The sequence below is a fragment of the Callospermophilus lateralis genome, chromosome 10 (genome assembly GCF_048772815.1).
Source record: "Callospermophilus lateralis isolate mCalLat2 chromosome 10, mCalLat2.hap1, whole genome shotgun sequence".
Taxonomy (NCBI): domain Eukaryota; kingdom Metazoa; phylum Chordata; class Mammalia; order Rodentia; family Sciuridae; genus Callospermophilus; species Callospermophilus lateralis.
This window is the reverse complement of record NC_135314.1, coordinates 65,274,969-65,335,916: the sequence shown is the minus strand read 5'-3', so window position 1 is coordinate 65,335,916 and position 60,948 is coordinate 65,274,969. Positions and strand designations below refer to the sequence as shown.

Genomic DNA, 60,948 nt, shown 5'->3' with positions numbered 1-60,948 from the left:
GAAGAGCCATAAAAGCTCTGTCCCAGCACCTTATCAGAAGGTACTGGCAGTAAAACGTAGAAGGCTTTTTAGGTGGGCTGGGGATGTAAATCCGTGATAGAGTGCTTGTCTAACACCACAGGTGAGACTCTTGGTTCAATCTCCAGGACTGGAGGTAGGAGTGGGGTGGGGGAGAGAGGGCTGAGCATTTAGAAGTGAGCATTTCATTGATCTCTTTATCTTTTTTATTTTTTTAGACTCATGAATTCCGGAAAACTGGAACAAAAACAATCCTAAGCATCCTCATCATTAATGCAAGAGGAAGGATATTCCTCAATAAAGAAAAAAAAAAAAAACTGATCACATCATGAAAGGCGAAATCATTACAAAATTGATTACTTAAATATATAATTCGATTCTGAATTAAAAATAATAAAGGTAAATTTTAAAGAAAGTGATCCACTGGTTCAATTCAACTTCAAAATATTTGCCATTTCTTCAGTTGCCAACATAGTTATTTAAATAATTCATCTCTTCTTCTTCCTACCACATTTCCTTTCTCAGTACAGGTATTAGGAACATGTTTAAAAAAAAAATGAAAAAGGAAAAAAAAATATTTGAAGATGAGCTAGAATTCATATGAAAACCATTGCCTAGGAATTCATCCAGGCTCCTTTGAGCTCGTGGGGGCGGGGGGCGGCGGGGCGGTGGCGGTGGAAAAGGCAGAGGAGGCAAAGAGGCGGAGACCCAGCCCGAGGCCTCCAGCGAGCTGAGAGGGGCACCACCATTTCTGGTGCTAAGGATAGAGACTGAAGCAGGTGACGCTTAGGATCCTCTCCCCTCCCCGGCATAGCTCGGGGGCAAAGACTGGTCGGGGAGAACTGCCGGCCCTTTTCCTCGCAGCAGCCGGCCACCCCGCGCGCGCGGCTGGGATCCAGAATGGAGAGGCTGGTGAGCGGGGCTAGGGGATGGGAAGGAGGGCGCTGGGTGGGCGAAGCGGAGCCGGTGGTCTTGGGGCGGGCAGCAGGCAGGAAGAATGCAAGGAGCTGCGGCTGACCGCGGTCCGGTCCGAGCTGGTCGGAGGTGCTGATGGCCAACGCATTCTTCTCAGAGATTCACCCTGCTGAGATTGCCTTTTAAAGGGTGCTTGACAGCCTGTTTTTGGTGTGTTTTCTCCTGGGGAAAGGATGCTACCCGGCGAGGGCGAAGCTTCCCCGAGAAAGATTCCTGCTTTCCGCCCAGAGAAATTGGGGCCGGGAGGCGAGCGCTGGAGGCTGCGGGTGCGTAGGGCGTCTCCACCGGCTGACTGCAGCTCCCGGGGAGAGCACGGCACAGCCTGTCTCACATTGCCCCGAGAAGGGCATGACAAGCGTTGGGCTGGCTCTGCGCTGGCGACCAAAGATGCGGTGGGGATGCAGAATTCCTATCTCGCTTGCTCCCAGAGAGCTCCTTGCCTCTTTGGTGCTCAGCCTTGCTGCCTCCTCTGGGCTCTTGTCTGGGGAAGCCATGAAAGATCCGATAAAGCGGCAGCAACAATTGAGAGGGGATTGAAACGCTTTGTGATCCTGTTTCTTGGAAGGGTTAAACCCCAGGATACCTAGGGAGGCCGACATTTTGTTTATTCTGGATCTGTTTAAATGACCAAAGTCAAAGGCGAGGATGTTCGTATGCCCTACTGGTATATAATTAGGTAAAAATAATCAAATACGATTAAAGCCTCAAGGTAATATACTCATATATAGTTTACTGGCGAGACCACACAGCCAGTTACTTCATTATCTTTTTTTTAACAAAGGAGAACGGTCGTCTGTGAGCTAGTGTCTTTTTCTGGAGAGATGCTCTTGATCATCACAACAAGGAATTATTACCCCATTTTACAAATAAAGACAGGAAGAGAGGTTGATTTTTCTAAGACCATGTGGCTACATGTGGTGGGGTGGGGGCTCGGACTTAGAAACTCTCAGAGGAAGAGAGATGTGTACCTGCCAGGTGGGCTGTTGTGAGGTAAGGTCTGGGCCTTGGTAAATCTGGCCTTTTCTGTGAGGGCCATTGTGGATTTCTTTTGTTTTCATGATTGGATTCCTGGTTTGTTTCCAGTGATTAATCAATCTCTTTAGCTACCTCACACGTTTTGGCATTTATTAGATCCTAGACTGCAGTAAATACTGCTAAATGCTTTATTCCTATTATATGCTTATGAGATAACAGCAACATTGATTTAGTGCTTATTTGTACCAGGCACTATTTTAGGCGATTTACGTGTGTTACAGGCTGAATACCCATTATTCAAAATGCATGGGACTGAATGTATTTTAGATATCAGATTTAAAAAAAAAATTAGAATATTTACATAATTTATACATAAAGAGATATCTTGGAAGCAAACTTAAGTCTCACTCCTTTTTAATGTAGACCTTATACACACAGCCTGGAGGTAATTTCATAAAATATTTTTAGTGCGTCCTTTATGATTACAACATATCAGATAATGTGAAGTGTAGAATTTTCCACCATGACATCATATTAACATTTAAGAGTTTTAGATTTTAGTAGCATTATGAATTTCAGATCTCTTGCCTGTACTTCATTTAGTCTTTTTAACTATGAGGTTAATACTGTTATTTATTTATATATTTTTTTTTGTCTCAGGCAAAATGATTTGTCTTACCATATACATTATAGTATTTGTTTTAGGCAAAACTCAAGTCAGCCAGAGTCTTCCTTTGTGGCTACCATACAGTAATGCCAGATAGACTTCTTTAAAAATAAAAATCCTATTGTTTTCAAGTTGGCAGTATTTTCAGTTACTCTACTTAGAGTAGAGGAACAATTGTGATTTTTTTTTTTTAACAGTGGGGTTTTCTTTCAGATTACCTTTGACTCTGTCACTGTATTTTTGTTTCTTAATATTGCTGGCTCCCAGTTCACAGTTTTGCATTTTTGGTATATGTCTGCTTTTTCTCTTGTCCTGAAACAGGTTTTCTCTATGAAATCCCAATTCTGCATTTTTTCATGACAGCCTGCTAGGGCCTGGGTTTTCAATGAGAGAAGCGCATAATTATTTCTTATAACAGCATGGAATTAGGATGCCGATATCTCTTGCCACAATAGCTTTAACTGAAAATAAAACAAAATGTGTTGGTATCTGGCAGGAGATCCTGAGGAAACATTTGGCTGACTTTTTTTTTTACTTTTTTACACTATAAAATAGAATGGGGCATTCCCAGTAACACTGAGAAATTTTTCAAATAGTCACTGGGGCACTTCAAAACTAAAGGCTTTTTGAATGTGGTGCCTGTGAGTGGGTGAGTAGTGCGAGGTGAGCAGGTGTTATGGGGGCTGAGTATATTTTCAGATAGCACATCATCCATGACTTCCTAAAGGCAGTAACTGGTATTAGCCTTAGATCTATGAAAAAAAGGGGAGAAATCAGCAGGTAGGCCTGGCATGCTCATGGTATGCTTAGGCATTAAATAATAAAATACATGTGCAAATGGTAATTTGTCCTAATGGCATGTTCAGATATAAATTTTATTTCCCCATAACCTTATAAATGTAAGGGAAAAACCATCTTGTGCCACATAGATGAATATTAGTGTGCACCATGATGGAATTCCTTGGGATTTAGGCAGAAAGTCTGATTGGGCCTCCCTGTCTGAAGATGAGGAGGCACTACTCCTATATTGGGTGGCACTGGAGATAAGACCACAGAGAGGTGATAATACATCATCCTTTCCAGGGCATCCCTCTCAAAAGATCTACAAAGGATACAAATAGAAAATGTGTTGGAGATTCTTCATCTCCGGCAGTTTCAGTGGATACCAGAGAAGAGAACCAGGGATTCATCCAGATTGTGACAGCTCTGGTGCCCCCATGAATACATCCACCTCTTGAGGACACATGGGCCCAGAGGAACTGAGACAAGCCTGGTTCTGATGTTCATCACAACATTAATCCCAAACCACGGACTGGGCCAGGACAACTGGGGCTCCTCTCATTACAGCCATATGCCTAAGTGTAGCTTAGGCAGGTGGTTACCTCTCTTCCTGAAGAAAAAAATCAAGGTTGCATAGTGAGATTAATGTTTGCAAAACATCAGATGATCTAACCCGCGTTGACAGTTCTACTGAACATTTCTCAGTAAGTTTTAGGTCATGGTTACCCTCTGAGGGATGAAAAGATATGTACTAATTAGAACTAAGATGTCTATACAGTGGGAAGAAAAAAACTTATTAAAATTGGGATGCTCCCACTGGGGACAGGAAAAGGAAAGATAAATTCCTGTGGCAGGTAAGAAAAAGATATTTAGGTCATCAAAGACTCTATTCCCTCACGGTTCCCCCCATCCTAAGGCCACAAGAAGAAATTAGAAACCCCAGAGAAATTTCAGGGATCTAGTTTAGAGTATTGGGGAAAATGAACTCTAGTAGAGCTTTTGCTATCATTTATTCTGTCTTTAATCACTGTATTTAAAAGCAACTGTAAAAACAAGGCTTAATTAAGGCAACCAATGAGAATGAGGTGATGAGAATCCCTCAGGTACCAGCCTTTGCAACCATGATATGGAACTAAGGCTGTTTAAGTGGTTCAAATAGTTTAGAAGGAATCTTCAAATTGTAGCAGAAGCTGGAGCTAAGCAGGTCTGACAAAACATCTGCACATTTAGAACAGAACACCCACGCTAGGTTTGTTGTGGCAATAGATTGGAACTTGGAGAAAGTGGTCAGGATGTCCTGAGGTTCTTGTGGGATAATAGAAAAAGTGGTTAGATAAGAGATTATTTCTAGCCAAACAAGACAGTGTCCCAGCCTCTGAAATTTAGCACAGTCTGAGAAGAAGTTTCAAAATTGGCAGTTCATGTTTTAGTATTAAATGTTTTCCGATGGACAAGAGCGAAGACACAGAATAACAGACCGGGGTGAGGGGTGCTAAACAGGTGGCATGCAGGTTAGGAGCAGTGTCTCAGGGTCTGGGGCATAGGGGGAGCTATGTTTTGGAAGAGGGCATTTTCTCTCAAGGTGGAAAGTGGACTGGTGTGTTTAAACAAGATCTGGAACTGGTGGGATGGTAGACACAAGGAAGTAGGAGCCTTTGGAGGGGGAGGCGATTAAGTCTATTTGGTACACCAACAGGCTCACAGACCTAACCAAAAAATGCTTCTGAGGCACAAGATCCCTGTGCCCTAAAATGACTGAAATCAGGTTCACAGAAAGCCCTAAAAGATCTAAATAAAAATCAGGGAATTCATTTTTGGTAGGGGAATGGTTTAAGCAAAAATGCCAAGGTAGGGAATTGTGTGGTGTGCATTGAGAAATAGATAAGAGGGGAAGGATGTGTAGGGAAGCAGTGGAAGATGAGTTTTCAGGAATGGATCAAATTAGGTGAAAGTGCTGGAACTATTTTCTTTAAAAAACCAGGGAAGACAGAAGGTTCTTAAGGGTGTGGTAACTTGTACAAAGATGAATATTAAGGAAAACCTGTCTAATAGTATTATGTATGTATATAAGCTGGATGGTGAACTTAATTTGAGATGGGATGCCCTGTCTGCCTGATCCACCACTGTCTCCAAAGCACCAGGGACAGTGACTGGCATGAAGCCAGACTCAGGAGAGATTATTAATGACAGAATAAATGATAGCAGAAGCTCAGTAAGTAGGAAGACAACTACACAAAACACCCAGTGTTAGGAGTCGAGCAGGGACTTCACAAAGTATGATGTATTGCGTAGAGTGACTAATTACATGTCTGGGAAGTGAGAGAATGTGAAATCCAGGCTGACTCCAGTGACTGGGAGATCAGAGTTCACAAGAGAAGTCGTTTTGATGAATTTAGTGTCATTCATAAATGTATTCATTCACTCCTTTCCTTTCATTCATTGGACCCACCACTGGAAGCTAACGGAGAACCCAAAAGAACTAATGCAGAAAAAAGCTTGGTAGTTTCAAGGCCTCCAGAGGGTGGTGAGGGGGAGCTGGAGGGCAGGGAGAAGAGCACGGTGACATGAGCTGGGAGAGCATCTCTGGAGGTGCTGAGCCCCAGGGGTGGAGATGGAAGCCAAAGACTCCAGTCAGACATCTGTGGGGGATGCTTTATCACCACCAGAGTTTCCAGAAAGTTTCTCAGTGGCTCTCATTAAATGTTCCTTAGGGTACTCGTTTCAAAACTGAATATAGTATATTGTTCCAGGGCAATGAAGCAGGGATCTCTGTGTGACTAAGAGTTTAATAATTCCTTATAATAGTGATTTGGTAAAAGGCAGTAACAATATCATTTTATTAAAACCAGAAACATTACAGTATTTCTGTAGTGGATTATGGCTGTAGAGCCAAACTGCCTGGGTTTAAAATCCAGCCTTTCTAGCTGCGTGGCCTTAGGAAAGTTAACTTCTCTTGTGTCTCATATTCTCCATTTTGGAAATGGTGATAATAATGTTACCGCTGTTTACCGGTGACGAGTCCTTGCTTCCCTGAATGCTGAAGTATGTAACACCAGAGAAGCACATGAAGGCAAGTGTAGAGTGGAAAGTAGAAGCTTTATTAAAGACCAGCAGAAAAGACTTCTCCAGAAGGAAGAGGGGGACCCAAAAGGCAGAATCCGTGGAAGGAGGAGGTCTGCCCTGTTTTATAGCTAAGGTCTACTTTAGCTTTCCTGGCATTCCTGTCCCATTCCTGTCCTTTGTTCTCCCTTATCTTGCAGTGATGGAATATAGGTGGGAAGGCCCAAAGGAAGGGGGACCTGTGGACTGAAAGAGTAATCTGGGCTGGAAGGGCCTGGGGCAGCTTTTGGATTAGCATCTCCCCTCGACCTGCTTCATTAACATTTCCTTGGGATGGGCTCTGGGCATGGGGGACATAACAATTCAATTTCCCCAAGTGCTGGTCTGGTTTCCTGGATTCCATTCTCAATAATGGCCTCCATTTTATTCATCTTACTTGATATTAGACCCGATTTACCTAACTACACTAACTACCTATCTTTAAATCTGGTTTCAATAAGAGGGTTCTGTAGTAGGTTTATATGAACTATTAGATGAAGTAGTTTATCTCAAGTGCTAAGAACAGTGTGTGGTGCATAATAAATATTCAATAAAGGTTGCCATCATTAGTGGTTTCGCCACCTTAGGCAAAATGGAAGTTGGAGTGTTGTTTTCACATATTATCTTGTATGTTTTGGGATTCTGGTCTTTTGCTTCTGTCTCCTGGTCTTTTAAACCAGACAGTCAGGCACCCACTACTTTAGAGCTCTGCCACAAGAAAGCAGGAAGGAATCTCAAGTTTCGCACAAGCAAGATCCTAAACATTCAAGTTTCATATGAAAGACCAAGGACATAAAATTCATGCCAGAAAAAAGCTAGAGAAAACTTGAATTTCTTACACCTCTTTATTTTATTTTATTTATTTATTTTTTTGGTACCATGGATGGAACTCAGGGGCACGGGACCACTGAGCCAAGTCCCCAGCCCTATTTTGTATTTTATTTAGAGAAAGGGTCTCGCTGAGTTACATTTCTTGCTGTCTTCCTTAAAATGAACATCCATGGAGACCAAGTGAAGGAACCCATGAGACAGCTGTAGGGAAAAGTTCAACTGAATACACCCTTCCTGCTCATTTTTGAAGAAAGCGATGCCCAAGATAACATTCCCTTAAATAGCCCCATGGCTTAGAAGAAGGCCAAGGATTTCTGCCTAGACACATGGAAACAAAGAAACGAAGAAAAAAACAATCAAATTAAAACCAGTACTGGTTTTTTAAAAGGTGCAGTTTATACAAAACTTGTGACATTTGTGGGGGAATCTGACTCCACAAATCTCTAGGTGGTTATGTGTTTCTGAAGTGTTTTTCCCCTTAATACTAACAGACATGGACCATTTGAGGAGTGGATACATTCTCCATTTGTATTCTCTGAATTTTCTGTATTTATTTAAGGTAGTTTGTTTTCCCCAGTGATGCTACGTCTTTGAGACTTTGCTGATGACAATGGTGGTTTAGGAGCAAGGCCACCCATTGCAAGGGCCAATTGCTATTACAAAAGAGCCACACTGCAGCTTTGCCCTTTCCACATCCTGAATACTCTGTTATTTCTTCAATCTATAACCTCTAACTATTTCCACAAAACCAAATTCTCTGGGGAAAACTTAACTCTCCAAACATGTCCTGAAATAGCACTTAGATGGAAGATTCCTTGGCCTTATCCAAATGCAAACCCCATTTCTGTACTTTGCTTTCTGTCTTCAGGTATTCAGGAAGCCCTTCTGTCATCTGTCCACCTACAGCCTGATTTGGGGCATGGCAGCAGTGGTGCTGTGTACAGCACAAGGTAACGATGCTCAGTTCCCCCGCCCCGAGTCCAGCAAATGCAATGTCTGGGGTGGACACTTTGGCCACTAACCACTGTTTGTGCTGTGCTAGTTCCATTTGTCTGCATGAATTATTGAAGCATGTAATTTGCTTGGAAGAATGGGAGTGGTTCTTTCCGCTTTTCACATGTTTGTTTGCAGTAGAGAAGAACAGCTGTTTCCATAGATGAACCAGGCTTATGAAAAATATTCTCTTTGAGTTAAATTATGTTGTCATTTTTCACCCACCAAAAGATTTTAAGACATAGTAATTCCTCTGTTTGTAAGGATATGGGAATGCTTATGGGAGTCTGAATGGATTCGATATTTTTGGAAGACAATATCACAACCTTAAAACTGGGCATGCCCTCTTTTTACAGAAAAATATAGAAAGTAATGAAATATAGAGGATATGTAGGTTCACATTATTTATCATGTAAAAATTGTACCCATGCCATCTGACTGCTGAATTCCCTATTTCTCCCTGCTCGACCCCATAGGTCACTGCTTACTTTTCTGTTGGACTTTATTTCCTAAGTTTTAATTTTAAATCATTTTCAGTGTATTGTTTCTCAACATTGCCCACAGTGGAAGGTGATGATTGTGAAGGACAGGTGGGCTTCATGCCCATCAAAACCCTGGTCCACAATATCCAGTATCTAAATGGATTCCATACCAGCAACAAAGAATAGTGAAATTTCCCATCAGTGGCTTCTTTCATAGTCAAGGGGGAAAAAATTACCTAGGTGTTGAAACCTACTTTTGATCTCTTTTCCACCACATTCTGAAAGCAACAATTTCTTCCATTCTTTGCTCTCCAAAATTTCAACAGACTTTCAGGACACCTCAACCCCACCAACAGGTGTTGCCTCCCAGAACCTTCTCTATGCCCCAAGAGTATCTATCATTAAATCTTGAGTCATACAACAGGGGTCCAGAATATAATCTATTACTCTGCTTCTCTTTTTAACCTGGTACTATTGGGGAGTTGTGTTTGATTTTTTGTTTTGTTTTGTTTTTTACTTTCTTTCTTTTTGGTGCAGTCTTCTTTTTTTCTACAATAACTGCCAACATTTTATCTATTTTATTCATCTTTGAAAACAAATTTGATGCTTTTAATCAAGTCTACATTTTATGTATTGGTACATTAATGGATATTTTTATCTTCATTAAGGTAGGGGGTGTAGGTTTGGGAGTAAGTTTATATTCACTTTCAATTTCTCTTATTTTCTAATAAACATAATTAGGATAAGATTTGTCCCTCTAAGAATTGCTTTACCTATTTCCACAGATTCAACATTTTTTCTATCACTGTCATTTAGTTATAATTTATGGTTTCTGCTGATTTCTAGTATAAATAAAAAGTTAAAAGAAGTGTGTAAATTTATGATTTTATTACATTGTGAAAAGTGTTCAAGGCAACAAAGTATAGCAAATTTTGGTAGCTGATTTCAATTTTAGGAAATATTTTATATGTGTTTTGAAAAGATTATGCAGTCTTTCATTGAGTATTATATATTTAAGTTATATATATATATATATATATATATATATATATATCTCCACAAATGCTATATAGTATGTATGAAAATATGAAATGTTTTTATGCTAAATATATAAAGCATATGAATAAACTTTTTTTTCAAATTTTCTCTATTCTTATATTTGATGTTTTTTTCTTTGTTTATTTTAATATATGGAATTAAAGATTCTGAAAGATGTATAGTAAATGCCTATGATAAGTGTGGATTTTTAAATTTTTGTTTGTAATTTTATTCATATTTGCTTTATATATTTCAGAGATAGGTTGTTAGGTGCATGAAGACTCATGACTGTTATATCTAACTTTAAATTGTTCTTTTCCTCATTTTGAATAATTTTCCTTCTTAAAATGCTTTGTCTACTACTCTCTTTTCTCTCTTTTTACAAATCTTATTGGATTGATATTGGAACATTTAAGTCTGCTCATTGAATTTTTCTTGAATCCCTTTCATATCCTTATCCTTTTGTGCTACATTCTGGAGGAATTCTGTGGCCTGAACTTCTACCCATTTACTGTGGTATCCATTCTGTTAATTGAGCAATCTGTTGAGATTTTGTATTTTTCTTTTTGCACATCTCTAATTTCTACCATTTACAAAATTGTCTTCTTACATACTTTGGATATATTCATGTCAAAGTATTTATTGATTTATGATACCTTTATTTATTTGGTCTGGCTTCTTGGGTTTGTGGACTTTAGTTTTCCCTTTTCATTGTGTTAGTTTTCTCAAATGCGTGGTTGTTTGTTATGATGTGGAGGTTTCTCTGTCATAGAGAGTAAGTGGCCAACATTGCAGAACACAAGAAATTACTGTCATAAAATTCAGTGAAAATGGGGATGCATAGATTGTCATTGGGTACCAAAGCTTCAAGGTCCTCATAGGTACCACAAGCCTCCCAGAGCGCTATCTTGTGTATCTCTCTCTCTCCGATGTGCCTATCCTCCTGCTTTCTGGAGGCAGGCATCTCTGTGATATCCCCTTCCTTTGTAGGGTGTGTGTGTGTGTGTGTGTGTGAGTGATGAATAGAGCTGATCTATCTTCTTTGCTTAAACTGACCACTCTGCCTGTTGTCCTTTGGCTCCTGGCTTCTACCTCTCCAAGCATGAACATACTTGGTGAATCTTCTATACAGTCTAGCAGTTTTCATCTTCAATCTCATTCTACTTGTTTTCCAACTTACAGGGATTCTCCACAATTCCTGGTCTCTGAGCATTTTCTTTCTTATTATTATACTCTATTACTCTACTTTGAAAGATTGGACAAATATATATATTTCTCTACCAAGAATAGGTATGTAAATAATTTTGTTTTTTTCTTTGCATTTTTCTCTTTTTAAAAATTGACTTTCACATACACTTTGTTTATTATCAGGAAAACATGTTCATGTGTGTATGAAAGTATGTATTAAAGTCTTAAAACACACATGTTCTTTTATGGTTCTATAGTGGAAGTGGTGACCCAGGATGAAAAGTTGCTGCTGAACACACCTGCATCCTTAAGATGTTCTCTGCAATCTTCCCACGAAGCTTTGATTGTGACATGGCAGAAAAAGAAGGCTGTAAGCCCAGAAAACATGGTTACCTTCAGCAGGAACCATGGGGTTGTGGTCCAGCCTGCCTACCAGGGCAGAGTGAACATCACCGAGCTGGGACTCCAGAACTCAACCATCACCTTCTGGAACACAACGCTGGAGGACGAGGGGTGTTACATGTGTCTCTTCAACACCTTTAGTTCTGGGAAGATCTCGGGAACAGCCTGCCTCACCCTCTATGGTGAGAATCTCTGGGAATGCACTGCCTGTGGGGAGACACTATTTGCAGGAATGTTTGGAACATGGTGGTATGGCTAGTTGTTCAGGTTCATAATCACAGAGTGGCTCACTAGAAGACACAGTCTTTCGTGTCTCTAGTAGCTATTTGCTGTGGTTTTCCTTTTCTTTGAGGGTTTGTGGTGCTATCCTGAGTTGTTCTGCTGGAGCTCTCTTTCCTCTGGGGATCTTGCTGTCCACATGACTGGGGACAATAATGAGGGCAGCAAGTTCTTCAGAATCAGTGGCACCAGTGAGACCTGGCACTGCCCTCATCAGTCATGTGGCCCCAGAATATCTGGTATGCTTTCTCCACTGGAGCTTCTTTGTCTGGACAGTACATGTGAAACAGACTATCCCTGGAGTCTCCTACAACTTGACCCTCTTGGATCTAAGGACAAAGCCAGATTTGGCTGGCCTGGAGTCAGCTTTCTCTTAAAAATCCAATAGACTTATTTGATGAGATTTCTTTCCTCTTCACTATCATGTTGCTAAGGATTAGGATATATGGATAAGGGATGACTTGGAGACATGGCACACTTGGCGTTGGCTTTAAGAAGAAAAAGACAAATTTAGACAGGGTTATTAAAAATATTAATGTGAGACTTTAAGCATGCCAACATTATTGGCCACAGGAGGAGAGGAGATTCAATGAGGTCACAATTTAAGGAAGGCACCACAGTACCAAACACAAGTTTCTTTCATTTATTTTGCCCATGCTGGATCCTCTCCGCAGAAACTTATGTCAGGTTTTCTTCTTGCTTTTCGCTTCTGTCATTTTCTGTCTGTCCATTCGCTTCTCTCCCCACCTCCCTCCTTCCTTCCATCATATTTCCCTTCTCCTTATCTTGTTTTTCTTTTTTTTTCTTTCTTATGTCATAATTTTCGGATTTCTGTTCCTATTTCTTCTCTTCTTTTTCTCTCATCTTTCTCCTACTCTGTCTCCCTTACTCCTAATTTTCTGTATTATTGTTCACCTGAAAATCAGATGACTCTTGAGTTTTGCAGCTTGCAATACTGTTCTCTTCCACCAAACCTCTCCTTCTAAGCCATTCTTTGGTACATCTCCAAAGAATCTGGACACCTAGTCTGGCCACATTAATCACATTCCTCTCTCTTCCTTTGTTCTCTTTACCTCCAGTGCTTGCTTTGTTTGGAATCTGGACATTCTTTGGACACAGCTGTAGTTCCACGACCCTCCTTCTCCTTATCCACCCACCTCTTGAACCTAAAAGTATAGACCAGCTTTAATTTGGTGCTGCCCTGTAATTGTCTTGGGGGCTCCAAAGCCAACTAAAGAATATTCTGCACTGCTTGGCAGAGATAAAGTCTACATTCCAATGAAATGAAGTCATTGGGGGAAATTTTAAAAGGGAATAGGCTATGGCTGGCCTGAAAATTATATTTTTTTCTCATAAGCTAGTTATTTTCCCTTAACTCTATCAGGTAAGGCCTAAAGTCCTTTAACTGCCGGGTTTTGATTTTTCAGGTTATAGGCTTGGAATTGCTAGTTTGTATTTTGTATACATCTTTCAAACAGAGATTTTCCAAGTCTTCTCTCTCTATCCTATTTGCTCTTTCAGCTTTGAGGAAAAAAAAAAAAAAAGAATGGGTATCACTAAGCGGCAGTCCTTCTCGGGGCTGTCTGTTCTGTACCTACCCTTGTGCTTCTGATAGGTGCAGAGTTCATGTATACAGATGCTGGTGGGGGTTACTGTCAAGCTACTTGAGAGGAACACCCAAAAGAAGGGAGAGGTGCTACATTATTCATGCAAGAGGAGAACATAATAATTAGGCTTTGAAATATTTGGGAGAGACAAGTAACATCTGAATTTTCCATAACCTTCTATCCATCCAGCTAGTTCTGCTGGAGGCAGTTACAGAAAGGGCCTTTCTCATCACAGGTTTACACCAGGCCGTTCTCTATCCTGCAGATCAGAGAAGGAGACCTCAAATAACTGGGAAGGCCCCAGCCCCAGTGGGTGTGGGATGTACGACCTCATCTAACTAGTTTCCATTTATCATTCTGTAAGGACCTTTTCCTCATCTCTGTAAGGAGACTATGTGCTTAACTGATGGCAGGTCATATATATATATATTTTTTTGTCCCAGTACAGCCCACAGTATTCCTTCACTACAATTTCTTTGAAGACCACCTAAATATCACTTGCTCTGCCACTGCCCGCCCAGCACCCATGATCTCCTGGAAGGTTGCTGGGTCAGGGATTGAGAACAGTACCGAGAGTCTGTTACACCCTAACGGGACCACATCTGTCACCAGCATACTCCGTGTCAAAGACCCCAAAAGTCAAGTGGGGAAGGAGGTAATCTGCCAAGTGCTGTACCAGGGGACTGTGACTGAGTACAAGCAAACTGTGAACAAAGGTAAGAGAAGGAAGGCAAAGATGGCTACGGTCACATCTGCCTATATCCGACTGGAAGGTGGCAAATATCCTTCAGAGACTTTCAGTCTCTCAACAAAGGAAGTAACTGGGGAGAGAAAGGTACAAGTAAGGAAAGAGAAGCAGAGTTGAGGAAGCAAATAAAGCAAATTTTATAGTAGTCTCCCCTTATCTACAGAGGATACATTCGAAGATGCCCAGTGGATGCCTCAAACTGCAGAAAATACTAAACCGTATATGTATGTGTGTGTGTATACCCACACGTATATGATATGGCTTTATTATATTATATATAATTATATTTATTATATAATATATATATTATTATATAATATAAATATATGTATATTATATATAATATAGTTTTATTATAGTTATGTTTACACCAATAATAAAATAAACAAATTATAACAATGTACCTTAATAAACATTTGTGATTTGGGTCTATTATTAAGTAAAGTAAGCATTACTTGAACCCAGCAAAGTGATACTACAACAGTTGTCTGATAACCCAATCAGCTACTAAGTGACTACCAGGCTGGTAGTATACACTGTGTGGATACACTGGACAAAGTGATGATTCACATTCTAGACAGGATGGAATGGGATAGTGTAAGATGTCATCACATGACTCAGAATGATATGCAATTTAAATTTTATGAATTGTTTATTTATGGAATTTCCCATTGAGTATATTCTGACCACAATTGACCATGGGTAACTGAAATCAAATTGCAAATAAGGGATAGTACTGTACTTTGGGAAATGTGATGCAGCACATTGTTCACTTATCAAATGCTATTGCTGATATGCATTCATACATTCATTCATTCATTCATTTATTTCATTCTAAGATTTACTGAGTGTCTGTTATATACTAATCTTTAGGTTGAACACAACAAATTCAACAACAAGCAAGACTCAATCACTGCACTTACAGAGCTTATAGCCTACTAGGGATACAGAAAAGTGTCTGGGAAATTGTAAAACCTCATGCTTCAAAAAGAAAGTAGTGGTTCACCATATGGGGACTGAATGTGGAGAGGTGGGGCATCAGCTCAGTTGGGGGAATTAGGAAGGAAGACCTGACATCTGTGATGAAATCTCTGTATAACCTACAGTAAGAAAGGGCCCATCTGAAGAGTCTTCATCACTACTTTAAAACAATCTGTCTCCCATCCAAGCCCCTTTTGCTCTCTTGTGTTTCCTTCTGAATAACTGTCTATGAGCTTCATAGATACAAGAATTGAGAACTGGGTGAGAGAATAAAGGGAGCAAGTCTTAGTGATGATAGCCAGAATTTTATTTCTCCTGTAATTTTGAAGCATCAACTCTTAGATGAGCACTCAGTAATAAACTTCCTAAAAATATTGCTGTTCTTTGGGGTGCTTTAAAAAAAAAAAAAACGTGGAAAGCTTTCCTGTGTGAAGCTCACTGGCCAAAAGGGTTGTGGTGTTAGATTTGGGCATTTGTGAAGAGATTTTTAGGTTTAGCCAAGGCAAAGTGTTAATTTCACTGAAAAACAAGAAGAGGAACATATTTTCTATTTGAAGAATGCTAATTTGACTTATATCTTATATAATGTTTAAAGCCACTGGTATATTAGTTTACTCTGTGAACATTTACTAAAAACCTTGAACTAAAAGTATTAGACAAAGCACTGGAACTGTAGAAATTAGATAAATCCCTGTCTGAAGGTTAGTTAAATTGTGATGTGAAAAAAAATCCATTATGGAGAAGATGCTAGACACTTCAGCTCTTTCTTTGCTTTGTGTTTCAAAGTAGTATTGAGGAAGACATTTAGGCCAAGTTCCATTACTAACACCTGGAAAGAGTTTTAAAAACAAAGACACAGATTAGAAGAAATGCAGTAAAAACATTGAGACAAGTTATATCTGGGAGTTGAAATCATGAGGTTCATGATTTTCTTTGCTTTTTACTTAGTATATTCCAATAAACTTGCATTATAGGAAAAAGAATATGTGCTTTGCTCTTCTTCCTCTTGCTGCTTTGATTTGAAGCTCACTGGCTTCTCAGAGGTTCAGATTTTAAAAAATCTGTCAGATAATAATAATAATACCTGACTTAGAATATTTTGAGCATTAGATGAGATAATACAAAGACCTTATTATATAGTAACTGCATAAAACATGTTACCATTACTAACGTTATCTAGATATTATTAAAATCATCTGAAGTCATGAATATAGATCTCCGTAGGTGTGCATTTAAGGTTAATTTCAGTTAAAAACTCTTGTAAAAACTCATGTCATACCTGTTGCTATATCAGTATTTTTTTGCCTCAACAGCTTCCTCTTGTGATTTTCCTTTTTCTACCTTCAATATCCACAGGCTTTTGGTTTTCAATTCCACTCTTGTTAAGCATTGTTTCCCTGGTAATTCTTCTGGTCTTAATCTCAATCTTATTATACTGGAAACGACACCGGAATCAGGACCGAGGTGAGTCATTAGAAGGAGTACAAAGAATGCAACAAGTTCCATGATTGTTTTTAATAATTTGGGAATCATCTGAAGTTATGAATTAGGGGATGGCCACATGTGTTTTGTTTGCTGTTTCCAAAATACATAAATTGTTGGTGCAGTTTTAAAATGCTTTAGAATTATTTTCTTGCAATTGGATATTTCTCCTTTTCATTTGCTAAGATGTTTCAAAGATGAATTATTTTATGAGCCGAGAGAGAAAGAGGGCTCAGGAGAGGAAAGAAATGAGAATAAAGTGTTTATTTGATCACAATGGAGTCATTTGATGGCAGAACCAAAGAAAGAAGTCTGGCACCCATGCAAGGTCCTCTCTACCTGTTAATAAAGGACAATCTTTTCTCTTTTTACAGCATTCCACAAGCCAGCTGCCCATTTAAGAGACTGTGAAATTGTCCAATATGATCACTCATTAAATAGCACTTCCTATGTTATACTCCCATGATGTCTCAAACACTATCGGCAACATACAGGTGATCCACACTTACAGTAATTGTGTCATGTCATTCTGCCCTTGTAGGCTGTGAGTTTCTCTTTATCCCCCACAGCATCTATCACGACATCTTATTTATACCACATGTTCAATAAATGTTCATTTATTGAATGAATGAATGAATGAAAGGGATGATGGATAGATTTTTTTAAATGAATTTTTCGATTTCCTTCTTTCTATTGTAAATTCATTACCTCATAAATGCCAAGTCTAAGATATTGTGAGATATTATAGAAGAAGACATGCCTTAGAAACAAGAGAAGTGACCTGTATATGTAGAAAGATTAAAATTTCTTTGGTTTCTGAAAACAGTGCACTATATTGCACAACTTGTTAAAATGAGCACAAAGTTTCAGTTTATGTTATGTGAAATGGGAGTTTCCTAGGGCAAGGAGGTAATATGGGAGTTTCCTGCATCTTAGATGGCTGAAGGTCTGGGCTCAGGAAAGAAAAAAATGTTGGTTTTGAGTGTTATTTTAGTTTTTAATTTAAAATCCCCCTTCAAAGACTACCTTATTTTCCTTTTCATTTTATGTTTCATGGACTGGGTCTTTCATGTTCTAGTTTCCTTGATCACTTTATTTTGCATAAGCCTTACATTAATCCCAAATTAATTCTTGTGAATTTATAAAAGAAGCAGCAAATCTCCAGTGTCAGTGTCGGCCCTTTTGCAAAAGTAAGTAAAGGAATTTGTTCTATCTGGAAGAGGAGATTACAGATCAGATACTCTTATGGCACATAAACACATAAGCACTGGACAGAATATCAAAGACAGAAATTTGTTTGATTCCTCTTTATACAAATATTTCACTTTTCTAATTTGGAAACTAAAGCTCAGAGAGGGGATTCAACTTCCTTCTCTAAGGTCACACAGCTTCTTAACAGCAGGCTAGGACTAGAACCTGAGTCTCCTAACCTCTGCCAGAATGCTCTTTTCATTACAGATGCCCTGGATTCCTGACTTGAACGGAGCTATTGTTATCAGTTGCATTAATTTTAATCTGTGCTTAGTGTATTGTTCTTGTGAAAATGCAAGCAGAAAAGCATAGAGTAGTCAAAGTAATTTTTAAGTTCCTGTTGGAAAAGAGTCTTATAATACAAACTGTTAAAGCCCAAGGTAAATTCCACTCGTTAGGGATATTTGCAATGTCATGGCCCTGTGTTCATTAAGTGAAAGTTGGATTTTCTGAGAAATGCAGTTATTCAATACCATATCCAATTCTTGAAACAAAAAGAGACAGTTTATTTCTGTGCCCAAATCCTTCCTCATTTATGAAATAAACACCTCAACTTGTGTTAAAGCTTGTAAGCACTAGGATTACCAATTACTGGCGATGTCTTCATGACATATGGCCAATTCAGTAAATTTCTCTGAATGTTCTGTGGCATATTCTGAATGAGTTGATTTTGACTGATTAAAAAAAAAAATTGACAGCCAGAGAATGATTCTGTATACAGCTAGTAATACCAAATGTCAATTATGCTGATAGCTTACATGCTCAGAGCTAAGGAAATGGTGTTTCATTAAGACCAAATGTTAAGTTATATTTTCTCTTTTTTAATTATTTCTTCAAGTAAGGAATTCTGTTGATTAATTTGTGAGAAAGGGAAATAGTCCTATACATAGGACTTTCATTTTTCCTTACTTTAGTTTTGTTTTCTTTTTCCTTTTCTTTTCATCACCTTTCTAAAGCACTAAATTTTGGGGTCAGGGAAACATGATCATATAAAACCAGGGCCAGGATTCTGAACCCTGAGAAATGATGCTGTGAGCATAAATAAGGAATTGAAAAAGTGGAACTGAGGTGTGTGTGTATTTGTGGGTGTAGGTGTGTGTTCAGAGTTCGTAGTGAAGCAGAGAGGAGAAAGATGAATTAGTGCTTGAGTTTATTAAGTGAATCATCAAAGATGATTCTTTGATCATCTTTGTGGAGCTGCCCAGTAGCCAATAATAAAAATCTGTTCAAGTCAGCCCTGTTTGATAAATGACCAAAGGTTTTTTTTTTTTTTAAGCTCATCATCACTATTCATTTACCCACAAAAGTCAACAAATTTATAATTTCTGCACAGAGGGGTCATTGCCAATGGTTGACGTTATATTTGCAAAGAAGTTAGCCTTGACTGACTTTTCTTGTAATGTTCTTTAGTGACAGAAAGCATGACACCGGTTTTGTCAGCTGTACAGTTCATTTTGGAGGAAGATGTGATGAGTTATAAGCCACTTCTCTGCACATTCCTAATAGGATCATGAGTTATTTCCCTGGTGACTACCATAATAAGACTAATAAACTTCCAGAGAATATCTTTTTTTTCTTTCATAAATCTAGTACTTTATTACTGAAATAGAAAATGAGAAAAACATTAAAATTTCCTAGGGAAATTTTCCTTCTCATAATAGTGCTTTCTATTAAAATGTAGTGGCGTCATAAGTTTGTGCCTTCCCCATATAGGACAAAGAGGTTCAGACTTGAGGTTGAGAATAATATTTTATTTATTTATTTATTTGGTACCAGGAATTGAACCCAGGAGTGCTTAACCACTGAACCACATCCCCAGCCCTTTTTTAATATTTTATTTAGAGACAAGGTCTTGCTGAGTTGCTTAGGGTCCTGCTGAGTTGCTGAGGCTGGCTTTGAACTCATGATCCTCCTGACTCAGCCTTCTGAGCCCCTGGGATTATGGCACCCAGTGAGAATAATATTTTATTTCTCATTAGTCCACCCACCAATGATTACATGTTTTTCAGAAAAAAAAAATACAAGAAATTTTACTTAAGAGCAGACCATTGTAGACATATCACCTGACTTTTATTTGAGTTGTCATTTTTTTGTCTGTTTTGTTTGATTGGCAGTGCTGAGTTGAAAAACCATAGCAAATTTAGACCAATAGTGTAACATACATGTTCTAACTTCACTTTGTCTTAAACTACTAGCAATTTCACGTAGGAATGTATTTTCCAGCCACATGATCTTCATGTTTGCCTTGAGTTCCTTCAGTTCACAATAACCTGTGAATGGATCCTTGCAATGAAACAATCACCATGTTAGGAAAACCCCATTTCCTAGGTAGGAGCATAACACTGTCTCCTATTTTAAGCTTAGTACTACCTCAAATAAAAAAAGCTCAATAAACAAGTTGTGGTGGTGAAGGAGGTCATCAGTTCGAAGGACATTACAAAGAATATTTGTTCCTAAGACAATTTGCATTGCTAAATAAGTTTTTCATACTCATTCCCATTCCTACCTCGGTGTCCTCAGACTTCCAAGGAGAAGGAATGGGATGCTTTGTATGGGAAAAGCAATGGGGAAATCTTTATTGAACTGCTCAGTGAAATGTCACTTTCTAGATGACATGTCACACTCCAAGGCTATTTTCCTGAAAAAAAAAATGTATAAAATTTTCACACATGTATAAATATCACCCGATATGACTAAATAGCACGATAAAATCTGATCACAAAGTTCTTACCTTACAGACCCTTAAAATCTGGACATTCTTGCCTAGAGCTGTTCTTTGCTTCTCTGCTCTTCAACACTTAAACCCACATTAGCTTACATGACTCAAATTTTGCTTTTTAGTGTACGGGAATACCTCTAGGAGTCAAAACCTCACAATATCCTACCCAGTAATTAAATCCCAGTTCACTTCTCAGATAGCACACTCATTCCCTTGGCTCCTTATCCTTCTGGTAGCCTCATGATGGTCACCTCAAAGGTTTTGTTTAATTTTTTTGTTGTTGTTGCTTTTATTGGTTCATTATAGTTATACATATTAGTTGGGTTCATTTTAACATAATCATAAATGCATGGAATTTAGTTGGCTCCATTGCAGTCATGGGACTGTTTTAAGGAGATTTGCCATCAGTATTAGTGTCTTCTGTTACACACATTAATGACAAATCAAGAATGAGAAAATATCCCAGCTGAACAACCCTCCCACATCTCTGTTGCTTTTGCATTTTAGCTTGCGTTCTTTAGAGTCTAATTACTGGTTGCTTTCTTTTCCACCTTCTTGCCCTTCATCTTATCCCTACCACTAAGCTTGGCTCTGAATAGATTTAAGCTTTTACTCCCCACTGCTACAAGAAGTCAACTTGATGGTCCTTAATCTGGAAAATATTGGATTCCTTTATGAAAGTACTCAGCATGGCTTACCTGAGAAGGAAACATCAGAAATGTTGTACTAATTTTCTATTGCTTCTTTAACAAATTATCACAAATTTAGTGGCTTACAGCAACACAAATTTGTTATCCTGCAGTTCTGCAGGTCAGAAGTCCAGAATGGTTCTCATCCACTAAACTCAAGCCATCTATCTAACGGGGCTTCCTTCCTTTCTGGAGGCAGTAGTGGACAATCCTTTTTTTTTAAATATAGCTTTTAGAGACTACCCATTTTCCTGATCCTTTTGTCACATTCTACCTGCAAAGCTAGCAACAGCCAGTTGGGTCTTTCTCCTGTTGCATCACTCTGGCTGACTCTATTGCCTCCCTTTTTCCCTCAGAAGGACCCTTGTGATGACATTGTGTCTACCTCTATAATCCAGGATCATCTCTCCATCTCAGGACCCTTCGTTTAATAAGTAAAATCTCTTTTACCATATAAAGTGACACATTCACAGATTCTTGGAATTAGTATGTGGACCTTTGAGGTGACCATCATGAGGCTACCACAAATGCTTAGAGGGATTGGGAGTGAGCTGGGGAGAGGAGCAGCTGTTAACTGACTTCCCAATGAAAGCATTCTGTGTCTGTAATTCCACAGCCTTAGCTTTGTTTGTGGTTACCCTACGTCAAAGAACATCAGAAACTGGTCAGAATCTCTGAGCACATCACTTTGATTTTCTCATCCATTTCCTATCTCAAACAAGGCAGGGGTGTATTTTTCAATGTTGTATTTTGCCTCTCAATTCTATAACCCAAAAGCATGACTTCTGCTGTCTTCCCTTTTACTAACCATCTCTAACTCTAATGTTACAAAACCTTTTCCTTTTATTTGGGATCTTGGTTCTCATGTATTTCTGGCTTCTCTCTACTCACAACCCCCTCACAAAGGCAGGCAATTCTGGGTTCCTTTAATAGCTTAGTCATAAGTAAGTTCATTGGATTCTCTGTGGAAGGTAAAGGTGGAAAGATCATACTTATTGCTGTATCTAATGACATTTGGCATACCACATTGGTCTTCTCCTGTTTATTGTAACTCATTAAAACAGTGATTTTTAAGTCCATAGTACTTGCAGAATATTGTAAAGCCATGATAGTTTTTGCAACCTTAATGTTTTCCATATCATTTCTAAAATTTTTTAAAATCCTTACTTATAGATCCAAATTGATGTCAACAGCCCATATACTGTGCAGCAGTTCTTCCACTAGCAGTTTCTTTTTTTGAAAGGAAAAAGACTTATTTGCTCTGAAGAGAAACCAGAGTATGAAAATTCTTTTGTACACAGATCATATATATGTGTTATATAAGTTGGATAATATAATATGTATTATATATATATTTGACTAAACATAGCAGGTGTAAAAGTGTTAGAATTATCAGAAAAAATAAATTAAGAAATTCTCAGGGTGTTTGTAATGAATAAATGAAGTCTTTCTAACAGGATATATATCGGAGATATATATATCTATTTCCTCTAGAAAATAATGAACAAATGAGATTTTGCAAGACAAGTTTTGCAAAAATCACAACTTTAGTGTTAAATCCTACATGTCATGGAGGATAATTATGGAAGCGTCTATGGACAAGAGAACACCACAAGAACCTCTTGCCCCTAGTAAACACACAAGACAGAATGTCACTAAGGCTGACAAGTGCTTTTAGTTCTAAGAGTCACTGATTTGTAAATTCCCCAAATTTCTCTTATATTTGTACATCAAAAAAAGAGGACTGGCCTTATATTCTGTTAGTCTTTGAAAGATTATGCTGGACATGGTGCCACATGCCTGTAATCCCAGTGTCTCAGAAGGCTGAGACAGGAGGATCTAAAGTTCAAGGCCAGCCTCAGCAATTTAGTGAGGCCATAAGCAACTTAGTGAGACCTTGTATCAAAATTAAAAAAAAAAAAATTTTAAAGGGCTGGGTATCTGGCTCCATGGTAAAGCATCCCTGGCTTAAATCCTCAGTACAAAAAAAAAAAAAAAAAGATTATTTATTGAATATCTTTGGGACTTAGGTATACAAGTTTATTTTAATCTACTTTAAAAGTATGTGTCATTAATTTTTATTATTAATTTTCTAAATTGAGTACATATATATATATATATATATATATATACACACACATATGGTGTATAATATGATGTTTGTAATTGTGTAATGGCTAAATCAAGCTAATTAATGTATCATTTTTTCATATACTTATTTTTTGTAGTGAGAACACTTAATATCTACACTTTCAGCAATTTTTAAGGATACAATACATTGTTACTATAGACATCAGATTGTATAACAGGTCTCTTGAACTTATTCCTCCTATCTGGCTGAAATTATTTTAATCTTATGCAAAGTTGCATGAAATAATTCAGAAACTAAACATGATATTTTAATTCTATAAAATATTTCTTCCCTTAAGACTTTAAATTTTTGACTGTCAACTTTAGCACAGATGATTATAAATGTATATAGATTTGGTTATTTTCCAACTAGTCATTATTTTCATTTGCAACTGTGACCAATTACTCAGCGATTTAGATCAAGTCCTATCTTTTTACAAATTAGCTGAGTACTTTTGGGCAAGCCATTGTAAGGATTTGGAAGGGAATACCTGGGACCAGAATAAGTGCCTTGAAACAATGGTGTGTTGGGAAACCAATTTGGGGGAATGCTGATAGATCTGCTCTTGCCAGCTTCTGTGGTGCAGATATTCCCACCATGGTTAATTTCAGGTTACCAACAATTTAACCATCAGTGTGAACCAACAAAGGTCCAGCACACAAATGCAATATAGTTAGTTTCCAGTAAATAATTAGTTTCTGTTGTTACTAAATCTAAGGTCCCTCAAAATTTTATCAATGTTGTGAATTGTACAAATGATAGAAGGGTGTCCAGGTTAAATAGCTAAATGGAGGAAGACATTATAATTATTAGCAGGTAGGTTTTGAGAAAGATTTTAGAAGATACCTAAATTTAGACATGAGGGCAGGCGTATATGGAAGGGAGAACCCTTATTAGTCACTGAAGTAGCAGTCTTGTGGGAAGTTTGGAGTGAAGGTAAGAGGGGAGATAAGATCAGAAAATATATGTACCCAAAAGCCTGCATGTGCCGAAAGGAACATATGATACCTAAATTGATTTCTAGATATGTGTATAGTATTTATTTCTTTTTGGATATGGGGAACTGTTTTGATTAGATTTTTTGTTTGCTGGAGGAAGAAAAAAAATAGTTAATTATTAAAGTTACTGGGAGTCAGGGTGTAGAATGAGAACAGTTACTGTGCAGAAGTGTGTGAATGGGTTTCTAGGAAACCAAAAATGTCAGTAAAAGCAGGCTAGCAGGGGCTTTGGGTCCCAAGTTGCCCTGGGCTGCTCAGCAGCATTGAATCATGGGTGTTCCATTTAGTTTCCCTATTCTTACTGTTTCCTCCTTTTTTCGTTAAACAAGTTCTTCATCCTCTGTTCTGTGTATCTTAAACATAACTCATAGTTTCTGTTCTTTCATAAAAGTGGTTCATAGATGACTCAATTTTTTTGTTTTGTTTTGTTTTTAAAAGATGCATCTGAGCTGCCTAAAACCATAGAATCTCTAAGTGTGTCCTAGGTGTTTGAAATGACCCAGTTCTTCTGGTGATTCTCATGCATCCTAGAGCTCAGAAGCTCAAAGGTTCCATTTGAGTAAGAGTTGTGAGTAAAGTATGGCTCCTTTTGTTGGGGAGGGAGGGCATATGGACATATTTGCTCGAGAAGCTATATTTTAGAGAAAGGAAAAAAAAAACTTTTTAAACTAGATGCAAAAATCAAACATTCAGTCATTCAAAGTCAGGCTTAAGAGATTTAAACATCAAATTATTCTAGTGCTCTCTAAAGAAAACTATGCTGTCATTTGGATTATTATTCTGGATTCCAGTCAGTGGTTGGGTCATATGAAAATGTTTGTTATTGTTAAATGATTATCCAAAAGAAATAGTCATAGGGAAAAGTGCTTAGATTTTAGAGGAGAAAACTTTGGAAGTGGGAATGTTGTTGCAGATGAAAGGAAAACGTGGACTAGGCGCTAAAATATTTAAAAGGATGTTCATGGGATGAAAGGAGTAGATTTTCTAGAAGTTATATTTAATTCTCACAGCAGTGTATGAGGAAGACGTGATTATTTCTGTCTTACAGATGATAAAACCAAGGCTTGCAGAAGTTTATTCATTCATTCATTTTGCAGATATTTAATTAATAAGTTTTCCATGTGTGTTTCAATAATTATAATGAGCAAAAAAAGGACATTGCCACTCTTGTGGAGATGATAGGCCAGTGGGACAGGGAAGCCACCAGTGAACTAGAAAGAAAAGGATATGCTGTTAAGTCCTGAGAATGTGACTGTTAGGAAATAACACAGCACATCACACAGAAGGAAAGAGAATTAGGTGACAAGGAAACTATTTATGTGCAATTTGTTTGGAAGATTTCTCTGAGGTGGTGATGTTTAATGATCTTTACTGATGAAATATACACTAGATTTGAAAGGAGAGAATAAATCAACTGTAGAGGAGAGGTGGCTTCTAGCAAACGAATGGCAGATGTGAAAACTGCAGGGCAAATTTCATTGATATGATAGAACAATGTTCCACAAATGTGGTCTGAGGATGTTTGCCCTTCCGAGAACCATTTCTTACTAATCTGAAGTAAAATAAGCACATAACTGAGAGTAAAATAGATACCATGATAACAATTTGACAGTAATTTTATGTCTGTTAAATCCAATAATTAAAAATGAGATTATAGTTAGAAAACTAGAGTTAACGTTTTCTATATATTTTATTTTGGTAATAATTCATTGGGGTTTGGTTTTTGTTTGTTTGTTTGTTTTTTAGTATTGAGCTAATTTGGGGGGAAAATTGTACTTCTGTGGAACATTAATAGTTGATATTAGACATGTTGACAGGCTCTGAAATATCCAGAACTTCACAGGTTCTGGTAAATTACCCAAGTTTACATAGAGAGTGAGAACTAGAGCCAGGATAAATTGTAGGGCTTATTTCAAGTCCACATGCCTTGTAGAGAGGAGCCTGTCCTCTCAGGTTATGTGCTAGAAAGTCAACAGCCCCTGAAAAGGTCCCTGTGACTTCTTTGTGACCATTCCCAACGTATGGTCTAGCAGGTTACTCTCCATTGGGAACAGAGCTCCAGGGCTTATCAGTAAAACACATTTAGATCATTTGACATTCTTGAACATGTCCTTTTACTTGTAATCGTAGGTGATTCTCCAGACTGATATTTCTTGGAGGCCCTATGTGTTTTTTAAAGAACATCATGGTTCACTTATCATTTTGGGTGGGGAACATCTACTTCTTCATCTTTACTGATGAAATATACACTAGATTTCTGAGTTTCTTAAACCTTCTATTGCATATCTTCTTAAAATACATGAACACAGAAATTATGCATGTCCAAAGTTAACATCTTGGTCTTTCTTTTATCCAGAGCCCTAGAGGAGCCACACGGAACCCTGAAAGATTTTCCCTGATCTACTTGAATCTGATGTAAGAGGAAAGCAGGAGGCAAATAGGTCATTCTTCAAGGCACTTATATGAGCAAAAAGAGGCGGGAACGAATGTTTTAAGAATTCCACGACTTTTCACTGCCATCTAAGCTACTCAGTGTTTGAAGTCCAAGAGAAAGTCATTTTACCTCTCAGGTCTGTTGTAGGACTTGATTTTGTAAAGCAATGCAGCGTTGTGCTGTTGGAAGGCACTGGACTTAGAATCAGGACGTTGAGCTCACAGGCTGACGTGGGCTCCCACGGGTGGGAACCCTGTGTTAGTCACTTTACCTCAATGAGCGTCTGTGTCCTCATCCAAAATGGTAACAGTGTTGGACCTGATAATTTACCATGCAGTTGTAAAAATTGATGTAATTCCAGGAAGGAAAAAAAAAAGGAATAGGAAAAGGAGGAAGAAATGAGAGAGAGAATAAAAAATATGAAGGGTCCAAAGAACTTTTCTGAGACTACCTTTGCCTTTCTGTTGTTCTGTCTCTTCTGTTGTTCTTAGGCCCAGGAGCCTATTTTCCCGCTGTTTGGAATCTAGTCTATTAGCTGCTCACTGTTTTGCAAATTGTTGACCTTGCTAGAACCTTTGGTTTCCCTGCCATTTTTTTTTTTTTTTTTTTTTTTTGTGTGTGTGTGCTTCTCTGAGGTTTACTATGATGAAAATAGGACAGAATTTATTGTGAAATAACATTGGCAACCTTAACTTATCTACTTAACTTATTTTTGTAGCAGTATAAATAGTGTTAGTCTTAGACAATAGCTCACATTTTAAAGACAGCATGCTTCCCCTGACCATTTGTCCCATCCTATGACCCCAGCCCTCATTCTGAACTCAGTCTAGTGTAAAAAAAAATATATTATGAAAACAGATATTTAGACATCCTGTAGAGCAGTCAGCCTGTTCATACACTTGGCCTCTCCTGGATCCTTTTCCCATGAATTAACAACTTCCCACCACAGGAGAGGAGACAAGTATGAACTTACAATGACTTTATCTTAAAGATATTGTTCTAACTAGTAGAACAATATGGATTCTTAACCATAAGACCGAATTAGTGTGTTTCTTTTCAGTATTTTTTCCCTTGTCTTTCTCTATCCAGTAACCTAGAAATTAAAATGTAAGTTGTTTTCATTGTTGAATTGAATATTTATATATTTAGTAAGCTTTTCATGTGTTATTTAATTCTGTATTATTTCTTATATTTGTATTAAAGTACTGAACAATTAAACGTGTCACCTGTAAATATTTGATGTATGCTACTCTCTTGAGAAATGTGGAGTTCTTATATTTTTCTCTGTGTGTGTGAAACCCTTCTCTCTTTTCTATCTCCCACTCCATAAAAGATGCAGTTGACATTTCTGATTAATCACAAAAGCACAAATCGAGGACTCTGACCTGGCCGGAGGAAGGTCCCCCAATTTGTGTCCTTTAACATGGGCCATGGGTCATGGTACATTTCCTGATGTGTGTTGTTTTGGTTTTGCTTTTAGATACCAAAAAAAAAAATAATAATAATAATAAAAGATTTCAAAGGTTCAGTAGCTCACATAGTTTTGAATTTAGCGGAACCATCACTCTGTATTTTGCTAGATTTCTGGTACTAGAGCAGTCAGAGTAACTGAAAGCACCAGTTCTCAAACATTTTGGTATCAGTACTGCTTTATGCACTTAAGGGGACTCCAAAGAGCTGTTTTGTAAGGTGAATTACATATGCTCATATTAACCATATTTGAAATGGAAACTTACAAATTTTAAAATCAAAAATTTATAATTACATATAATTGTAGCTCTCTGAGTATTGCCAACATCATAAATCACACGGCACATTTGGGAGACCATGAGAGAGAAAAGAGAAAATAATGGATTGATGTAATTATGAAAATGATTTTGATTCCATGGACCCCTGAAATGGTCTCAGAGACAATATTCAAGACTTTTCAGGAGAACACCTTATAAGAATAATTCATGAGCCTTTCTCAAAGGAATTCCTTCCTAGACAGCTGCTACCAGAGTTTGTGGGCACTTCACCCTTCCACCAGCACTCTATTCAGGAAATGGCCTTTCTGGAATCTCTCTTTCAAAATTTAGAGATTTCAGAGAGCCCTGAGACTAATCCTTCTTCACCATCATTAATCATTCAATTTACATTGGTTATTGAACAGCTTATCAGGTACCTTTCAGAACCTTAAGACCCTTGACTTAGAACAGGGATGTTTGATGGAGATGACTTGGAGGGTCAGAGAGAAGATAAGAGGAGCAGGAAGGGGTCATGTAGAGCAAGTGCCTCTGTCTGAAAGAGCATGACAGCGTGTGGCACTGTGGTCCTGCCTTTCTGTGACTCCTGCCCTTTCACCTCTGGGAAGGGCTTCCCAGCCCTCCCCCTCTCTACTCATCTTGAACTTGAGATTATGGGTGATTTTTGTACTTGTGAATTAGAAAGAGGTAGCCAGGACTTTGCATATTTAAGCAAAATTGAGGAAGTTGTAAACTTTTGAGTCACTTAGAATAATTCAATCTCATATTTCTTAGTAAAAATTTGAAAAAATTCCAGGGTGCTGGTAAGCTTGCTCAGAGATAAGGGAAAACAAAAGAAGATTTGTGTCCTTAACTGAAACTGAAATCTGAAAGTTGAGGAATTTTTTTTTTCTTGGTAGTTTTCATCAGTCACTGACTAGATAATTCATAAATCTAGGTTGGAAGAAAACAAAATCCATATTAGTACTAAGAATTGAAGACTTTGGTTAAAACAATTTTCTTGAAACAAATTTCTTCTATTTTTTTATATAACTTACCAAGACAGTGGTTTCACTTTTTAAAATAAGTTTGTTTTGGATTATTTCCTCAAAATTATAATTTAATTTTTTGTGTTTGTCCTCAAAATATTCCAGAGTTGATCTCAGTGCCTCTCTATGGATACTTAGAATAATTAACTTGAGCAGGTCACATAGAGCTAGGACACAACCCAAGCCAGTCAACACTTGCACAGATATCATAATCATTGCACAGATACCTGGTGAGCCCATTTGTGGGGGTATAAAGGCCAAGACTTCAATTTTTTCAGCGACTTTCTTCAAGTATCACTGAGTATGTGTTATGGGGCCAAAACTGCAACTCAGAATTCCAGGTTTCCTGTCCAGTGTCCTCTGCTCTACCACCTCTGCTGTGATCCATCCTATCTCCCAAGTGTGAGTGTACCCTGTTTGCTTTAGAATTCAACTCCTACCTCCAGTCCTACCTTCTGACCCAAACCATCTTATCATTCTCCTAGTTCTTGGCAACTGCTTTAATTAATCTCTCTGCTTCTGCCTTCTCCTCTGGTTAGTTTCTTCTAAACATAACTTTTCTAAACTACATCAAGTCGAATCATGCCACTCCTTGGTACAAAGGGTCTAAGTGCTTCCCATCTTACATACAACAGAAGGCAAAGTCTTTACATGGTCCATAAGGCTTCACATGAAGGGGCTCCCTCCTTCCCTGAAGTCATCTCCTACTGCTCTCACTCCTGATCTCTGGCCTCTCTGATGTTTCACTTATCTTCCAGACATGTTTCCACCTCAGGACCTTGGCACTTTCTTCTCTCTCTGGAAGATTCTTTCTGCAGAGAGCCACGTGGCTCATGTGGTTCCCCCCCCCCAACCCCCGTGACCAACATGCCCTAACTCCCTCTCCCACTTTATGTGGTTCCTCCATCGCAACCATCACTATTCAAAATATTCTATATATTTTACTTGCTTGTTTTATTTATTATTTGTCTGTCTCCTTCCACTAGATTGTAAGCTTCATGGGAGTTGGAGATTTTAATCAGTCAGTAAATCCTTCTCAAGTGAATTCTTTTCCTACAAATACCTTATGGCAAAGAGGAGCAGTTCAGAAGACACTGAACTGGAGCATCCTTTCTGCCCTATCGGAGAATGAGTGTAAAAAAAAAAAGAAAAAAAAAAGGACTGAGAGAAATTGGTAGTTGTGAAGCACAGAAACAAACATGATGGATCCCCAAGAATGGAGTTTCGTTCTATGCTTGGCATTTCGTATGTGTGATCATGGGCCAGTCACCTAATCTCTTTGGAATTATATTTTCTCAAGTATAAACTACAGTGTGCACCAAATCTATCTCCCGGGGTGGTTACAAGTTTCAAAAAAACAAGGAGTAAATTCTTCTCCATGAACAAAGTCCGGTCTGCTCAGTGACACCAAAACTCCCACTGCATCAGCACAAGCTTCTTATCCTCAGTGACCTGTCCAGTGCCCCCTCACCCCACAGTCAGCCTCCTCCCTGTTCAGAACTACACACAGGGTTGAGGAGGAAGTGGAGCCCTGGAGCCCATGGGAGCTGCCATCGGATGAGCAGAGAGAAAACCCGCCAGGTTTTGCTTCAGAAGCAGAGGCCTGAGTGTACTACCCAGCATGACTTGGCCTTTCCTGTGCTGAGGATGAGGCAGAAGGAAAAACATGGAAAGGTCAAAGTCTGTCTCTGCTGCGTTGGCTTGCCCAGAACAATTTTGTTGTCTGACGCTGGAGTATGACTGTGACCCCTTCAGAGACAGCAGAGAGATTCCAGGTCACGACATGCTTGGTTTCCCTTTCCAGAGTTATGTTATTAAATCAAAGAGATAACATATCATGACAGAAAGATCTGGCCAGGACTTGAGTGGTTTCAGAGAACTCAACAAATTCTTTGATAGTTTTAATCTGGTGAATATTAGTCTAGATAGTGGAGTATTCAACTCAAAAATATATTGAAACACCAGCCGGTACCCCATGAATATGTACAATTTTATGTGTTAATTTTAGAAATTTTAAATTAAAAAGTTGGAATCCAAAAATGGAGTTATAAAAAAATATGTAGTTACATTTTTCTGGGAGTAGTTTTCCCTTTTCAGTCCGGGTACAGAAAGCCCAGCTGCTTGGGTTACGAAGCTCAAATACCTCATGATTCTTGATCAAGTGGTGATGTTTAGCTCTGTACCTAATAATTTTCTTAAATTCTACACATGTTGGTTTCCTTTCTGGTATATCAATGATAATCATCATATATATCTCATTTAACATTAGGTCAGGTGTTGGCTTTGATTAAATATCCTTAAATAGCATATTGATTAAGAGACTGGATGACTCTTAGTTAAGAAACATCAGGAAGTACTACAATTTCAGTAACTAATTGCAAAAACAGTGAGCAGTCAGATGGAAGCACATTGATCACCTGTGAACCTTTAGAGGTAGGTAGAACTGGCTTAGCAGTGTTTGTGAAATATACCCTGTAGCTATCCTAGACATTATTCTCCCCTACCCCTTGTCCCAGTGGATTTCAGAGAGGTCAAACTGGTTCTTGGGCTGCTCAGACATGGTTGGAGCTATTCAGGGAAAAAAGATGCTTCTATTTTATTTTAGAGCTAACTTTAATTTACAAACCATCATGTACAACCACAAGAATTAATTTTAAAAAACAACTATGGCAGAAAAATCAGTGGAGGGAAAGGAGCCAGAGCTAGGGAGTGGGAAGGGAGAGGAGAGGTACTGGATGGAGACTGAATTAGAATGAGATCTATTCCAGGCTTTTTAAATTATGTCAAAAGGATTCTACTGTCATGCAAAACTAAAAACAACCAGTTAAAAAAATATAAAAAAGCTTAGAAAAAAAGAATGTATTTCTTCAGAGAATTCAGGCCTATCATACTGCATTTGATTTAACTAGGTCATATCTCAAAGTGCCACAAGAAGCCACTGTTATAAGAAAAGGTCAGCTTGAGACTTGGTGTCTCAGTGGTCAAAGGACAAAATGCCCTTGGATACACTGAAATTCTTGCTGGTCACCAAGAGGTAAAGTACCCTATGAGTCTCTAGAAGAGACTGGCTGAGAACCCTAGAAGGTCAGTACTAGAAGGGATCTCTTTTCTAGATATCAGGTCTAGCAAAGTTAAGGGACTTCCTGAGACTGCACAAGACCCACACACATCTTTGTGGGGATAGATGGGAGAACCAAATGGCAGAAATTCCAGTACCATGAAAAACAAATACTCTCCTGTGGCTTTAACAGTCTGGTCTGGGCACTGGCTTAGCTAAGATAGCCACTTCCTAAGTTTAAATAGAGTGTCAGGACCTCAGAGCTTACTGGAATCCAAAACTTTCCTTAACCGCTTCTGTGTTTCAAAGCTATTCCCATCATTGGTTTTTTGACTTACTTCCAGCTTCTTTGGCAGTGGAAAAGTACACACCTGGTTTGATAATTAGTATGAACAGTTCTGATGCTGCACTTAGTTATGGAGAACACCTTTTCTGGTCCAAAGATTTCTCTTGGCTAGAATCATTCTGATTGTTTTCAGCAAAGGCATTCCCCCCCCCCCCTTAGGTCTTAGAGAGACAGAGAAAGCACAGGAGTTGAGTGTATGAGTGCATGCTTGGCTAGGGAGGGGGAGGTGTCCAGAGATACCATTTAGCAACTGCCACAAAAACATACAAGGAAGCAAACACTCAAGAAGCAAACACAAAGCCAGATGCAAATGAATTTCTGTTCTCTCTCATCGAGTTTCAAAAGACAAACATAGCAAAGAGAAATTTCAACAGTGGGAAAAAAGATGAAGAAAAAGAAAACAAGTGACTTCAAAAGTTTGGGACCCATGTCTGGCTTGATTTATTCAACAAAGACAGAATACAGATGCTGATGTCATTAGATGAAGTTTGTGTTTATTGGATTTTATGACAAATCTATAATAATTTTCTAAACATACATTGTTAGAAGGCAACATTACAAATCTCTTTACTATATTATATATGTGCTTTGGCACAGTAATATTTATGGTGATCAAAATAACACTTTGGGCTGGGGATGTAGCTTAGTGGTAGAGCAAGGGTACATAAGGCCCTAGGTTCAATCCCTAGCACTGGGGTTGGGGGGGTCAGTATGTCTGGCAATGGGTAGCATTTATTCAGCTGTCATTTGATAGGTACCTCACTGTACTTGGTCCTGAGAGATAGTAGGAAAGGAAGGCATTAATAAAACCCTGTCCTGGAGAGATTTAACACTTAAGAAGAGACAAAGTAAAACTATCTGCATATACTTAGAAACAACTTGTGGAAATTCATGAAGTCATATCATGAATATAAAAGTAAAACTTAGAAATGCAAATTGAATATCCTCCAAAATACTTGACACCAGAAGGATTTTAGATTTTGGAGTATTTGCATATACAAAGGAGCTATCTTGGGAATGGCACACAAGTCTAAACACAAAATTCATGTAGGTTTGATATAGACCTTATAGTTATAGCCTAAATATAATTTTATACATTTTTAGTGTGCCTGCATTTTAACTGTAATCCTTCCCATAAGTTCTGCTGTGGGGTTTTTCCACTTGTGGCATAGTGTGGGCACTCAAAAAGTTTCAGCTTTTTGAGTATTTCAGATTTCAGATTCCCAGATTAGAGATGCTCCAGCTGAGTATTTTTTTTATAATTAAATTTGTATTCTTTTTCCACATAATTGCAAATATCCTGGACATGGATAATAAGGAATAAGATTATTCATATGCTGATCATTGTTGAAATTGTTGAAGAGTCCATTGGGCTCTTCTTTCTAGAGGTTTACAATCATTTCTGACTAGTTAGTGTGACTTTCTTAACTGCCAGTGATTTATCAAAGTGTGCATTATTGCACACAATAAGATCTGAGTGACATTCCCTTCACATCCTCTGGTAGTATCAACGTCTTCCTCTGTGACCACATTGACACAACCAGAAGTACAGACTGGGTACAGGCTGGAATCCTCTCACCCATGCCAGGACCTCATCATTTTTGGATAAAAATACAATAATATTGCAAAACTTAACACCTACTTTGTTTATCATCCTCAGATATTCCAAGCTACCAGAGCCAGCTCCAAGAACATACTCAAGCCAGGAAAGTCACACCAGACCTGATCACTGTGCATTTATTCTCCCTCTTGGGCTCATCTCACACTGATCCTTAGGGGCAATTGACTAAGGGCATAAAATCCATCTAATTGGCATTTATTCTTGAAGCACGCCATCTTAGCCCATTACAGAGTTATTTGCACTTTCTGTTTTGTTTGTTTGTTAGTTTGTTTTTTTGTTGTTTTTTGGACAATGCTACAAGAAGTATCACCAGCTATTTTCAGTGTATTTACTAAGGAGAGGTGCTGAGGTCAAAATACATCATACTGTTAAGCCCTACAAGAGAAGCAAAGCTAGAAAAAATATTGTTTTACTGAAGGAATTGGCATATTCCCTACTTTCTGATTCTAACTATATAAATGACTAATTTTCCCTTGTTGCCTTGACTATTAAGAAATTTTTTTCCTGATTTTTATAATAGTATATGCTCATTATAAAGAAGTTGTGAAGTACAGAAGAGTAAAAATGAGGAAAGGAGAGCTATCAAAAAAAATTAAAGGACAATCCCATCATCAAGAAAAGCCAGTATTAATATTTATGTGTGTGTGAAAGTCAAATATGACACTTGATTGGTGAAATTGTATTTGCCATTATGTTTCATAGAGGAGGGTTCACTTTTTCCTTAGTTTTAATTTTTACAATTTACACTTTAAGTATATATATTTTGGAGCTGTTCCAAGTGACTTTTGGGAAAAGGAAGGGCAGATAGAAATTAATCCTTAAATAAACATATTGTGGCAATATGAGGCAAGTCTTGCCAGACCTAGGATTCCTGACATAACAGTAATTCAACCAGGGGATTATGAGATTGATTAGGTGAATCACTGCTTACATGTGGAAAACTGAAGACTGCAATACATGGAGTAATTCTAACAAAAACAGCTCCCATGTATCGAGTACTTTGGTATTTTACCTGGAATGGAACAGATTGCTGTTCATAATCATGCCATATAATATTCACCACAGCCCTGTGAGAAGGTAATATTATTTAATTTACAAACAACAACAAACTCTAGAGACTTGGGAAGGCTAAGTAATGTTTCCAGTTAGAAATTTTCTAAGCTAGATGTTACTAGATGAAAAAAGTCTGACACATAAAAAATTTTTGAAGTAGTTCTGATAAAAACCTCTTTGAGAATTTCTCCAGGAAGTCATACCTAAATCTTAGCCTTTGGTTATTAAACAGTCTACTCTACTCTTTTGTAAGGTAATGGGAGAATAAGTTGAGGTTACATTGTTGGATTAGTATAGTTAAGTAGAAATATCACTCCTCTGTTCGAAGAAACAAACAGAAGAAGTAAGACACTTAATTGACCTCTCCATAAACTATTTCACTGGAGATCAATGAAGCAGAGAGAATAAAAGAGGAATCATCTTCAGGGAACTGTTGAAGGATGGAATGGGCTAAAAAGAAGAGAACTGGTCAGCAAGAGAAACAATAAGAGAGGTAAATAGGGAGCCTACATCATGGGAACAAATTTTTACTCCTCACACTTCAGATAGAGCTCTAATATCCAGAGTATACAAAGAACTCAAAAAATTAGACAATAATATAACAAATAACCCAATCAATAAATGGGCCAAGGACCTGAACAGACACTTCTCAGAGGAGGACATACAATCAATCAACAAGTACATGAAAAAATGCTCACCATCTTTAGCAGTCAGAGAAATGCAAATCAAAACCACCCTAAGATACCATCTCACTCCAGTAAGATTGGCAGCCATTATGAAGTCAAACAACAACAAGTGCTGGCGAGGATGTGGGGAAAAGGGTACTCTGGTACATTGCTGGTGGGACTGCAAACTGGTGCTGCCAATTTGGAAAGCAGTATGGAGATTCCTGGGAAAGCTGGGAAAGGAACCACCATTTGACCCAGCCATTGCCCTTCTTGGACTACTCCCTGAAGACCTTAAAAGAGCATACTACAGGGACACTGCCACATCAATGTTCATAGCAGCACAATTCACAATTGCTAGACTGTGGAACCAACCCAGATGCCCTTCAATAGATGAATGGATAAAAAAAATGTGGCACTTATACACCATGGAGTATTATGCAGCACTAAAAAATGACAAAATCATGGAATTTGCAGGGAAATGGATGGCATTAGAGCAGATTATGCTTAGTGAAGCTAGCCAATCCCTAAAAAAAAAATACCAAATGTCTTCTTTGATATAATGAGAGCAACTAAGAACAGAGCATGGAGGAAGAGCAGGAAGAAAAGATTAACATTAATCAGAGACATGAGGTGGGAGGGAAAGGGAGAGAAAAGGGAAATTGCATGGAAATGGAGGGAGACCCTCAATGTTATATAAAATTACATATAAGAAGTTGTGAGGGGAAGGGGAAAATAAACAAGGAGGGAAATGAATTACAGTAGATGGGGTAGAGAGAGAAGATGGGAGGGGAGGGGAGGGGAGGGAGGATAGTAGAGGATAGGAAAGGTAGCAGAATACAACAGTTACTAATAGGGCATTATGTAAAAATGTGGATGTGTAACCGATGTGATTCTGCAATCTGTATTTGGGGTAAAAATGGGAGTTCATAATCCACTTGAATCTAATATATGTAATATGAGATATCAAGAGCTTTGTAATATTTTGAACAACCAATAAAAAATAAATAAAAAATAAAATAAAATAAAACCTCCTCCTTCCCTTTTGCAAAAAAAAAAAAAAAAAAAAAAAAAAGAAGAGAACTGCTTCTACCCCGAGGCAGAGCCAGGAGATTAAAAATTACTGGTTTAATCGTGTGATTGGACATTCAAATATTTTTTTGAGCATCAATTATGGGATTCTGCTTACTTCTAATGATACAAAATAAATAAGAAGAGATCTTTTCTCTAGAGATGTTCAGGAAAATCATCATATAAGCGGGAACAATGAATGGAGTACAGCATGATGAATACTTCAGGCAGTCAGACTGGTACACGCAGGTGTGGAACAGGTGAGATTAAGGAGGGAAACATGAGGTCCAGGATTTGGGTGGGCAACAGAAAAGGACTATGAAGAGAGAGGGGGAAAGCAGGATACTTTTGCACCACAGACCATTCTAACATAGGGAGTTTGCTTTGTATCTTGTACTGAAACTCAAAAGTGTGAGACTTGATATTGAATTGATGAATATTTCTCTCTGGAATATATTTGATTCCTGAAATTCAGAGTTATTCCAAAGCCAGGAATTTGGTATATTTTATTCTTTTTTTTTAAATATTTATTTAGTTCTCGGTGGACACAACATCTTTGTTGGTATGTGGTGCTGAGGATCAAACCTGGGCTGCACGCATGCCAGGTGAGCGAGCTACCGCTTGAGCCACATCCCCAGCCTGGTATATTTTATTCTATAGTGACAATCTATGTCAAACAAACAAACAGGGAGATGTCCTGGTTTTGCTGGTTTTGCACAAAAGGAACAAAGGAATTCAGTGCTATAGTTAGACCTTGTTAACTTTTTTCCACATTGAATATCAGATTGCCTCCATCAGATAATAGGAAAATTAGTGAACCAAGAAACTTCAGATTTATCATGTCTAACCCCCATTTCATTCATTTATTTATTTATTTATTTTTATTTTGGTACTGGACATTGAACCAAGGGATACTAAACCACTGAGCCACATACCCATGTCTTTTTTAATTTATTTTTTATTTTTTGGAGACATGACTCTTTTTATTTATTTTTTATTTTTTGGAGACAGAGTCTGTCTAAATTACTTAGGGCCTTGCTCAGTTGCTGAGGCTGGCTTTGAACTTGTGATCCTCCTGCCTCAGCCTCCCAAGTTGCTGGGATTTCAGGTATATGCCACCGTGCCTGGCAGATGCCCATATTTTGCAGATGAAGAACTCTAACTCACTCAAGGTTATGCACACAGATGATGATGTGACTTTGGCTTGGCTGGTAGGTCTTCACAGGTAGCTTCGCTCAGATCAGTTTAAGAAAAGAAGCAAAAATCTTGTTAAGAGTATTAGCAGGAGAATGTTGTTCTTTGTAACCTTATAAATCAGGCCAGAATTTTGTGTTCCTTATTCAGCTGACGTGATTGGGATAAAATTCAAGTACATCCACTGCAAGAGTATTCATATGCCCAAACAACGTAATTGTATCTTTTAGAATTGCTATCCTCATGCCCTTCTCAAGCCTGGGCTTATACATAGTAATTATACTTGATAATACAGTGTCCTTAGACTTTATGGTTGGGTGAGTCAGATCACAAAGATCATGATTATGAGTAGGGATTCACTTATCCTGGTGACCATGTATGTTTTACAAAAACTCATGGCTTTTCTCCAAAACCAAGTACTTTGAAATTGTAATTCTTCTGTTGTGACTTGCCATGGGTTCCTTATAACAACCTAATCTGCTTTAGATATTTGAGCACCATTGCATCCACACATGTACCCTCTGTTCTTGGGATCCAAAGACCTTCTCCCAGCTCTGCTTTGTTTCTTCCCTCTTCCCCACACATGTGCAATTAATTCCCTTCTACCCAAGAGTTTGGGCTTTCTGCATATTGTGAAATAAAAATAGGTTAATGTTACTTTCCCCTTGCCTTTTAAGTGAGACACTGAATAAAAAGATCACCATGCACAGAAAAAGAATGCACAGAAAAAAAAATGCACAGAAATGTTAATAAATAGGAAGGGAGAAACTATAAACTAATATATCATAATATAATTTTAGACATGCCTAGAACATAACAAGTCTTCAGTAATGGGAATCATTTTTTCCTTAATCTGAACAAGAGGAAAACCAATAACTTGTATTTAAACAATGCATGGGCAGCTCTGTGGAATAAGAAACAGATGTATTCTTTGGAGGTTGTAGCATCAAATTTAGTCCCTCAAAATATAGATCCACATTCTCATCCCCAGAATCTAAGAACATGACCATATTTGGAAAACGAGTCTGTGTGGTTATAATTTAAGGTTTAAAGATCTTGAGAGACATCATCTTGGATTATTTAGACCTGCACTAAATCCAATGAAAAGTGTCCTTTGATATACACAGGGAAGAGGAGAAGGAAATGGGATCATGAAGCAGAGATTGGAGCAATGTGACCATAAACCAAGAAATGCCTGGAGCCACCAAAAATGGAAGTCAACAGGGAGCAGACTTCCCCAGAGCCTCTGGAAGAAATGCATCCCGGCCAGCAAACATCTTGCTTTTAGACTTCGAGCCTCTGGAACAGTGAGAGAAACAATGTCTGTTCTTTTAGGCCATCAAATTTGTGATAGTCCTAGGGAGCAAAACTGAAGAGCAGACCGATTAGGAGGAAGTAGAAAGGTGAATTTTCAAATTATAGGAGTTGTTCAGGAGTGTGAGAGGCTGTAGGAAAGAGTCGGCTCCAATCATTGGAAATGTGGTTCAGTGGCTGAATAGCCAGGAGGAAGGGAGCTCATTGCATTGAATTGGGGGTCTATTGGGACTTTTCTGCTGTTATTCTTCTAAGATTTCATATTTCTAAACACAGTTTTCTGGAATAACTTCTCAGGAATCCCCAGACTCATACTATTGTTCACTATTTCTGATTGGGTTAAGAATAATACAATTCAGTCCAAACAGGAAGATTAGTTTCCAGAAAAGGAGGAAGTCTCTGTTGACAATGCCTGGAAAACAGATTGGAAATACCAGATGGGGCTTCCTATGTGTGCAACCATCTCCCTGCAGTTAATTCATCTAATGTTTCTTTGCTGGTAGAAAATCAGACTTTTTTAAGGGCAAAGAAAGAAGTTGCCTTATTAATATTAACATAGTCTCTTTCTTTGGATCACCAGCCAATCTGGGACACAAAACTTGAAAAATTTTAGTTGACCTGAAAGTTAGCAAAATCATTTTTCTTGCCTTTGGAAAAAAAAAAGAGAATTAATACTTTAAGTTCATTTAGGTTATCTTATTAGATTGGCATTCAGAAGCCACAGGTAGGTCTTAACCTAGGAATATGAAATGGTCAACTCCATGATCTTCTTCAAAATTTGAGTCAGTTTTTGCTTTCTAGAAAAATCAGGTGACCTCCATATCACTCAATTTAATGAAGATCTTTTAGCTCTTGTCTGCATGTCTCACAGGATATCACTTTCTTGAAATTCTCTTTCCCATTATCCTCTGTGACCCTATGGGCTCTTGGTTTTCCTCTGATCTTTCTAGTCCACTGTCTTATACCTCACCTTTAAATTTTTCAGCTTTTGAAAACTCAGACATAAGTCTTTTTATTCTCTTATTATATACACTTCCCCCATGATCTCATTCATGGTTTCGACTAATATCTATATATTCACAGCTACAAAATGACTACCTCCAACCCAGACCTCTCTTCTGTGCTCTAGATATGTGCATTCAACTGTCTATCAAACATCTCCACTGAATGCTTTACAGGCAGCTCAAACCAAACATGTCCAAAGAATTTCTGCTCTTTCTCAGTCCTATAACTGATTCTCCTCCAATTTTCCATATCATAGCAGATGGTGTCATTATCTTTACAACATACAAACCAGAATTCTCGCAGATATGCTTAATGCTTCTCTTTCCATCAGTCCCCATACCCAACTAATAAAAATCCTATTACCATTACATCCTAAGTATAAAAAAATGTATCTCTGAATCCCCACGGCTACTATTTTTATTCTGTATTATCACTTGTCTGAAATATTGCCAGTCCATTTTCTACAACTGAGAAACTGATGTGACTCCATTTTTGAGAAACCAGCCTCTACCTCAGAGCAAAGCCTGTCCAAGGAAGGGGTCATGACCCCTGTCCTTGGGAAAAACCCACAGAGCACTTCTAAGCAGATAGCTACCCTGCTGAGTTGTTAGTCTATAAATAACAGGAGAGATCTGTGGATCCAGGTGTCCCTGATTCAGTTAGGCTAGTTGAGGACCCATAGCAACTCCCTAGCAGCCACCAATCAGCATGAGACAGGGAAAATACCTGGGATGCTAGATGACCCCCCAGTAGTTTATGGTGGTTGATAACATGTTGGGAAACCATGTAGTTTAGCACATACACCCCTCATGGCTTAAACCAATCAGTTCAAAGGAATCCCCCTATTGTACTAACCAATCACCCTTACCCAACTTGTTCCCGCCAGTGAATGTGCTAATCAATGTTAAGAGTTGTTGTTTGATTTTCCCGCAATGTGTGATGATTTGCTAAGAGATGCTATGATGTATGTGAAGTCCCTGCCTTCCCCAAAGAGTGTATAAAACTTCTGCAAACCCTGGGCTTGGGGCCTCTCAGCATCACCAGTTGTTGTGGGCACAGAGGACCAAGCTACCTCACAAAAAAATGCCTCTTTGCTGCTTACATCAATCTTGGTCTCTGGTGGTCTTTTGGAGGTCCTGAACTCAAGCCTATCACAACATATCCAAAGAACTTTCTAAGTGCTGATGATGTCATTCCTCTGATTCATATCCAGTAATGGTTTTCCATTTCTCTTAAAATGTAAGATCTGTAACAGAGTGAATAATCTAGTAACTACTACACCTGCTTCACCTCTGACACTGTAGGCTTTAGTCATATTGACTGTGTCAGTTACTCATGTCAATTATATTGCAAGCCACTACCACATCACAGAAACACAAAACCACCATATATTGCTCATGTATCCTTGACGGTTGGCCAAGCATACTTTCGGGTCTTAGTTAGGCTTGCTTACTCATCTGGGGAAGCAAGTTGGCAAAACTAGGAAAACTGAGGCACCTTAATTTTCCTCTCCCTGTCTCTCATCCTTCAGCAGACTATCCTGGACACATTCCTGTGGCAATTAAAGAAGTTCTAGTAGAAACTTACAAGATATGGGTTTGGAACAGCAGATGTCACTTCCACGACACTCTGTTCATCAAATCAATCAAGTCCATCCCAGATTCAAGAAGTATGAAAATAAGAAAATATATGTATGAAAATAAATGGAAACTTTTTTTTTGTGAGATGAACATCAAAGGCACTTAGCAAAGGGTAAAGATAAAGAGTGGAATTTCAGCATCATCATCACAATCTGTTGCCTTCATATCTGGAATATTCCCTTTTCCTTCTTGTTTCTACAAGGCTCCACCTTGACCTCACCACTCCCTTTGGCTGCCTAAAATCTACGAATTCTTCAGCACTTAGATCACAAAATTATCTAGAAGAAACCTTTTACAATTGCCCCCTCCACAAAGCTCAGATATTTCTACCTCCTTACTTTGCCCCAGATATCCTCTTCTTGAGTCAGTACTTCTACCCACATAAATAATTGTGTAATTTGCAATAAAGTTCTGACCACCCTTTTGACAGTCTCAGTAAGAGCAAGAAGAGATGTTTTTAAATAATTTTATTTTGTGTCTCTAGAACTGAACACAGTACCTTGCACAGATTAGGTGCTCAGCAAATATTTGCCCCAAATAAGAGTGAATGCCTACATCTGAGAAAAGGATCTGTAGTTTTTATTAGAACTTCAAGTTGGTTGGCAATTCTCAAAAACATTAGGAATCACTTCCGGAAGATGATATGACTCTGGAAGATACACTTGGAGGATGGAAGTTCTACAGCTTGGGGAAATTGGGATCTGAACTGAGCACTCGGTTGGTGGCCTGGGGTCCAACATATCATACAGGAATATCTTGGGTCCTGTTGAAGCTTTGATGGTAACCAAAAACTTACTTCCTCTACTTCATGTTTTTGTTCTCTTCCTATTGGCCTTTTGAACCAATTTGCAGAACTATTTTCATATCAATTCCTTTTTTGGCATTTTTATCACTATAGAGACAAGCAGAAGATAACTGCAAAATAAAATAGGTATTTTCTGAGATAATCCAGATACTATGTTGAACTCAGTTCACATTGCTTTATTTTATATTTAGAGCAAATCCACACAATTGTATCATTATTTACATTTTACGGGTGAGGAAACTAAAGGTCAATGTGATTAAATAAATGAAGTTCTTAACTTTCATAGTCTTGACTTCAATCTAATGCACATTTTCAGTTTCATTCTTTCTTTTTTAGTGGCAAAATAGACATAATTAAGAGAACTTAATTAAGCCCTAGCAGGATATTCCTTGGTGTAGGTTTTGCTGAGGCCAAAACCACTGTCTCCCAACATACAAATATATTTGTTTTCTTTTTCTTTGTGCACACTTTTTCTGTCATCTGTTGTCCCCCTTTCTCCCTTGTTTTTAATGCCCCCAATCTGCCTTGCATCAGCTACCTCTCAGATATGATAGAGGAGGCTTTAGTCCTTTAAGTTTTATCTTCCAAAGCATCTGAGAAATGCTGAGAATTCCCTACCAGGCTTGCTGAAAGATAAAGTGTACCAAGTTTTGGAGCTAGAGAAATGTGAGATAGAATCTTCACTTTACTCATTATTAACCTACTAATTTTGAAAATATTTTTTAGTTTTTTTTTTTTTCAGTTTTGAATTCCTTATTTTTTGAGGGGGGGGGAACCCCAATGCAATATGTCATCACTTTAGCATAGCAGCCTTCAAATTAGTTTCAATTAAGCTGAGAGAGGGAGGGAGAGAGGCATGAAGGAAAGGAAGCACACAGAAAAGGTGGGCTGGAAACCTTCATCTAAGTGCATTAGACATGTCTTGGATACAGAACTCACTGAACAGGAAATCCTACAGAAGGCTGTAAGTTTCAGAGGAAATTGAGTTGCAAAAGAAACCACTGGCGTAACGAAAAGGGTCAACTATTTGAGACGATAAAATAACAGCTGGGCCTCCCTTTAAACAAGGAGATGATGGACATACTGTGCCCATTGCAACACCCAATCCCACGTATGGCATCAACACTAAATGAAATTCCTTTCCTCCTCTATTGCATTCCCACCCTTAAGGATGATTCCATGTTATGTTTCTAAGTATTAGATCACTGGGTCCTGGAGTAAATTGCTGACATCTATGCTTTAGAGCTCCCACCCTGTCAGGGCCAAAGAACTGGAAGCAGAGATCAGAAGGGTGTTTGGAAGAGAAAAATCTTGTAATCACCTTTGGCATAACCAGTGGAGCTACTCATCCTCCATGAAGCCATGATCCTTCTTCCTTTCAACTGACTCCACTCGTTCTCCCAGTAACACAAACCCTGTGTGGAAATGACAGCATTTACTCACAAGTTATTCAACATGTAGACTCCTTTCTAACCTTCTGAACACTCCTCACGTCTCTGATGGCAGCTAAAAGTCAGAGTACATGGTCTGACTAATACTTACGGGAACTGTAAATGGAATGTTTTTAAAGGGGCTGTCAATATTGACAGGAATCACATGTGCTCTTTGACTCTGCGATTTTTTTTCTTTTTTAATCACCTCTGCTCTTTGCACAGCATGATCTTTGGATGTGAATTTTTGACAAAGCTTTCATTGGTGCCTTGTTCTGGAGGAATGTACACATTTCTATTGGCAGACTAGGAAAGCAGGGTCCTAACCTATTGTTGCATCTAGATCCTGGAAATCTGGGGCATCCAGTTGAACGTCTCCTTTAAGGAATTGGGGGTAGGGAGACTGGGAGAGGGAAAGAGAAAGAAGATGCTGTGGTTTCTCTTCCCTTGGGCTCCACTGTGGGCATGCCTGCTTCTACATGGGAAAAGCCTGCTCAAGTGCCCCATACAACCTTCCTTCCCACCCTTTCCTCCCTCCACCCATTACATCCTTTCTTCTATAATCCATAGCCAGAGCTAGCTCACCCATGCTAAAGAATCTCTCTTCCCCCAACTCTGCTAAGAAAGCACAAACAAGACAGAAACAAGGTCACCTCTCCTGGAGACATCTTGTTCCATTCCTTCTGTTTCTGGCATTTCGTTCTGTGTAGAGCCGAGGGCCTCCTCGCAGAGCAGAGTTTTTTCCTTTTTATCTAAAGCCACTGCTTCTGCTGTGTTAGGAGTTATTTTCTTGGTACCCAACCCATAAGAGACTAGGGAAGCACTAGTTCCCTTTTCTCCAATTAAGGAGAAAGTGAGCTAATTCACACGAAAGTATTACATTACTTCCAATCATTTTAAATTGTGGAATTCTGGAAAAGGCTTAGAAAATGGACAAATGACCTCAGCCACTAGTGGTTATGTTTTGTTTAGCATTGAAAGGTTTTAACAAAATTGGAAAATTTCTTGTAAAAGTATGAATTCCTTGATTTTTTTTTTTTAAGGAAATCTGCCCATGCTTGACCAAATGTACAATTTATTCACAAACCACAACTTCCTTTAGACTGCCAGGATCCTTGGTTTTCCACAGACCTCATCACCACATCCTTTGCTTATTCATGGGAGAACCAAGGGGTTTCATTTTGGTTACCGGATTTCTCATAAAGCTTGAATTTGCAACTTCTGATTTAGAGGAATTTGTATCTGGATTGAAAGGAAGCTTCCTCTGAAATACTCCACCCTTTCCCAGGGTGAAGGCTCACAGCTCCATTTTACCACCTGTCTTCCTCTTTAAGCTGACCAATCCCTTTCTTAGCACATGACAAGCATCTCGAATGCAGAGACAATTTCAGTGTTTAATGGGATTTTAGCACAGTCAAAATGATTAAAATGTCTGGTGGGTAGATTAGGACTCATTCAACTCTATTTTGTGTCTTTCCTGGCAGACTCTAAAAGAATTATTCCAGAAGTTTCTGAATTTGTCATTTTTTTTGGCTGTGTCTATCCTGCCCTGTGATTCCTTTTGGAGGATGCTGTTGTGGCTGTACATCTTCAAAGCACATCTTCTCTGTTTATACAAGTCCTGCTTCCCCTCAAGCACAATCTTGTGTCCTCCCCTCCTAAAGGATGTTTTCAGATTTCCCATGCTAAGATATCACAGCACTTTTGTAGATTTATATTTTAGTACTTTATTTGGTAACATTAGGTGCTTGTTTTCCCCACTGGTCTGTAGGGACAGAATGTACATTTTATTATTCTTTCTATCTTCAGTAGCTGTCAGAACCAGGCACACAGAAAGTGTTCAATTAATGCTTATAAAATAAAGTGGCTTAAATTTGGGGATCCTGATATGAACTTAAATTGTTCCTGTCTTAAACTATATATATATATATATATATATATATATATATATATATATATATATATGAAAAATAGAAAAGTACATGACATGTTATAAGGGCATACATCAATACACAAAGTGCTAAAAAATATGTACTCTGGGTCATGATATATATTTCTTCTTCTGCGTTATATGAAAGTGTAAAAATACAGAATCAAAATGTAATTGAGTCATTTGATAATTTAATATCGACACAATTAAGCAGATACTTCAGTATATATTTCAGTAGAGTTTTGGAGAAAAACTCAAACGTGCTAGCCATTTTTTCTTTTCCTTTTTTTTAACCAACTTGAATTATAACCCTATTATAACCTATCCTTTCCTCTAGGAATATTTCAGATAATGCACAGAGATCCTCCTGTGGCTAGGTGATTACATAGACACAATCACTTTTGAGACGCTACTACTGATAGATAAACACAAAACGGCTGAGAAATGAAAAATAAAAGCCCACCCCTCTTCCTCACTAGTTGCTATGGTTTGGATGATGTTTGTTCTTTAAAGTTCATATTCTGGAAGCTTAACCCCTGATTCTTGCATTCTGTATGCTTGTAGAATTAGCACCACATGGATACCACCCAGGTCTGTGGCTTGTTCCTTTCAGAGTGATGGCATGTGCCAAGCTTGGACCTCTTAGACCATTTCCCTTCTACTTCTTCACCATGTTGTGATGCAGTTGCGGGCAGGGGTAGGGAGCTCATCTTGATGCCAATGACTCTCTATAGTCACCAGAATCATAAAACAAATAAATTTATTTTCTTTATAAAGGACCCAGATTCAAGAGTTTTGTTATATCAACAAAAAATGTACTGAGATAGTAGCAGAGCTGGGGTAGGAACCTAGGTGGTTCAGATTCCAAAGCCCAAACTCTTTTCTTTATCTTGCTGGCAAAAATTATTTCTATCTAAGTTTCCATTTGAGGCCTTGTGAAAAATGACCCTAACAATCAATCATCAGAGTACATGAGGGAGCCCTCAAACGTTGCTTGCTTCTTTTGGAAAGATCCCTAGCCCAATATTTCTCAAATATCCTAGCTTTGTGACCATTATATAATATGTCTTTACCCTTGTGCCAGTCAGTTCTTGCAGGAAACCTAGGACTGGCTTCTAGGAAATTGCTTATTCTTCTAGACACTAATTTTTGTAAGGCTCTGCAAATCCTTATTCTGACCCTACTGCTCAGTAATCCCCACTTCCTGAAATCTTTGAACTCTGTTGCCTGGAACTCATGGTCAACAACCAGTGAACTACCTTGTGTCCTTGATCTTTTTTTCTAAGGGTTCTCTTCCATCGGCTACACTACCTTATTTTGGCACCCCCTGAAGGACAGTGTTCACTTGCGGTGATTTTATTTTCCTTGTACCAATGGGCTTGGACATGGCATGAGTGGAGGTGTCTTTTCCACACACAATCCCCACCCTGCTCTAAGCTGCTTTCCTTTCCAACTGCTCTCTTTTCCATGAAAAGCCCTTTCTTTGCATTTAAAATGATCAGATGATTTAGCATCTTTGTTATAAAGTCCATCTACCTTACCCAGGTCGTTCTCTCTCATTCCTTGAAGATTATAGTTGCTGGTTAATTATAGGTACGTCAAACTGCTATTGTAATTATTGGTTATATCCCTGTGTGCCTAGATGATCCTCGCCTTTCTCTGGCCTCTTCCTCTCCACTAACCTAGCCTTCACTCCAGCTCAGGCATCCAACCTCGCTCCTGTAATTATATTCCACTCTGCATTCATACAGAAATTGCTACTCCCGGTGACCTTGTTTTCACACTTTCTATTGTCGCAAAACCACCTCCAATTTTTCCTGTTCACTTCTTCTAATACTCCATCTCTGGTTGCCTTTTCTCTGTACTTTATCCTTTAAATCTGTGGTTCTCAACTGAGGGTGAATTTTTACCCCACTTACTCCAGGAGACATTTGAAAATGTCTAGGGACAGTTATGGTTGTCACTTCTAAGAAGGTTCTATTCTCATATAGCCAGCAAAGGCCCAAGGTACACAGGACAGCCTTCTACAGTGAAGACTTATCCAGTCAGGTCTGTGAATAGTGCCAAGGTTGAAAAACTCTCACATTCCTAGGACTCTACCTGTATGTTATGGAAGGAATTGTGTCCTCCAAAATAAGATGTGTTGAAGTCCCAACTCTCAGTTCTATGGAATTTGATTTTATTGGAAGACAGGGTCACTGAAAATGCAGTACAATGCAGGAGTGTGGGTCCCTAACCCATTAACAACTGTGTTCTTCTAACAGAAGCACCACATAAACCATGGTTCTGTTCTACTTGATTAAATACCTGGCTTTGCATATCTAAGATTGTACCAAAAAAAAAACTGCATATAGATGATGAAAAATGAATGTGATATTGTTGTTGTATATAAAATTGTATGTAAATATAGCAAGTATAAGAATCATTATATTGTTTCCAATAGGCTTCCTGTTAAAGATGTTTAAGAGAAATCAAACAATAGACAAGTGATTTTAACTGAAGTGCTTGGAAGATTTTGCCCATTTGTGTTTGTACATTTTTTTATTTTTTGTTTTTGCACCAGAGATGGAACCCAGTGGCACTTAAATACTGAGCCACATCCCAGGTCTTTTTTACTTTTATTTTGAGACAGAATCTCACTAAGTTGCTAATGCTAGTCTCAAATTTGTGATCCTCCTGTCTCAGCCTCCTGAGTCACTGGGATTACAGACAGGTGACACTGTGCCCAGATATACCAATTTTAAATAGTTAAGATAATTTGATTTACTGAAATTTTGAGTTTAGATTTTAAGATTTTGAAATGTATGTTTAAGAGAATTATAGAAATGTTTAAGTTTTATTATCAGCTTTAGTACAGTTTTTATGTATTTTGGGAAGATTTTGTTTCTAGAATTTCTATTCTTCTTTTTTAGATGTTAGAAGTTCTTGAATAGATCCATAATATTGATGTTGTGATTGTAGCTGGAAATATTTACAGGAATACAATTAACCAGGTGTATAAAATATGCTTAAGTATTTAGTAACAATCAAATTGCTGGGTTTAAAAGTACACTTGTTGAATTACATACACTTTGAAATATAATATACTAGCTAAAGATTTATGCACATTTTATTTGTGAGATGTATATTGATCAAACAATAACCAGATACAAACTATGCTTGATCTCAACCTTAAAAATTCATAGATTTATGAGTTAATTTGCTAGATTTTTTAAAAACTATATTTAAAGCTTAAGAAAAGTAAGGTTTTCCATTTATAGCTGTAGTAGTATGTAGTAGATTCAATGTCAAGGGTTAACACAGGCTACTGTAAGTATTGTTTTCTGCACACAAAAGCCTTTATGAGGTTTTTTTTTTTTTTTTCTTTTTTTCTTTTTTAAAGCTTTACTGATGTCAGACTGGGATTAATTAAAAAAAAAAAAAAATCTTTCTGATGAAAGTGTCACCAAGGCTGAAAAGAAAAGAGTCTGAAAAGAGTGATATAGGAAGAGCCTGGGTGGGACAGAGGGAAGAAATTGTGTAGGGCACTTGAGGACTTCATTCTCAGAGGATGAAATTTAAAAACAGGAATTCCTAGGGAAGCAGATGCCAAAACTCCTTAACTGGAAAAGTATGCAAAGCAGAGGAGAACAACTCCTCCAAATGCCTCCCACTTTCAGTGTGCAGTGTGTGTGCGCACACCACACACACACACACACACAGACAGATGCACAAACACTTGTATGATAAAAATGAATCCAATGGCTTCGTCCAGACCTCTCTTGTGTGAAGAGGCCTTGGGGGGCAGTGGCCCTGGGGAAACAAATAAGGCTTTTGTTAGTGTTTCCTTGAGCAGAGCCTGGTGCCAGCTCCAGAGCTCAGGAAAAAGAGCAGGATTGTTTCCCTCCCCTCTGCCCTCTCTGTCTAAGCTCATAAGCTCATTTCCTGGTAGGCAGTCAGGCCTCCTCCCCTCCTCCCTTCTTCCGCAGCCCATCTGCAGGGCCTCCATCTAAGTTGAGGTCAATGCGTGGGTGTAAACGGGAGGAAACCAAAGGGTATCAGGAGGAAGCACGTTTGAATGGGATAAAATGTAAACCAGGTAGACCTCTGCCCTGCCACTGAAGGCCATAGGCAGACTTTTCCTCCTGTCTGATCACAGGCGTTTCTTGTTCTCACTTCAGGGCTTTGGTATTTGTTGTTTCCTCTGCCTCAAAAATGAGCCTTCTCTGTCTTGTTCATTCCTGCCTCTTCCTCGCCAAAACAGTGTCTTCATATGACAGCCGTTGAGAGATTCCCTGTGGCTGCAGGAATAGAGACCAGCAAGTCCAAGACATTCTCAGCTTCCGTTCCCCCTCAGAGTGGAGTGGACCCCTCTGGGCAGCCGCAGACTTGTCTCCTGCCTCCCTCCAGGAGCAGCAGCTGGGGCCCTTCAGGGTTAAGAGAGAGAAACTAGCTGCTTCCTGGGAAGCTCTCAATGCAGTCTCCCAAAGGCACAGGTGGATACTCTGCACTTGGTCCTTTTTGTCATGCCAAATGTCCTGCCTAATCCCAAAGAATGAAAGACCAGAAAAAAACTGTCAGGTTGACATGTCAGAACCTTGGATTGATGCTGTCCCTTGTATTTCTAGCTCTGTGACTTTAAGCTACTCAATATTATCTTCCCAGTATGTCCATTTCCTTATATGTAAAATGAGTTTTAAAAAACTCCTTTAAATGACTTAGACAATAATAGGCTCGTACTTGGTTGCAGTGAGGAACAAAGAAAGCATTTGCAGAGATTTACTCACGTTCCTCAAGGCGGACATGTACAATTTATATCATTTGTATTGTGGTTTTTATTGACATTAGTATATAAAAGGATAGTTTCACTTGGTGGATTTCAAACTGTGTTTCAGATGACTATAAGATTTCTAGAGGCACTTCAGGTTCTAAAACTGCTTAATTCTATTGCTTTCATAGACTTAATTTTTAAGTTTTTAAAACCAGACTTCATTTTTAATCTTTAGCTATGTAGCATGATTGAGCCACAGATACTGAAATTTTCCCTATCTTCCCTCAACACACACAGTTTCCCCCACTAGCAACACCCCATGCAAGAGAGTGACTTTTGTTACAATCAAATCGACAATTGACACATGATTATTACCCAAAGTTCACAGGATACATGAGGGTTCATTCTTTGTGTTGAACGTTCTATGCATTTTGACAAATAGGTAATGACATTCATCTACTATGATGGTATCCTAAAGAATCATCTCACTGTCCTGAAAATCCTCTGTGTTCTGTTGATTCACTCCTACCTTCTCCCTAGCCCTTGACACACACCTTTTTTTTGTCTTATTGCATTAACTAGGACTTTCTGTATGATGTTAAATAGGAGTGGTCAGTGGGGAAGTCTTTGCATGATTTATTGTCTTTGTAGGGAAGAATCTAGTTTCACCCACTTAAATGTGATGTTTGTTGATTGAATTCAACTTTTAAAAATAACCTTTAAGTTTTAATAACTTTAAATATAAAATAAGATCCTTAAGTAATTTTAAGTAAATACAATTAGAGGCCTAATTTTAAATAAATAAAGATAATTAAGGTGCTACATTTTTCTGCAAGGGTAACTTCTGGAAAGAGTTGGAACAAAACTTACTTCTACATTCTTAAGTTCTGATAAACATGTCTTTGGTTGGAAACATTTTAGATCTCCTAGATTTTACTTCCTTGATAGACAATGTTGAACTTCCTGAGAGTTGTCTGAGATGATTCCTGGATGGCAGCTGACTCTTCTGTGTTCAAATTCTGATCAAATTGTAGGAATCCTTGACATGAAATTCAGACCCAATTCTCTAATAGCTAGCCTAAGTGTTGAGAAGAGATCATTTTCTTTGTATAAACCCTCTACTTTCCAGTACTGAAGTCAATGGCAGATATGATGCTAAATTGGCTCCATAATCTGAAAAGTCATATTAGTTACTTGATTCTTAAGGAAGATTCTAAAACTAGTATTCTATTATACATTAAAACCTTTATAAAACTTCACTATGTGCAGAAAAATGGAAACATAAGCTGATTAGTAAAATTCTCCCACGTTTCAGCAGAATGGACTCCATGGCACCACGAGGCTCTCTGTATAGGAGGGTTTATAGAAGTTTGTCTGCTAGCTCTTCTTCACCCTCATCTTGTTCCTCTGGCTCTGAAAATTGGTGGGGGACGCTGTCAGAATTCATTTTGTTCACACAATGCCCTTGCAAACCACCAGGGATACCAATGGTTTAAAGGGCTCTAGATTATGTGCCTTCTTACACAGAGTTCCAGATACTTTCAACATTATAATAAATATGCCTGAAGAATAGATTTTGTAATGTCTTCTCTTTTCCAGCATTCCAGATATTTGGCATTGCTTGACCTTCATCTTAGGTTAGAGGGAAAACTATCATGGAGAGTCAAGGAGTTGAAAGAACACAAAAAGAAAGAAAGTTTGGACAAGAAAACGTAATTATTTTTCATTGAGTAGAATAACAGGGTAAATTAACACTATTCAAGAATGCAATGTAAAATTGAGATTGACAGCTCAAAACCAAAGTAATAAGTTTTTTTAGATATTTTAATTAATAAATGTATATAAGCTAATTTATATAAGAAAAGCTTTCTGAGAATGAAGAGTAACCTAAAAGCAGCAATGCTCGCTGGCCAAGTTTCAGAGATAGACTAATGCCAACTGCAAATATCATTCAAACTCTTGGGAGGTCCATCTTAGTACTTACTTCTTTGTTTAAATTTTAAAGTTCTTTTTGTTCTTGATACTTTTTGAAAATAATAAAATCCCACGTACCTATTTTTTTTTTTCCTGCTATTGGATAGTAAGTTTATTTCCAAGCCCAGAACACCATTAATATGTATGGGAATCACTTTGATACATTCAAGCCAATAAACATGTATTACATTTCCATGATTTAAGAGGTGCTTGGTTTTTACTTTACAACCTATGATTATATTCTTAACATGCAATGACATGTTTCCTGTACCTTTACTCTTTGTACCCTATTGTCACTCTCAGGGTTCTTTCAAGTCCCTTCCCTGGGGAAGCTGGAGTACCTCTGATTCTTCTCTGAGACAGATGGGTCCTCCTCGTTTTTGCCTGAAATTAAATACCAATGATATTTGAAGTAATTTTTCTGTCCTGGATTTTTAAGAGTAATTCTATTTCAAATTTTCATTTTAATTTTTGATTCATAAAACATGTCAGTCATAGTCATTGTAAATGACTTCTTTGTGTTTGTCTTTTTAAAGAACACATATCACACATTTGTCACATGAGGGAAGGTACACTATAAATATTTGCTGAGTAAATTGATAAATATGTTTTAATTTAATTGGAGGCAAAACTTATCAAAGGAATAAAATCATATTTAATTTTCAGCGAGATTGGAACAATTTTAAAGGACAAGTAAGGTCCTTATCATCTAAAGTTTTATTGTTTTTAATTTCAATTTTACTTGTTCATTGCTGGTCTATAGGAAAATGATTACTTTTGTATATTAACCTGTATTATCACTTATTATTTCAAAGTTCATCTCAGTTTCAAAAGTCTGCATTGCAGTCTTCAACACTGCTGTGTTTTTGCACATATGCACATTTTTCTGCCTAGGGTGAAGTCTTCTGCTCTACTTACGCAGGTCTTTTCCATCTGTCAAAGCCAACTCCTACAGGAAATTCTCCTAGAACTAGTTTCTGTTTTTCTTATCCAGTAACTAAAGAGAGAAAAAATTGGGGGTAAACAACAAAATATTAGATCATTTTTCCTAGGTTTGGTTCATTTTGTTTCCTAACTTTGTTATGCTCGAGTTCGGGACCCCCAAAAGACCACCAGGGACCAAGATCGATGTAAGCAGCAAAGGGGTGTTTATTGTGAGCTAGCTTGGTCCTCCACGCACACAACAACTGATGACGCTGAGAGGCCCCAAGCCCAGGATTTGCAGCAGTTTTATATACTTTTGGGGGAAGGCAGGGACTTCACATACATCATAGCATCTCTTAGCAAATCATCACACACCTTGGGAAAATCATAAAACAACTCTAAAACATGATTAGCACATTCACTGGCGGGAACAAGTTGGGTAAGGGTGACTGGTTAGTACAAGAGGGGGATTCCTTTAAACTGATTGGTTTAGGGCACGAGGGGAGTACGTGCTGAACTACATGATTTCCCAACATGTTATCAACCACCATAAACTACTGGGAGGGTCATCTGGCATCCCAGGTATTTTCCCTGTCTCATGCTGATTGGTGGCTGCTAGGGAGTTGCTATGGATCTCCACCTAGCCTGACTGAGTCAGGGTCACCTGGCACCACAGATCTCTCCTGTTATTTGTAGATAAACAACTCAGCAGGGTGGGTATGTACTAGGAGTGCTCTGTGGGTCTTTCCAAGGACAAGGGTCATGCCCTCTTCCTTGGTCGGGCTTTGTTCTGAGGTAGAAGCTGGTTTCTCCAAAATGGAGTCACATCAGTTTCTCAACTTGTCCAAATCAAAAGTAGGGAGTTATTAAGATGAGGTATTTTGCCCTGAATTTTAAAGATAAGTATATATTGCATGTTAAATATGCCAAACTGTATCACTTAAATAAGTGATAATTAGGTGATTTTAGGTTTACCAGTTACAAAAGCAAAAAGCTCTTTGTAGTTTCTCTTTGTTTAAAAAAAATCCAATCATTTGTACTTTCACTTTTCTAACTTAGTTTTTGATGCACATTTTAAAATTAATCAGTTACTCTCTTCTGAGATTATTTATATCGTGTTATTTAATGTCTGCACAAAGACATAATGGTTCACTGGTTTGAAAACATAGTAAGGAGTTCAAAAACCAAGTGAAGTCCCCAGGAATCTTGAAGGAAGCGAAATTATCTTGGGATCAATGTAAGTTATGAGATGCTGAAATTGAGATTTTTAAGGAAAAAGGAAAGAAAGGAGAGCAAAGGTTGCTCAGGCCTTTAGGTTGGGGGGGGGGTCTGCAATTTCAGATGCCTATAAGAGTCAGAGGAGGGAGATTAAAATACAAGGTTGAACAAGAACAAGAAGTGTAGGATTCATGTGAAAGTCAAAACTCGAAGCACTAAATAATAGGAAATGAAATGACTAGGAAAATCGGAAAGTGTCCCTGTAGCCCTGGGATATCAATTTGTAGTAGATGAAAATGAATATTTTTAAGAACAATACTTGGTGTTACTGCTTAGATGTCCCATATGTCTTCTGACTGAGCCCAGAGTAAATTTCTCCATGTTTCTCAATGGAATATCTAGCCTGGCTTGATGTTTTTGAGTCCTCCATCCCTTCCAGCCTTCTTGGAATTAAGATTCCCCAGTGAAGAATAAAGAAATTGAATAAAGGTAGTACTCCCAGATTTTTTAGAAGGTTCTCTGCGTAGGGTGGGTGCTTCAGTAAAACTGCTCATGCCTTATCTTTGTAGGCACTCCTGGGCCAGCCCTTACCCCTCTCCTCACCTTGGAGTGAGTTTTCTCCTCTGACTCACTACCTGAATTCTGAGGAGATTCTTTTTTTCAACTCCTTGACCCCCAGATTTACTTTCCCCCAAGATTACGCCTTCAGTTTCCCCTTTGTTTCACACCACATTCTTTTGTGAAGTACTCTGTTACTATCAGACACACCTTTTAGAAAGAGCCAAAGGTGAAACCTACAGGTCTCAAAATTATTAATAAGGAAAGGAATTTAGATATGGCTAATGTTGCAAGAAAACTGAGGAAATTAAGAGCAAAGTTTAACCAAGCAGAGCAGGAGCTTCATTACACACATCTGCGTAGGCAGAGCACATGGGCAACAAGGACAGCCAGGGCCACTAGCTTTTGCAAATGAGCTCTGCAGGCTCTCCTGGTAGCACCAGGGTTCCTGCACCCACATTGCAGATGTTTTGATGGTGTTTGAACTTCCTAATGAATGAGGCCATCCCCAAGTGAGGGGAAAACAGCAGCGTGTCCCTAAGAGGAGGAAGCTAACCCACCTGCCACCATGAAAATAAGTGACTAGACCCTCACAGGAAGGAAATGGGGAGGGAGAACTCTTGAAATCGTTAGTGGAAGGAAACCATTGTCAGAGATAGCTGAAAAAGCATGTCTATACTCTTTGTTGTCCTTCCCCTTGATGCTGTGCTCCTGGGAAGCAAGGCTACACAGATGTTTCCTCAACAAAACACTAAGCACAGTAGAGTAATGCAGGTATCCTGAGCTTGGAACCAGAAGACCCAGCTTTTACATTCTGGTATCACCATCAAAAGGCCTCTCCCACCAGCTGGTTATCACCCAAAACCTTGGCTTCTAAATTCTAGTTTTTTCAATTGGTAAATTATAACTATACACAATCGTAGAACTTGTTGCTACATTTCCATACATGTACACAATATAATCATCTAATTTGTTCAACTGTGTGTCCACTACCACACCTGACTTCCAAATTTTTTAAAAATGAGATGATATAAAATATTAAGAAAAATAAGAGAAGAAAGTTACATAAAAGAACTTTAAACACAAAGTACTTCATTAATTTGGAGTTGTTTTATGACTTTTTTTTGCCGGGTGGGGTCGGGGGTGGGTAACCAGGGATTGAATTCAGAGGCACTCAACCACTGAGCCACATCCCCAGTCCAATTTTGTATTTTATTAGAGACAGGGTCTCAATGAGTTGCTTAGCTCCTGGATTTTGCTGAGGCTGGCTTTGAACTCACCATCCTCCTGTGTCAGCTTCCCAAACTGTTGGGATTACAGGCATGTGCCACCACACCCAGCTGTTTTGTGACTTTTTAATGCTTTAGCACTTAGGGTATTTATCCTAAGCATTTGTGAATTAAATATTACAGATCAGAAAGAGTATTCAGAGTTTTAGTCCAAAAATATTTGGATATTAAAAAAAATATCTAGGAGGGTAGACATGAGTACTATCATAGTACGATGGATTTTTAAAATCAGTTATACCTCAGTTTAAATTCAAGATCTATAATATACTAACAATGTGATAATTGGTTACCATTTATCATGCCTGGTGTCCTTGTTGTGAGTGATTCTTTGATTAAATGAGAAATTTATTCATGACTAAATAGGAAAGCATAGCATACCATACATAGCAATAGTTTTCTTTATTTCTTCTTTTTTTCTTAATTTTTAATATATATTTTTAGTTGTCAATGGACCTTTCTTTATTTATATGTGGTGCGGAGAATCGAACCCAGTGCCTCACACACACTAGGCAAACACTGTACCACTGAGCCACTACCCCAACCCTTTTCTATTTCTTGACATGCTTCCTCAGTCTCCCAAGTTCATTAAAACAGGAGAAAGGACACTTACCTAATAGATCCAAATGTGAGACTCTGGCATGGAGTCAGGTGGAGAATAAATATTTCTTCCAGGGCAGACAATGCTGGCTTTTTATTCACCATGTGCTCCTATAATTACATGTTATTTGTATTCTTATAAACCTACAGTAGCTAGTAAAGAAGTTTCGGGTGATGCAAAATAAATGGGAGGACACAAAGTGGTCATTCTGGAGAGCAATACAGAGAAATGTGGAAAAATTATGTTTCCATGGCTATCACTGTGATTTCACAGATTTGAGGGTTTTTTTTTTTTTTTCATTTTTTTTTTCCCCTTGAGCTGGCACTTACAAAGATGTACCTCCTGAATTTGTGGCCTACAATGGTCTTGTTCATGAGTTTGTGGTATGACTAGGAAAGCTTCCATCAATGGTATAGTAATGACAAATTTCTCCAACAAAGAAAAATTTGTATTGAAGTTATTTTAAACACAATGGGGTAGGAGGAGCCTGGGAAGGCAGAACTGAGAATGTTTTCAGTTCACATGGGTGTGTGGAAAAAGACAATTCCTTGATCCCAAGACTCCTTTGCCTTGTAAAAATCTTCACCAGATGTAACTTCCTTAGGGCAGGATGAGTTATGTATTTTATTTTCTACCAGATGTCTTGAGAAATCATTACTGAACAAACAAATTAGTGTCAACAAACAATGAGAACACTTGATTAACTCTGTGGGAACAGTGGCTAAGGCTCCCCACTTCTTCCTCAAGAAAGTTTTACTATCAGGGCTGAACTGGAAATGGATGCTTAAGGGAAGTGGTGACGGCAACAGGCAAGGGCTCTTTGAAGTTGGAGAGGCTTTGTCTAAAGACTCCCCAGATGAGCGTTGTGCCAGGAGGGAAGTGGCAGCAACCCAAAGCGTCTCCTGTACATGGCCAGGGTCATGGCATATCTGTAGGTGCAGATTAGCAAGGGGAGAGTTCCTTTGGCAATGGCTTTCACCTTCAGCCATAAAGTTTGGTTCAGAATAATGAGTTTGTGAATCAATTTTGGTATATTCCAGTCTCAAAGAGAGGTTGCAGAGTTTCCATTCTGTGAGTTAAATCAATATGTATATATTATCAGCGCATTTGGGGTAACATGAAGAAGGTGACCAAAAGGGAGAAGGAGGGCTCAGTATTGTGAAGGATGATTCAATCAAAGGCTTAACCTGGTTTTGATACAAATAATAGAACAATGGGACTTTATTTGTAAGCTTTTTTGAAATGGGATCAGTTGGTTGCTTTGGTAGGCATAAGTAAGAGTGCCATGAGATGGACCTCCTTATAACTTATAATAAAAACTTACAATGAAAAGTCTAATTCTTTATGATAAAAAATAAAGGTATCCAACTTTCTCTCCTGCTTCAAACAAGAAATTAGTTTTATCTCAGGCAGAAAGAGTCCCTTATTTGGACATAAGATGTGGATCTTTTTCAACTTTAAGAAAATATAACTCCAGAAAAATTTAAAAAAAAAAAAAACAGAAACACCCTACATATACAAAGTCATAGTTACTCTTAGCATTTTATACACTAATCTTTAAGAGCAGTATTGAGGGTCACATAAAAGCTAGGCAACTAACGCTTTGTATATATACTAATTAAGGATATGACTTGAGGAATTAGGAAATTTGGCTTGATTTCATTAACTGTGAACTGGCAGGAAAACTGCAAAAACCTACAAAGAAAAATAAATGTTATGGAAGGAACAATAACAATAACAACAAAAACATGACAGGAAATCAAACTAGAGAAATTAATGTTATCAATTCCGCAATTAGGATAGTTTCAAGTATGGTCTGGTATTTCTTAGAAAATAATGCCTACTGCCCTTTGGCAAAATCAGAGAACATGCATTCAGGAGGAGACATTATTCCTAATAGTTTAACATTGATATCTTTTCTAATTATATTAATCCATATTAATTGTACAAATCAATGCAACTCACTGTGGTATTTGATATATTGCATTCTGCATTGATCATATCCTTCCTCACTTCTTCTACTCTCTTCCTGAGTCCTCTATCCCTGCTCCCTCCAGGACCCTTTCCAGTGTCTAACAGTTTCTCAACTTTTAGGTTGCTGCTCTTTTTCTCCAATTTTCATATATAAGAGAAAATATGCAATACTTATCTTTCCATATCTGGCTTTATTTACTTACTATGATAGCCTCCTTAGATGACAGGATTTCATTCTTCTTTATGGCTGAATAATCCTCCATTGTATTGTACATATCACATGTTCCTTATTCATTCTCCTGTTGAGCATTAGCTAGGCTAGTCTATGTCTTAGTGATTGTGAATATGGGCTTGCAGGTCTCTCTTTCGTATTCTGACTTCATTTCCTTCAGGTATATGACCAGGAGTAGGATTGCTGATCATTTGTTAGATTTATTTTTAGTTTTTTGAGGGACTGCCTAATTGTTTCACATAGTAGTTATACTAGTTTACTTTCCTACCAACAGTGTATAAGAGTTTCTTTTTCTCCACATCCTCCAGCATTTATTTTTGTTTTGATAATAGCCATTCTAACTTTAGTAAGATGGAATCTCATCCTAGTTTTGTGGGTTTTTTTTTTCATTTCCCTGATGGCTAATTATAATGGCAGTTTTTCATATCTTTATTGGTCACTTGTGTTTCTTATTTTGAGAAGTATCTATTCAGATCATTTTTCCATTTTTTGATTGGAGTGCTCTTTTTGTTTGTAGTTCTTTATACATTTTGGACGTTAATCCTCTATCAGAAGACTAACTGGCAAAAACCCCATTCTGTAGGTTGTCTCTTGCCTCTGCTGATTATTTCCTTAGCTGAGCAGAAGCTTTTTAATCGGTATAATCCCATTTGCTAACTCTTACTCTCATTTCCTGTACTTGGAATGCTATCCAGGAAATCATTGCCTGTGTCAATATCTTGAAGTGTTTCCCCTATGTTTTCCTCTACTAGTTAAAGA

The 60,948-nt window shown here is 38.1% G+C and overlaps 1 protein-coding gene across 5 annotated transcripts; it reads left to right on the top strand.

Annotated features, from left to right (window-relative positions):
• The first annotated feature begins 731 nt into the window (after positions 1-731).
• Positions 732-34,781, top strand: Cd200 (CD200 molecule). 5 transcript variants are annotated; one of them, XM_076867972.2, is made up of 7 exons: positions 732-930; positions 8,214-8,295; positions 11,304-11,630; positions 13,778-14,050; positions 16,420-16,527; positions 16,920-17,039; positions 26,690-28,185. In XM_076867972.2, the coding sequence occupies exons 1-6, from the start codon at positions 919-921 to the stop codon at positions 17,009-17,011; spliced, it is 894 nt and encodes a 297-aa protein (XP_076724087.2). In that variant the 5' UTR covers positions 732-918; the 3' UTR covers positions 17,012-17,039; positions 26,690-28,185. The 5 variants fall into 5 exon arrangements, with proteins under 5 accessions (XP_076724087.2, XP_076724086.2, XP_076724089.2 ...); XM_076867971.2 differs by lacking the exons at positions 16,920-17,039; positions 26,690-28,185 and adding an exon at positions 34,605-34,781; XM_076867974.2 differs by lacking the exon at positions 16,420-16,527.
• Positions 34,782-60,948: the final 26,167 nt, after the last annotated feature.

Coding starts and splice junctions, on each gene's coding strand:
- Cd200 (XM_076867971.2), top strand. Junction 8,296..11,303: donor GGTGCTGTGTACAGCACAAG/GTAACGATGCTC, acceptor ATGGTTCTATAG/TGGAAGTGGTGACCCAGGAT. Junction 14,051..16,419: donor CAAGCAAACTGTGAACAAAG/GTAAGAGAAGGA, acceptor CAATATCCACAG/GCTTTTGGTTTTCAATTCCA.